Here is a 72,089-nt window from a genome sequence, read left to right as displayed (position 1 = left end):
CAGGAAAATTAAAAGCTAACCGCATAAACAAAAACTATGCATGGGGAATCTAGTCTTTTTTCTCATCTGAGACAGAAACAATAGGAGCAGGATCTTCAGGTGCCCCTGGCATTCCATACAACTCCAAAATGCAAGGGATGTGGTGGTCGATTCTATCCATCCTGATGCCCTGTTTGTGAAACTGGAAGAGGATTTTCTCCATATCTTTTTAATAGTTTGGCAAGCCCTGCACTATAACCGCTATCCCCACAGAGATTTGTTCCATCGCTTTTCCAAGAAGGCTTTTCATTAAGAAGTACAGATAGAGGGTGTGTTTAAACTTAGTAATTCTCGCACAGGTATTCCTTGGATCTGGGACCAATGCCCTCCAATTCTCAAGCTCATCCTCTGATTCGCTTTCCTGCTTAATCTTTGCTTCCCGGTCTTCTATCAACTTCTGAATTTCCATGTCCATCCCGTCTCATTATGCCGCTGCTGCCTCAGCTACGAGGTGCTCTACAGGATTCCAACCCATGCGAGCTTTCGACGTGCTCAGTCCCTTGTCTGTCCGGGGGGCGGGACCTCTCCTACCACGCTCACGTCCTCTCGTTGCTTGAGCCATAACCTGTGCAATAGAGCCATGTTGACATCCAAACGAAGTTAGGTTCGTCAAACCTTGCTCAACATCCCACCTTTGCCATTCATGCATTGCCTCTCTTACATACTTCTCCACCTGAGTGTTAGGGTAGCCCAGAGCCTGCAAATGCCCAAGGGAAGTGGGTTTCAGACTCTTCTCCCAGGGCTCCTCATAGTACCCCTCCCCCTTGCTATGGCTCATATGCCAATCATCCCACTGCATCTAGAGCCAAGCCCACAGGCCCTTCTAGAGCCTGGCAGGACGCCTGCAATTATACCCGCTTCTTGCACCCTCAGCCAGCAGATGCGAGTCATGGCTTTGCTTGCCCCTCTACCCAGATTGTCGCCCGGGGTCCCTAGCTTTGCCCTCAGTGCCATGCAGGTTCCCATTTTCCCAAGGGTCACTCTGCATCCTACTGCCATGGCTGAATTCCCATCCCCCTGCCCTCAGCTCTTTCGTGCCTCTCTCTTCAGCACCCAGCCCCCCAGGAATTGCAATACCACTATCCCTTATTCCCCTGGCCTGAGAAACTAAATATAGACCCACATATCTTCTCAGCCCGCATTTGCCCACTCCGCAACCATGGTTCTGGTTCGATTGGGAGAGAATCAGAATGCAAAACCAGGCCATGGCATACCCTTTCCACCCCCAATGCATCCCATACAAAGCTAATCCCCATTGCGACAGCTGCTTGCCCCTCCCTTCCCCCAGAAGAACCCCAGCCAATTCATGGAATCAATACAGGAGTAGGACCAAATTACATACCCGGAATCCATTTTTTGTCTGCAGCCAAGGTTCCTTGCTTGCCTTCACCCTTCCCCAGCTCTGAATCACCTCCCGTCTCCATAGCTTCTCTCTCCTATCCTACACGTCGAATGCCTTAACCTTCTCCGCCACCCTTCCTTATTCCTTTCTCCGCCACCTTGCCCACTCACCATCCATGCATTCATTTTGAAGGTCACCGCACCCCTGCCTTGAGGATGTGGGGGGCGGCAGTCGTTATGGCCTTCGAACTACCCATATCAGATCCCATCATGGCCTCTCTGACATAGACCCGCATCCCGATTGGGAGTAAAATGTTTTATTTTTATTTGTTCATGAATTTTAATTATTTAAAAGTAATTTTGGATATCCATTAGGGAGATGAGTAAGGCTATAATTATATGAAATTATGAGCCAAATTTTTACTTCTTTTTCTCAAAATCAATATGAAGTTTAAAAATGAAAATTATTGATTTGGATACTTATTGGGTGTATGGACATATGCCTACAACTACATGAAATTCTATTTCAGTTTTGTGGTTTTTTTTTTTTTGGTCAAAATCAATATGAGGTATAATAAGTAAAAACGTTGGCTTTAAAATCTAAAAGTAGATATAGATATCCATTTAGGATATTAGCACCAATGAAATGAAATTCCAACACATTTTTGTATCTCTTTTAGTAAAAATCAATTTGATATCCAAAAATGAAACTTCTTAGTTTTAAAATCTAAAAGTGGTTATAAACACCTATTTGAGAGATTACCATGGGGCTTTGATTACATGATATTCCAAGCCACCTGCAAGCCCTTTGAGGTCGAGGTCAAACATAAATCGAGGTTTGAAAATGAAAATTTTCAACTTTAAATGCTAAAAGTATATATGACACCCATCAAGGAGATGAGAATGGGGCTATAATTGCATGAAATTCTTAGGTTATTTTGAGCCTCTTTTGGTCAAATCAATTTGAGGTCCAAAAATGATTTGTTTTGTTTGTTTTAGATGCTAAAAATGTATGTGAATACCCACAAGGGATATGTGATCGTGACTGCAATTGCATGAAATTCCAAGCCATTTGTGTGGTTTCTTTAGTCAAAATCAATATGAGTCCAAAAAATGAAATTTCAATTTTAAATCTAAAAGTATATATAGATACCCATTTGGGAGATTAATGCAAGGCTTCTATTGCATGAAATTGCATGCCATTTATGTTGCCCTTTTTCGTCAATTTAAACTAAAGTCTAAAAATGAAAATTTTCAATTCTAAAAGTTAAAACTAGACTTGGATACCCTTTGGGGAGATTATCATAGGGTTGTAACTACATGATATTACAAGCCATTTTGGTGCCTCTTGGGTCAAAATCAACCTAAGGCCCAAAAATGAACATTATTTCTTTTGAAAGCTAAGATAATATTGTGATACCCATTGGGGAGATTAGTATGTGGCTCCAACTTCACGAAATTTTAGGCCATTTATGTGAATCTTCTGGTAAAAAACAATTCTAGGTTCGACCTAGGAAATTATAGGTTTTCAAATCTAAAAATAGGTATGGATACCCATTTGGGAGATTATCATAGGGCTTCAATTTCATGAAATTACAATATATTCCTATCCCTCTTTTGGTTAAAACCAACCCAAGGTTCAAAAAACAAAATTTTTGGTTTTTAATTCAAAAGGTTGATATGGATATCAATTTGAGTGATTAATACAAGGTTTTGATTGCATGAAATTAAGGGCCAAATACATGCCTATTGGGTTGAAATTAAATAGAGGTCAAACAAATTAAAATTATTAGTTTTAAATACTAAAAGTTGAATTGGATGCCCATTAGGGAGATGGGCATGGGGTTGTAATTGCATGAGATTCTGGACAATTTTGTGCCTATCAAGTCAAAATATATCACAGGTCCAAAATAGAAACTTTTAGGTTTGCAAATCTAAAAGTAAACATAGATACTCATTTGAGAGATGAAATTGTATGTGGATTATGTGCCTCTTTTGGAGAAGCTTAAATCAAGGTCCAAAAACAAAATAAAATGGTTTTAAAGGCTAAAAGTAGATTTGGATACCTACTAGTGAATTGATCATGAAACTAAAGTTGTGTGAAATTCCATTCAATTTTTCTATATTTTTTCATAAAAACCATTCTAGTGTTGGAAAATGAAAAGTCTCGAATTGTAAGATGGGCATGTGGATGTGATTGCATGAAATTCTAAGCCTTTTTTTTTGCCTCTTTTGGTTAAGATCAATATGAGTCCAAAAATGATTATTTTGTTTTTGTTTTAAAAGATAAAAGAAGTTTTAGATACCCATTGGGGAGATGAGCTCGTGATTGCAACTCCATGAAATTCTTGGCGTTTTTTTTATGCTTCTTTTAGTTAATATTAATCCAAGGTCCAAAAAAGAAAATTATAGGTGTTCAAATCTAAAACTAAATATTGGTACCTATTTTGGAGGTTAGCACATGACTCGAATTACATCAAATTATTTGCCATTTTTGTGCCTCTTTTGACCAAAATCAATTCGAGGTCCAAAAAATAAAATTTTTAGTTTCTAAATATAAAAGTAGATATAGATATCCATTTAGGAGATTAGCATGGGGCTCTAAAATTCCAGCCATTTACATGCCTCATTTGGCCAAACTTAAACTTAGGTCCAATTCTTCTTTTTTTTAGTTTTAAATGCTAAAAGTAGATTTTGATAGCCATTAAGGAGATGAGCATGGGTTGCAATTGCATGAAATTTTAGGACAGTTCTATACATCTTTATGTCAAAATCAATAAAAAATTCAAGAATGTAAATTTCCTATTTGAAAATTTAAAACTAGACATGGAAGACATGGAGGATGCTTCTAGAGATTAGAATGAGGCTTCCATTACATAAATTCATGGCCATTTACATTTCTAGTTAGGTGACTCTTAAAATAAACTCAAAAAAGAAAATTCATAGTTTTAAAAGCTAACAGTAGATTTGGGCACCCATTGTCATTTTTTAGTCGAAATCGTTCCACGGTCCAAAAATGCAATTTTTTTTTTATAAAATCTAAAACTAAATTTGGATACCATTTTGAAGATGAGCATGTGGCTACAATTGCATGGAATTCTAGTCCTTTCTTTTGTCCATCTTTTGGTCAAAATAAATTTGAGGTCAAAAAAACAAAAACAAAAAAGTCAAATTTAAAAGTAGATATGGATACTCATTTTGTAGATTCGCACATGGTTCTCATAACATGAAATTCTTGGCCATTTTTGTTCCTTTGTGTTCAAAATTATTCCAAGGTCCAAAAATGAAAATGATTGATTTTAAAAACTAAAAGAATATTTGGGTACCCATAGGGGAGATGACCACGGAGCTGCAAGTATGTCCAATTCCACACCATTTTTATGCCTTTTTTTTTGGTCAAAATCAATCTGAAGTTTAAAAATAAAAATTCTTGTTTTTCTAATCTAAAAGTACTTATGGATACCCACTGAGATGATAAACATGAGCTTGTAATTGCATGCAAATTCGAGCAAATTTTATGGATGTTTTAGTTAGATTTAAACTATAGGCCAAATATATACGAGGTCCAAAAATTAATATTCTTAGTTTTGGAATCTAAATGTAGATATTTATACCCATTCTGAAGACTAGGATGAGGCTTCAGTTGAATGTGATTCTGGGCCACTCTTGTGCCTCTTTTCATGAAAATAAAATCAAAGGTCCATAAATGAAAATTCTCAATTTTCAAATGTAAAGGTAGATAGATATGCCCATTGAGGATATAAAAGCACAAGGCTATGATTGCATAAAATTATGGGCTATTTGTGTGCCTCTTTTGGTCAAACTTAAACCAAGGTTTGAATATCAAAATTCTCAGTTTTAAAAGCCAAAAGTATATTTATGTACTCGTTAGAGAGATAAGAATGTGGCTACAATTATATAAAGCCATTTTTGTGCCTCTTTCGGATAAAGTCATTCCAAGGTCCAAAAATGAAAAATATTGGATATTAAAGCTAAAAATAAATTTAGATAACCATTGGGGAGAAGAGCGTGTGATGCAACTACATGAAGTTACAAGCCATTTTTTTGGCTCTTTTGATCAATATCAATACAATGTACAATAAATAAAATTCTTGTTTTTCAAATCTAAAAGTACATATGGATACCCATGTGGGAAATTAACATGGGGTTTTGATTGTGATAAATTCCATGTCATTTTTGTGCCTCTTTTGGTCAAAATCAATATGATGTCCACAAATGAAATTTCTTAGTTTTGAAATCTAAAAATAGATATTGATATCCATTTGGGACATTAGCATGCTGATATGATTACATAAAATTATGGGCCATTTAAATGCCTCTTTTGCTCAAACGTAAACCAAGGTCCAAAAATGAAAATTCTTGGTTTGAGAAGTTAATAGTAGATTTGGAAATCATTTGGGGAGGCAAGAATGTGGCTACAATTGCATAAAATTCCAAACTGCTTTCATACTTCTTTTGGTCAAAATCAATCCATGGCCCAAAAATTAAAACGCTTGGTTTTGAGAGATAAAAATAGATTTGGATACCCATTGGGGAGATAAGAAAATGACTGTAATTGCACAAAATTCTAGGCCACTTTGTCAGTCTCTTTTGGTGAAATTCAATCCGACATCTTAAAATAAAAATTGTCAAAATTGTTTGTTTGTAAATCTAAATGAATATATGGATACCTATTGCAAAGATGAGAATGGGCTTGTAACTGCATGGAATTTCACACCATTTATATACCTCTTTTTGTCAAATTTAAATCGAGGTCCAAAAATTAAAATTCTCAATTTTAAAAGCTAAAAGTAGACAAGGATACCAATTGGGGAGATAAGAATGGGGCTACAATTTTATGAAATTTATTGCCATTTTTGCACCTCTTTTGGTCAAAACCAATTTAAGGACCAAAAATGAAAAATCTTGATTTTAAAAGGTAAAAGTAGATTTGGATAACCATTGGGGAGATGGAGTATGTGCCTATAACTACATAACATTTTATGTCTTTTTTTTTTTTTAACTTTATTTTATCCAAGTGGATATTGGTGGCCACCCGCCTATTCCACCTAGACCTCCAATCAGTTTCACCAGTTTCCTTGTTTATAGCAGAATTTACTATTTTTAGCAGTTTTTCGGGTCCTAAACTTCTGGAGCAGTTTTGACCCCCTAAATGGTGTTTTTTTGAGGTCCACAACAAGGGCATCCGACAAATCCTATAGTACTCATAGAGCTCTTTCCAACAAGGTATCTTATGTGCCAAACAAAGATAATATGGCCAAGTTACGACCTCAGGAAGTTGGCTGCCCAACTAACCCCAACGAAGCCCACAAACGCGTGGTGTTCCATCTCCTAGGGTTATGGTTTTGCCTTGTTGTTTAGTAATAAAAATGCCCTTGAGCCTCATTGTAACACAATTCACAAGCATTTAGCTACCACATTTCTTCTCAGAGATAAGCTACCATCACCCGAGATAGTTTATTTCCATTTCCATATGTAAGCATATTTCAGTTCTTTGATATTAATGAAATGAAGTTTTATTTCTATTGCATCTATATGTTTATGTGTATATATGTATTTTGTTGCATTCCTACATAGGTCTGGATCAATGGTATCAGAGCAGTCTGCTCTTTCTGTATTTTTTTTTTGCATGTCCCCAACAAGGTTAGGGGATAAGGAGTTAAGGCTCAAACTGGTTAAACGTTTGCAATACTAGTCTCGCAAACCTCGACGACCTCCCATGACGGAAGAAAAGAAAGATGAGGGCGCGGGAGATCCTTTCAAAATATTTCTCGAAGAATCCCTCGAGTGACAAAGGAATGCGATGATGGATAACTTTTCCCAGATCCTTCGACGACTATCCACAAGCGACGCATATTCATCCAACAGCCACTCTAGAGGCACCACTCCTTTTAAGGTACAAGTTAATTTTAAAATTCCCATATTTGAAGGCCAGATAGATGTAGACCCTATAGATAGATGGTTAAATCTGTTGGAAGGAAATTTTTCATTTCATGACTTTTCTAATTGGGAAAAGATTACTTTTGCACTCCTCAAAGCTGCCCCACATGTCAAGGAATGGTGGGAAATTTACTTTGAACAAAAGGACGAGAGAGAATCCTCATTGTTTTTAGTTGCACCCACTTGGAATTCTTTCTGAGATGCCTTCAAGGAATAATATTACCCTATCAGGAGCTATGAAGATAAATACATAAACTGGACCATGTTGCGGCAGGAAGAGACCAAGATGTGTTGGAGTTCATAAATGTTTTCCATACCCTTCGCATGAAGTTGGGTATCAATGATTCTGAGCAGAATTTGGTACTCAAGTATCGCGACTATCTAAACAAGTACATCTAGGACAAGATGGAGTTCCTTGACATCTCCTCTCTTAGCATCGCCTATCGATACACTGTCAAGATCGAGCATAAATTTAAACAGAAGAAGCGAGACTTTGGATCTGTGAATCTGAAGCAAGGGACAGGTGTGTCCAAACAAAAAAACAAAGGAGAAAGGCAAGATGGGGCGACCCAGGACAACTTGTCAAAGCTGCAAGTAAAGAAAAACACCACGAAGACAAAAAGGACATAGGGAAATGGTGTGAGTTCCATAAGAGCCCCACTCACAACACAAGTGAGTTCTGAGCCAAGCAGTCACTGGTGGCTGAGATGAAGGCTTCTGGATGAGATCCATGTTTCAACTCTTGAGTTAGAAACAGACAAGGGGAATGATAAGGGGAAGTAGATTATCAATGTGGAGCCTAGTGCCACCGTTGACACCACCAAGATCCAGATGGATGAGCCCGAAGATCCAGAGGAGGGGGAGTGGTTTTTCCACTCATAGGTGTGGGTGAAGGGTTCTTTGCTGTAGTTTGTTATCGATAGCTGGAGCCAAAAGAACCTTATTTAAATAGAGGTCATGAAGCGGTTGGGCCTACTGACCACACCACACTCGAAACCATACACCATTGGGTGGATTCACCAAGTGCGAGATCTCTGCATCATCCAACAGTGTAGCCTTCTCTACAGCATCAAGCCCTTCACATATGAGGTACTGTGTGATGTTTCTCCTCTTAAAGTTTTTGATGCATTATTAGGCAAAACATACTTGTGGAATCAACATATTGTGTATGAGTCTAGGCATCTCACTGTTATTATTACTTTCGGAAATAAGTTGTACAGGATATAGGAGGTAGCATCACCTACCACCATTTCTTTGATCACTCTGAAGCAATGCAGAAAGATCATTTCCCAGACTGGGAAATTTGTTTTCCTTATGATTCAACCTCAAGGAAAGAAGAAGATTATGGCCACGACCTCTAGACATGGCTCCTACACAGGAAAACAATAGATGGACAAGGTTGTGGAGGAGTACAAGGACATCTTCACCTCACCCACAGGGGTACCTCTACATTGTTAGGTCAAGCACTCCATCAGTATGACCTCAGGTGAGCCGCTATGCAATGTATCAATTTATCGATGCTCTCTTTTGTAGAATGATGAAATCAAGAGGCAAATTCAGGAGTTATAGAAAGGGCACATTAGGCCAAGTTCATCACCTTGTGGGATCTAGATTATGTTGGTAAAGAAGAAGGACGGGACTTGGAGATTGTGTATTGAGTATTGGGTGTTGAACAAGATCATTGTCTGGAATAAGTATCCAATCCCACGAATTGATGACCTTCTAGACCAGCTCAATGGGGCCAAATATTTTAGCAAGATTTACTTGAAGTCTAGTTATCACCAGGTACCGATCAAACCCTCTGATGTGTGGAAGACTACCTTCAAACCCAAGGAGGGCCTTTTTGAATGGATGGTCATGCCTTTTAGGTTGACAAATGCCCTTGCAACCTTCATGAGGTTGATGGATGAAATCTTGGAACCCTTCACCAACTCATTCATGGTGGTGTATTTGGATGACATTATGATCTTCAACTAGAGTTGGGAAGCGCACCTCCACGATATTCGATAGGTCCTCCAAACCTTGCGACAACACAAGTTATGTGCAAATTTGGAGAAACAAACTTTTGGTATGACCCAGGTTTAATATCTGGGGTACATCATTGATGAGAGGGGTGTACATGTGGACCTAGCCAAGATACAAGTAATTCGAGATTTACCAACCTCAACCACTCTAACAGAGCTCCACATCTTTTCGGGTCTTGCAAAGTTCTACCACAAGTTTGTGTTGGGGTTATCTCATATCACTTGGCCTTTGAGTCAAGTCACCAAGGGAGGAACGAAAGAAAAGTTATTTGGTCTAAATCCCAACAAAAGGATTTTTCCGAGTTGAAGCATCGCCTGTGCTCTACACCAATGCTCACATTAGAAGACTTGCAACAACCATTTGATATCGAGACAAATGCCTCTGACTATGCTATTGGTGCAGTTCTTACTCAATAGGGGCATCTAGTGGCATATCACATTAAGACACTTTCAGAAACAATCCAAAAGTATCCCACCTATGACAAAGAAATGTATTCCATTGTGCAGGCTTGCCGACAATGGAAACATTACATTATGGGGAAGGAGACGGTCATCCACACAGGCCACCGACCCTTGCAGTTCATACAGACATGAGGGAAGTTGTAGAATGATCATCATTAGGAATGATCCAAATACCTGCAACAGTTCCATTTGAACATCAAGTACAAGAAGGGCAGCACCAACAATGTTGCAGACTACCTCAACCAACCATTGGTCATGGCGCTGACCACTGTGCTCGACTTTTGTGGGCATAAGATTGCAGGGTGGATGAATCTCTATAAGAGTGATAAAAATTCAACAACACATACCAGACGCTCCTAGAAGGCAAGAAAGTTCCAAATTTCCACCTCTAGGATTCATTGTTATGCCACCTAGGACACCTATGTCTTCCTTCAAGTGAGAGTGCCAAGATGATTTGGGAGGCACACTACAGTCGGGTCGTTGGACATTTCGGGGTAGAGAAAATAATGGCAGTGTTGCAAAAGTATTTTTATTGGCTGAACCTTCGATAGGGTTTTGGGAAGTACATTAGATCATGCATTTTCCGCGTCATTTCCAAAATCACCATCAAGAAGCAAGGCCTATATGCTCCTCTACCTACTCCTAGTCAACTTTGGAAATCCATATCCATGTATTATATGTCGGGCCTTCCTTCTACTAAGCATGGCAAAGACTGTGTTTTCATGGTCATCGATAGATTCTCTAAGATGGCCATTCTGGCATCCTGTAAGAAGAGTATCACAATAGCACTATTAAGCTCTTCTTTGAATGAGTGTGGGTACACTTTGGGATCCCACAGTCCATTATATCAGATCGGGACAACAAGTTCCTAAGTACATTTTAGTTAAGTCTTTGGTTGATGTTGGATACCAAGCTCACTAAGTCCACGACTTTCCACTGCCAAACTAATGGCCAAACAAAGGTCATCAATAGGATGATCATACACATTCTGTGCATTTACAACTTGAATCATCCACACACATGGGATGAAATCCTCCCCTATGTCCAACATAGTTACAACAAATCTCTCCATATCTCAACTGGCCATAGCCCCTTTCAGGTGGAATTGGGGTTCCATCCACTATGCCCCATTGATGTGGCCATACCATTTACAGCTACTCAGGTAGATTCAGCTCATATCTAGTTGAAGCTGACAGGGCTAACAATTTCATTAAGCACATTTAGCACATCTGGCAATAGGTCCATGAAATATTGGACAGAGCCAATGCTAAGTACAAGAAACAACATGATCAACATCAGGTGCCACACAAGTTCCAGGTGAGTGACAAAGTTTGGCTACATCTGCAAAAGGAATGCCTCATTGGGCCCCACTGAAAGCTTCACCCACTCCAATATGGGTTGTACATCATCACTAAGGATTTAGGGGACAATGCCTTCGAGCTCAACATTCCATCGTTCCTTGGCATGCACCCAGTATTCAATGTAGACTGCCTTCGACCATACTTTCCACCATTGTTGGACACATCTGACATTGTAGAAAAAATCACACCAACAAAGTTAAACCCAAACTTCATGGAACATACCACAGCTGATCGGATCATGAACACACATATCAAGAAAACTTGCCAATAGAGGATCCAATTATATCTAGTTGTCAAAGTGGAGCAACTCCTTCACTAGGTAAGTGGTTCACTAGGGACTAGGTTCAACAAAAATTTCATCATCTCATGGAGGCTCTGCACGCAATGGGGACCATTGCTTCCTAAGGAGGGAGGATTGATCTAGGTGGATATTGGTGGCCACTTTCCTATTCCACCTAGACCTCTAGTCGGTTTCATAAGTTTCTTTGTTTATAGTAGCATTTACTACTTTTAGTAGTTTTTAGAGTCCTGAATTTTCGGAGCAATTTTGAACCCCTAAACATCATTTTTTTGAGGTATGCAACAAGCCCGTAGCCATAGGTAGGGGAATATGAAAAATATTGTATTACTTGGGGACATCTTTCCAATGAGGTATCGTACATGCCAAACGAAGATAATATGGCCAAGTTATGACCCCAGGAAGTTTACTGCCCAACTAACCCCAATGGGACCCACAAACTCTTGGTATTCCATCTCATGGGGTTAGGGTTTTCCCTTGTTGTTAAATAATAACAAGGCTCTTGAGCCCCATTGTAACACAATTCAGAGGAATGTAGCTGCCACATCTCTTCTCAGAGGTAAGCTACCATCGTCTGAAGTAGTTTATTTCCATTTCCATATGTAAGCATAATTCAGTTCTTTTATATTAATTGAAATGAAGTTTTATTTTTCTGTTGCATCTCTATGTTTATGTGTATATCGGTATTTTGTTGCGTTTCTGCATAAGTTTAGATCACTTTTGATCTAAATGAATTTGAGGCCCATAAATGAAATTTCTAAGTTTTCAATATAGTAGTGGATATGGATAGCCATTTGAGAGGGTAGTACAAGGCTCATATTGCACGAAATTATGAGATATTTTTGGTACATATTTTTGTTAAAATATATCCATGGTACAAAAATAAATATTCATAATTTTGATATCTAAAAGTAGATACTGTTACTCATTTGGAACATTATCACAGGGATTTGTTTGCATGAAATTCAAGCTATTTATGTGCCTCTTTTAGCTAAACTTAAAACAAGGCCCAAAAATAAAATCTTTTTGTTTTGAAAGCTAAAAGTAGATTTGGATACCTATTGGGATGTAATACCCCCATCCATTTATAATGTAAATATATGTACGTTTTATGAGGTTGGTGAGCCAAATGTATATTGCAGGCCTGTGTGCTTATGTGTTTATGATATGTGGCTTTCAGACCCATATAGATATGTTATATATTATGGGGCCAATGTGCCTTGGCATATGTGTCGATGCTGGTTAACTAGCCAGAGGGCCCAGATTGTAAATACAACGTAATTCGTAAATATTTTAATAATAATAAAAAGAGACTAGTTACAAAACCCACTCCATGGTAAGAGTATGAGGGGTGGTGCAACACCAAAGACACGGGGCAATAGTGTTGGCAAAAGATGCCAATAAAAGGGCACCTAGGGCCCACATGGTTTCAGGATCGCCAAATGGACGAGAGAGCCATGTAGTGGTAAAAGTGTAAATATGTACTTACCACTGCATTAGGGGAGATTATTCATTATCATTATGAGGATGATGGATTTAAAGTTTTTTGGATTAACCAATTGGTGAGCCTTGAGCTTGGGTTCTAGATCGGTTGGGAGTTGTGTAAGTTGATGGCCTAGAGGGTTCCTAGAGCCTTGGAGCGACATGGTTGTAGGTTGAAACCTTAGAAGTTAGCCAGGAGGGTGCCTAGAGCCCTGGAAAACATGATCGTTAGGTTGGCACACTAGCCATAGATATATGGTTATTTTCAGTTATTGTTACTCATGCAGTTGCAGCGCTGGCTCGGGGGTGACCCATGGTTGAAATTTTTGAACCATGTGGTCTATGGTAGGGTGGAACACAAAGACCCCATAACCAATTTCTCTTCTATTTCACGTAAGTACCCTCTGTGTAATATATGTGTATTGTATGTGTGCTTATGCATTCTGATGGTAAACCCTAGTTTGGGACAACATTGTTTTACTGAGTTTGATATGAGGAATCTGTTCATATAAATGCTTATGTGAACCCTAGTTAGGTTCTAGCACTATTGTGCCCAAATAGGAAGAATTAACTATGCACAGAGTGCACACTATTAATGTGTTGTTACATGACAATTCCAACATAATTATGTGTGAATGCATTATTCTCTCGTGCCCAAGTTTAAGTGATTATAATTGGTTATGTATTTACGTATTTATGTATATATGTGTATTTTTATTCGTGTACCCATTGTCAATGTTTATTGGGTCTATTTGAATGGGCATATGAAGCCCTAATTATTGTGTGAAAATTAATTGGTAAAAAATGCTCTAATGATGCCTTGATTATGCGTGATTTTTAATGGATTTAATTTAGGGTTAGAGCTTGGGTGAAAAATGGCCTTAATGATGCATTGATTATGCATGATGTTTAATTGATTTAAGTTAGGGTTAATGCCCAAGTTGTTGAATTTCTAGGGCTCAATCCGTGAGCTAGGGTTTAGTAAATGATAACTATGGATTATATATGCTTCATAAATTAAGTGATGGAAGTCGGATTATGGATATGTAGTTTTGCCCAGCTGGATTCCAAGATGGAGGTCAGGGACATTACAAAATGGTATCAAAGCCAATTTTCAACGTTGGGCTTGATTGGGCCATTGTCGAAAGAAAAACAAGAAAATCACTGAATGTTCACTAATTGTTTGACGAAAGGTTGCCCACCTACTATTTGACAAAAGTTACAGTAGTAGAATTTTGTTCAAATTTTCCTAGAGAGGAATGTAAATTCTCTAGAAAGGTTCAAGAAATAAATTACTGCTAGTAGAGTGGGAAATTTTGAAGAGAAATTTGTGATTTTTAGCCTCAAAAGGGTATGTTTGTGACAGGACAACATGGACAAGTTAAGGAGATATATCTATATATATATATAGATATACACACACACACACATATAATATTTCGTCTGATTTATATATAAATGGTTGAAATTGAAGAGCACTATGAAGCATATTAAAAAAAAGCATATGTACAAGGTGTAAGGTTTTAGTTTTATATAAGCAATATTTTAGGCTTATGTAAAATGTTTAGTATAACGTAGAAGGAATAAGACAAATGTAAAAAGATATATATATATATATATATATATATATATATATATATATATATATATATATATATATATACGGCAAAGGTATTCTATTTGGAAACAATTCACTATCGACCTTCGTCTACCCTTTTGTTTTCCACCATTCGCTCAAGCAAACCATTGTCATTACAGCAAAGGAGGCCACCGTTGGTTTTTTGTTCACCGTTTGTTTAAGCCAATACTTTTCATTACACCAATGGATGCACACCATTAGTCATGCTCCATCTTAATGTATTTCCCTCCTTCCAAGCACATCTATTACTAAATCTGAGAAGTAGGATTTATGATCAGAGTTCGTCCAATTTTTGGATAGTTCCATTGTATCCTTATACATAACCCTTTGTGAAATGATCCTTTATGTCGTTTGATTGCAAAGGGGTTGGTTTAATTTTTGTATCACTTAATTTTGACGAGGTTTTGATCTGTCTCAATGCTTGGCTTGAAAGGATTGTGTTGCAACCACTGCATTAATAGACAAGAATGTTTCAATCTTAGGAAGAACCTTCCCACAATTGGGACAACACACTATTCTAACCCCAAGTGTTGAAATCTCTCTCTCTCAACATTTTTCTTCATAACACAGTTAAATTTTGAAAGTTTTGATACTTGACAAGCTGACTCACTTCCCTATTTTGATTGTATGAATTCTTTTGGACTATTTAGCCTTACAAATTCCAAATCCAAAGGTACAACCAAAATAAAATTTGTACCAATATTATTTTCCTCTCTCCCACCCAAATATTTATCTTTCTAGCTTGCAATTACAAATGTTTTTGAAATTATTGTGTGTTACAGTCATAACTCAACATAAAACTGGGAACACTGTTCTAACCACTAAATTAATCACTACCTTGTGATAGAAGAAACCAATGACAAAATCCATATCCAATCTTAATAGTCATATATGTCATGAGAGATAGTCATATATGTCATGAACTTAATAGAAGAAAACTTACATGTTTAGAAGTAGATTCTCTTCAATAGCCATATATATATATATATATATATATATGCAACTCGCCCATTTTAGCAGGTCCAAGAAAATGGATGAACCTTTGCTTCATTTACTCGTCTCTATAAATTTTAATGTATAGCTTCATGGAGGACATACATACATACATACATACATACATACATACATACATACATACATACATACATACATACATATATATATATATATATATATATATATAGATATAGATATAGATATATGAGCTCTTCATTAGAGATTTAATCTTTCAGAACCACATAAGTGATTTGAATAATATTTGAGTTGTGTGATAGAGTACTACAAGGATTGAAAATTTCATTTAAGCCCCAAAGTCACCGTTGAGGAACATAATTTAAAACCTCAAACATTCCTGGGGATTAATTGAATAGCCAGGTCCCTTTACAGTTGGTGAACACCAGTATTGCAACAATAATGCTGCAACTCCTGGGCTGCCTACTTTACCCTTATCAACCCGGTAGTTCGTAACAAACGTGGAAGCGATGATGTTGTATGCACAAGTACTAGTTCTTACTATAGGTTGTCACTTGGTCAGCTAGCACAAGATCACTAGGAGCTCAAGCCAACATCTATGGATTCTAGAAGAAGCTCTATATGTGATGAAAGGAGAAAAAGACTACTCTACAGATACTATTCTAACAGCAAAAAGGAGAAAGTCTGAAATGTAAAGCAAAACTAGTAAACCAAATTAACCAACTAATCCAACTTTTGCAGAAAGCACTATGAAAACCATGAAAAGGATGCCATTACCTACTCAAGGAAGTAAACAACATCTAACTATGCTATTTATGGAATTAAATGAGAAAAAAAATATCTTTTTGGATTTTTATGTATTTTTATGTGAATTGGACATGCATGTAATTTATTGTTTGTGAATGTGGCAGCAAATAGGTGGCTTTGGAGGGTGGTTTTGGGACTCGAGAAGATGTAGGATGGTGTGGATGGATCATAGGAGGTCTCAAGTGGCCTTCTGGAGGATTTTCCCACACTCGGCCTTCAAAGGAAAGCCTACAGGAAAATCTACATGAGGACACAAGAAATCTACAGGAGGAAAACAACGTTCTACAGGAGGCTTACAGGAGGAGGCCGAGAGTAGTTTTCACTGTTTTGAGGGTGTGAGAGTGGGTGAAAGAGGTGGATGAAGATTGGAATGAGGTGTTAGGGCACCTAGGGTCTACCAAGAATCATCAAGAGAGAGAAATATGATTGGATTTTCTCAAGGAGAGAGGAAGAAATTCTATGGAAAAGGCAAAAAACTAAGGCAGAATTGAGGGGAGACTTGGGCGACCTATAGGGCATGGATTAGATGGAGGATGGGATGGATGATAGGCTGGCATGTTGCTAGAAGAGATATGCTAAATAAACAACCGATAGTCAACCAGTAATATCAAGCAAGCAATGAAATAAGTGCACCTAGGAAAACAGAGTTTTACATAAAAATAGTCTAAACTATGATCTATGGAAGGAAATGCTAATAACTGCTGCAAGAAAGGAAAGCATGAAAGAAGACTATTGTAAATAAATAAGTGAGCATGGTGAAGAACTTTTGAAGCAAAGCAAAACTAGACTATTAACCACTAAAAAGCCGCAAACACTAGAAGTCCTATGAATGAGGAAAATCTGTGTTTTTGGGGCAGAAAGAGGGTCTTTGCCTCAAATCATGGTCCCAAAGGGAGGAAGAGAGGCCAAGGCACTATTTCTAACCTTTTGAATCTTCTCTTTATCACTGCCTAACCTTCTATAGAAAGCACAAATGGAAGAAAACTATTGAATCATCAAAAGTAACCTATTCTTAACCATCAAAGAAATACATTTAATAACAACCTAATCTACAAACTGAAATAAAACATACAAATACAAGTAAAGAGGAGCTTGGCTAATTGGATTGGGCCCTAACACAAGATCTTTAGCCCTTTTTGGTAACTCAGTGCTAGCTCAAAAAGGATTCCATCTTTATTATCAAAACAATAACGAGATTACATGAAACTGTCTCAAAAATAATGAGCTCAAAGTTGGAGTAGAGTTTACATAAGAAAAAATTCAACAAAAACTCTGACCCTAGTGAGGCCCTAGGCCTCTCTACTTATACAAATGAAGCTACCAACAACTTCTTTAAAATCAGGGAGGCTTGGCTCCCAAAACTCGAGATAATCATCAGTCATCCTCCACTTGCTTGGCTGCCTTCTAGTGCATGACTTGGCTGCTTGTACTCCGAGCTGAATGAAGGGGAATTTGAAGTTAGGAATAACAAATGAGGGGGATTCCCTCCTATAAGTCCTCTCCTTTGTCCACTTCAAATTATTGCTGCCATTTTTCGACTGGATCCTTGACTTTGACCTCAAAATTCATCAATAATCGGCATTAAACACATGTTAGACCACATGGCATCATAACTAACTCAACTCACTCCATAAGCATAAATATAATCAGAAAATCATATAATAAGCTAAGAGAATGGTTGATTTGACTAGGTTAGGAGGTAAAATGAGCCCATATAATTACCCATTTATGAGGCTCATCATCACCCCCCTACTAAAAGTGTTTCTCATCCTCTGAGCAACTTAGTCCATCTCCTCATCTTTTATGGCCCTGGTGGCCTCCCTAGCATCCCAAGCCTTTGATGTGGTCTCCTCTTCCTTGTCATAGAATCCTGCCTTCCTTTCTATCTCTTCCCACTGCTCCTCCTCTTCTTCTTCTCTTCTACCTTCCAGCATACCTAACAGCAGTGGGGGACTCAGTTTGAGACCAATCTAGTTGACCTTCAGCCTCTGCATGGAGTGCTTGTACAATGGCACTCTTCTTAATGCCTCCTTCATCCTCATGGGGGAATGATATTCGTTGATCTACAAAATATGTGGTAAGATGTTCCATCTCCTCATGCATGCATGCACACAATCATCCCCAAGTAGCCTTTGCATATCCTCAAAGTGTGCAATGGCTTGTGCCTAATCACTTATATATCTAGGGGAAATCTGAGGATTATTGGCAAGCAAGTTATGTGTGCTGATGAGTGCCATGGGATCTGATGGCTTAGCTCTCATCAGTAATGGCTCATTCTGCTCTTTTATCATCAACCTTCTTATTTCTGCTGCCCTCAACTCTTCATGGTTCATCCATGAGGCCATGGCCATTAGTTACAAGTCCCTAGCCTAGCATTGGGGTCCCACACATTCATGTCTGTGAGGGCCATGTTATGTAGGTATAATTTTTCCATCTTTGCCTTATCTTCTGATGTGCTTTGGTCACACAGGTCCATAAAATTCCTGTAATCTTGGAAAGGCATTGTGCCTCTTTGTGCCAAAGTTTTTATCTGAAATTGCAACCATTGGTCCTTGAGATGTAGGCCATAGGATTTTGCTAGTTTTCTACATTGAAATGCCTCCATGGATAAGCTAGCCATGCATGCCAGCTAGGTCTCTTTTTCTTGTAGCTGCCTCCTTAGCAATTCATTTTCAGTTTCAAGGTGGCTTCTCGTAATTGTTTTCCCGTGTCTGATAGCACTCAACCCTCTACCCATTTCTCTGCGTTTGTTCTCCATATGGCCAATATCCTCAATTCCTTTGGATTTGGCGATTTACATCCACCTGTGTGTTCTTATTCTCTCTTTCTCTAATTCAAAAAATAGTGGAATTGAAATTTTTTGTGGAATTAATCTTCCTCCCTCAAGTAGATTGTAGTAGGAGGCAAGACTAGGTCAGGGATTAGATTCTTGTAGTTTTGTTTCTTCCTCCTTTACTTGTGGTTATCCTTCCATTTCTTTCTCAAGCTTTTGGGTCTCCTGTAGTTTTGACAATGTCTCCTGTAGAAATATCTGAGCCTCCTGTAGGACTATTTTTGGGTCCTATAGTTCTACTTTTTCTTTCCATGTGGGAGATCTAGGAGTCCCCCTTTCATATGTGATAGGTGCCTTGGAAGGGGATTCTTTTCCTTGGGCAGAGGGTGAATCTTCAATTGTAATTGGCACTTTTAAAGAGGGCTGAGGTTTCCCTGTTTTGATTCTTGTGCTCTTCCTAGCCCTGAAATACATGGAGGCCTACTTTTTCCTCTTTTGTTTTGGCTTGATTGGTGTACTAAGGGCAGTGAGAGTAGCTACTGCCTCTCTTTCTAGAGTCTCAGGGGACACTTCTCCTTGTTCTGTATTTTCTGCCTCTTTCTCTCCTCCTTCTATCTCTGTTCCTTCCTGCTCTGTTTCTTCAGCTTTCTCCTCCTCTGTCTTAGTTTCTTCCTCCTTCCTTTCTTGTTCTGCTAAATCACCAGTTGCTTCACCTTCTCCCCCTTGCTGCTCTTCCTCCTCACTTCCAGTAGGATTGATATCATAGGTTAGGGTCTTTATGTCATCCTTAGCTGTCATGTTTCGGAAGATTTCCCATGCTATAGGGAGTGTAAATGTATGGAGGGCTTCTTCCACTAAAATTTTAATTAACCCATGGTGAGCTAGCTGCTCTGAATTTCTTGCTTGAACCTTAGTGCTGGAGCTGCAGGAGGAAGTAGGGGATGCTGAGCTTCTGAGGTGCTGGAGTGTCCATCCCATACCTTAATTCATGAAGGATTCTAAAGTGGTAACCATAGACAATGTTTTACCTCCCTTCACAGGAAATATATTTGATTATTTGGTAGCTAACCTCATCCCAAGGATATGGTATGCTAGCCCTTCTAATGCCATTTTTATCCTCTACAGGGGTTTCATTATTTTGGGAAAAAAATTTCTTAGCAGCATGGTCAATTGGTTTCTCATCCTTACTCCAAGGCAGCCCAAGAGGAAGGGTAGTGACTCTACTGATAAATTCAGGGGTTATCTCCATGGAAAGACCTCTAAAGGTGACAGTGGCATGTGTTCTTGAGTGAGGGACCAAAGAGTGGGAAAATTCTTGGGCAATTTCCTTATCAAACCCTAAGAATTTCTCAAGAAAGTACATCCAATTTGCTCTTGTGAATATGTCCACTACTTGGGGATGTGCATGGAGCCTAGAGGAGTTGGTGGGCTCCTTCCTCATAAATCCTCTTGTCATTTTTTTTATGCTTCTTTGGAAAACCAAATGTGGAGATGGAGACAACAATTTTTGAAGAAAAATAGAGAAACAGAGGAGACTGTGTTTTTTTAAAAAAAATAAGCAGAATTTTTTTATGTATTTCCTCCTAAAGACTTTATCTCCTCTTCAAATTTAAACCACTGCTTGCATATTTTGATATTCAATGGGGGCATGCATGGAACCTACCTCCACAAATCAAAAATCATGCTAAAACCTATGTTTTCTCCCTTAAAACAACTCATTGCCCCTCCTATAGATGCCTGTTGTCCCTCCTGTAGAATTCTTGTAGGTGCTCATGTAGAACCTGTAAGTGATTATGTAGAAAACACCGAGAGCAGGAATATGGGAGATATTAATGGAGAATGATGGTTACGGGGCTGTAGGGGTACAAAGAAACTGTTGCAGCTGAGTTTCAAAGAGAGAATGAAGGAAAAGGTGGTGAGAGTGCTTGGAGGGGAGTACTTATTGCCCTTTATGGATATTTCTGGTGATGGAGGGTGAGCTGGAAGAGTATACGTTGGCTATATTCAAACCATTGGTCCCCACCTACCTTGTCATCATGGCCCCTCCTCGTAATCATCCCTCATGATTGCATCGGAGTTCACACTTCCTCCACTACCTGTCCTTGACATCTTTCTTGAGTTGACTGTGCGCACGTGTGGGTGACATCTTCGGATGAGTGGAGTCAACTAGATGAAGGTGGCCAAGTTAACTGGCCACCTTTCCCTCATTCAACCTCAACCATATCGTTACTTTTGCATGCCTTCTAATTACACAAATGCAAACAGAGGAGCGGGTTAGTTACTTACCTGAGATCCGAATGTATTTGTTGTGAGGTGTTGTGGCTCTCTCTCTATGTTGCATGCCTTTGTTTCTTTTGATGCATGTTATCTACTTGCTGATGTGTGGTTGTGTCTTGTGTAGGTTCTTCTCTAGTTGGATCTAAGCTTCAGGTGCCTTCTTCAACCTTCATGTTTGCACCCTCTTGCTGCTAATGCTGGAATTTAATGGGATCAGCTACTATAGGAATTCCTATAGGAGCTCCTGTAGCTGCTTCTCCCCTTGAAACTTCAGCTTCTTTATATGCTTGGAGCTATGAGGATGATGCCAGAGATGTAGATAGAGATGGAGAGGTAATAGGTAGGCTTCAGGTGAGGTGGATGGTGTTGTTTCCTTTCTTATTTTTTGTTTTTTTTTTTTTCTTTTCCTGAAAAACTATTTTTTTTTCTTGGACAGGAAGAAGAATGATGCTTGGGGTATGATGCAGGCTCACAATTGATGGCAAGGAGGTTTGAAGACTGTAGGAGGGTTTATAGGTTCTTTATGAAGCTTCCCTCTCCATCAAATTGCCTTTTATACCCATTTTTGGCTCTCTATAATTCCTACAGGAGCCTCCTGTAGAAAACATAGTTCTTGAAAAAGAAGCATAGTGAGGTGAAAGAAATGCCAAGAATTATGGAAAAAGGTGTGGGAAGGTAGGATAGGTGTTGGTGTTGGTTTCAGGGCTCCCTTAGCACCTTTTGTTGCTTCCTGTAGTCCTCCTGCAAACCTACAATGCAAATGAAAATCCATTTTTTTCTTTTTTATTTTTTTTGAAAACAACTAGGGTGCCTCAAGGAGGTTTTCACCCTAATTTCCTCCCTAGGTGCCTCCAAGCGAGTTTTCACCCAGGGATCTTATTTTCCTCTCTTTTTTTTTAACATCACTAGGCCGCCTCAGAAGAGGTTTTCAACCCAATGATAGGACTCAAGCACCTCATGGAGGTTTTCACTTGAGTCCTTATTTTTTTTTATTTTTTCTTTATCTTCAATGAGTGGGTGAAGTGGAGGCTAATACATGCTCCACTACCATCACTGTCTTATTAAAATCTTTAATGAACTCTCGCTTGGAGAGGGGTTTCTTGTAGACTTTCAACCGGTGTCCATTGACAAGCATGGGGATGGCTTCATCATCAATGGTTCTGATTAGAACTGAACCATTTTCATTGCATTTCCCCACAATGTAGGGTCCCAGCCATCTTGTCCTCAGCTTGCCCTTGAAATCTTTGTATCTTGAATCATAGAGTAGTGCCCAATCGACCTCTTGGAATTGCTTCTCCTTGATATTTTTGTCATGCCATATCTTTCTCTCAAGCTAAACTACCTCTGTATGGAGAAGGGCCTACATTCTGTGTCCATCCAATCCATTGAGATGAAGTAATCTTTCTTTTTGTGCATGGATGAGGTCTAGGTCCAACTGAGTTGCCATCCTTAGGGTATCGAATTCAAATTCTATTGACAACAAAGCCTTCTTCCCATAGACCAGCTCATAGGGTGTGAACCTTGTGGTGCTCTTCCATGTTGTGTTGTAGGCCCAAGTGGCCTCAACTAATCTGTCTGCCCAGGCTTTTCTGCTGCTGCTCACTACCTTTGTCAGGATCCCTTCCAATGCTCTATTAGTGACCTCCACTTGCCCACTGGCTTGTGGATGGTAAGGGGTAGAAGTCTTGTGCTTGATTCTATGATGTGTGAGCAGGTCTTCAATCAAATTGGAATTGAACTGACTACCTTGATCTGTGACAAACTCTCTTGGATACTCGAACTTGTAGAATATGTTCTCTCTCAAAAATTCAGCTACTTTTTCCTCTATCATTGCTTTGATTTCTTTTGTCTCTGCCCACTTTGTCAGGTAATCGGTGCACACAATGATTTATTGTTTCTACTTTGAAGGAGGGTTGATAGGCCCCACAAAGTCCATGCCCCACTTCTCAAATGGCTCAAAGGTCACTTGAGGTTGCATGGGCATCTCATCCTTTGGAGTAGGTTTCCCCATCCTCTCACACCGATCACACTGGCTGGTATATCTCCTCACATCCTGATGAAGAGTGGGCCAGTAGTAGCATGCTTGCAGTATCAGATCTTGAGAAGATGTGTCAGGGAGGAGGAGGTCTTTGACATCCTCTTGACATGTCATGATGGGCCTTGTTTGAAGATATTGCCCCCAATCCAGGTGAAAGGCACGCTTTTCCTTACTATCTTGCTCTTCTCTTTTGAGGATAGGTGTGGTGGGAACTGTGCTGAAACCAAGTATTTTGCTATATCGGCAAACCATGGAGAGAGTACTGAGATAGAAAATAAATTTTCATGTGGCATTTGGTCATCCACCACTCCTTCTTCACCTGCAGGCAAATTTACTCTAGACAAAAAGTCAGCAACAACATTTTCTTTACCAGGATTATCAATAATGGTCAAATCAAACTGCTGCAGTAAAAACAACCTTCTAATAATGTGAAAATTTGCATCCAGTTTTTTCATTAAATATCTAATTGCAGCACGATCAGTGTGCACAAATGTTTTATATCCTGTGATATAATGTCTGAATTTGTTTAAGGAATGCACGACAGCTAGGAATTCCTTCTTGATCATTGTATAGTTTAACTCTGCCTTTGACAAGTTTTTTCTTATAAAGTATATGGTATATGGTAACTTTTCATCAATTTGTCCTAAGGCTGCTCCTATTTCTTTGTTCGAGGCATCTGTGTGATTGTGGAAAGTTAGGGCCCAGTTTGGGCCTCTCAGAATTGGGGCAGTCACGAACTTTCTCTTCAAGGTATCTACGGCTTCTTGACAGTTTTCCAACCATATGAATTCGACATCTTTACCTAAGAGGCCAAACAAAGGAGAGGCTAGCTTGCTGAAATATTTAATGAATCTCCGGTAATACCCAACTAAGCCTAGGAAACTTCTGACACTCTCACTTTTCCAGACTAAGGGATAGGTTCATCTCAATACACTTGTCTAGAACTTTTCCTAGATTAGATAAAGCTTCCTGAAAGTCAGAACCATAAGGAGTAAATTCATCCATGTATATCTCTACTGCATCATGAACTAATTTAGAAAATATACTCAGTACCTCTCTTTGGAAAGTGGTTGGAGCATTACACAAACCAAAAGGAAGGACCCGGTATGCAAAGGTACCCCAAGGACAAGTGAAAGTGGTCTTATCTTGGTCTTCGAGGATGATTTAAATCTGATTCTACCCGCTAAACCCATCTAGGAAAGAGAAAAACTTTTTCCCTGCTAGACCGTCTAACACTTGATCTATGAAAGGTAAAGGAAAATGGTCCATTTTAGTGGCTTTGTTCAATTCCCAATAGTCGACACAGATTCTTCACTTCCCATTTTTCTTGGGCACTAGCACCAAAGGAGAGACCCATTCACTGTCAGAGATGGGATAGATGAATCCTACATAAAGAAATTTCTGCAGTTCTTCCTTAACAATATCTTTAAGTGCTGGATTCATCCTCCTTTGAGGTTGCCTGACTAGCTTGTAATCCTCCTTGATGTATATATGATGAGTGCATATTGAAGGGTGCACTCCCTTCATCTCCTTATAACTCTAAGAGAAGGCATCTAGATGTTTTCTCAACAGGCTACACAGTTCCTTCTCCTGGGAAGCTGATAAGGATGGATTGATTTTCAAGGTTCTTTCTAGGTCGAACTCTATATTCTTAACACGGAGAGGAGTGGAGTTGGCCACACAGAGATCAGTTGAGGGGTTTTTTTGGGTTTCTCTTACTATGTCCTCTAATGGTGATACACTGGGAGGTGGATTTTGAATCAAATTTTCAATCATATCATCCTCATCTTGCGGTTTCCCCCCATGGTGATTTATAATGCACAAAGTAGTGCAGAATAGACTTCATCCTCATCTTCCTCCTCCAACCAGAGAGGTAGATCATTTTCTAGCAAGGATTCGACAGGAGGATATAGGATTAACTTCTTGGACATATGCCCATTCTTTATGGTCATGTTCCTAGTTCGACAGCTAATGTAGGCATCGGTAGTAGCCAACCAGGGTCTTACCAGAATGAGAGGATACCCAGTGAGCTTTGCCTTTGGCTGGAGAACTAAGAAATCATCAGGGTACTCCCAAGAATCAATGGAGACCATCACATCTTCCACAATCCCCTCAGGGGTCATGGTGGAGCGGTCTGCTAGCTGCAGCACAGTCGTGGTCTTCCTTAAGGAGCCCTGGAGGTTGAGTTTGAGAATTGTGTCCTTTGTCATCACATTAATGGCAGCTCCTAGATCAATCAAGGTGTGTGGGATCATGGTGCCATTGATGTGGACATCAACTACTGGGATTCCAGGGTCCATATATTTTGGACAGATTACCTTCCCTAACATCAGGACAAACAGTTGCCCTATGACATTGATGGTTGGGGCATCTCTCTTGCGCCTTCTTGGATTCCTAAAGCACTTCTCTTTGATCAACGTATTGTAGATAGGCACATCTTTTATGGCTTGGAGAAGTGGTATATTCACACATAAATGTTTCAATTCTCCTAGGAGTTCAGTTTCTTCTAGGGTAGGCTGGACTGTCGTGGATAGTCTCTCAAGAAAGGGCGGATTTGCTTTAGGCTCACTTTCCTCTTTATCTTCCTCAACCTCCCTGGGTGGAGGCTAGCTATCTGGGAGAACTTTCCCAGATCGCAAGTTAATTTCCTGAATCTCCACAGCATAAGTCGGGCATGATGGTTCCCCACTATACACTTGCTGAGCTTGTCTGTTGTTCGGGTTCGGATTTGGCTGGGCAGGCATTTGGGGTTGCTTTGGTGGATCAGGAGGTAATGGTTGTGGTTGGGCATGTGGTGAAGGAAAAAGAGTGGGAGGAGAGTTGTATTGGGGCCTCCACCTCTGATGAGGTGCATTCCACTGAGGTTGCGGCCAAGCATAGGATTGAAATGAATGGGTGGCTGGTTGGGCATGATATGGAGATGTGAAGGACCAAGGAGGGGGTTTGGACCAAGAAGGATGAGTACGGGGGCCCCAAGAAGGTATGGAAGTGACTTGGTTGGGGTTGTAGTATGCCTGAGATGTCCCTTGCATCCCCTGCTGATATGGTCTAGGTCCATGCAACCTCCTTTGGTTTATGTAATAGAGCTGTTCAATGACTCCGTCAGCCCCTTGATATACAACTTTAAGTCTGGGAAAGGAAGGGAACTTATCTGTAGAATGATTCTCTTCACAGATTGAATAAACCTTTATAGAGTTCAATGGGCATTCATTCTTAGGATGCCTCCTAGTGCATCTAGGGCAAAAAATGGCCAAAGCTCTCTCTGCTTCCTCTTGTTTGCTTTTGATATGTAAGGTATCCATTTGCATGGCAAGAGTCTGCAGCATCTCACTCTTGAAGTCTTCCAGATTGTTTCCAATTTCTCCTTTAATGGATGAGTTAGAGGAAGAGGTACTGGCTATGGGTTGACTCCCCCTACCTTTCTTTCTGGCTGCTCTAGAATGGTTCCTAAAAACAGTGTTTATGTCCTCATAGGATAGTTGGTAGATGTCTCCCTCGGCCAGTATATGGAGGGTGTCTAAAAGATCTTCCTGAATTCCTCTGAGTAGGACCAACTTCAGAGACTCAGGGTCAAGTGTACACTCGGCCCTGTTGTAACTGAGCTAGAACCTCTCGTCATAGTCTTCCAGGGACTCATCACTTCCTATAGTAATTCGAAAAAATTTCTTCTTTAGTATCTTTTGAACTACAATAGTCTCGATACTTGTTGTTAAAGGCTTGCTGCATCTGAGCCCAAGTTGTGATGTTATTTCCAGGTAATCCCATGAACCAGCATAATGATGCATCCTTGAGAGTAGAAGGGAACAACTTCAACTTTTGCTCATCCTTTGCATAGTCATAGGTTCGACATATAACAACAGACTCAAACAAAAAGGTGTCAGGATCTTCAGTAGTCAAACCATGGAAATGAGGTAGGGCGGAAGGGCTTATATTCTTCATTTTGGTGTCCCCATTAGTCTCCAGAATGGGAAAGGTACCCTCTATTCTCTCTCCATTCCCCCTACAATTTTTGTGTTCAACCATTGGCTTCAAAGGAATGTTTTCTTCTTCTTCTTCCCCTATAGGTTCTTCAAATATGTCTTGTTGTTCACCTAAGGGTTCTTGTTGATTGCAACCATCGAAGAAGAGAGAAGACTGGTTGTGTGAAGTGGTGGGGATGTTGGGCAAAAATTTTCCTGAGTTAACTCTATTCCTACAAGGAATGAAAGGAAATATTTTTGGTTGGTTTTTGTTTCTTTTTCCCCACGTTGATAGTACCTGAAAAACTAAAATTGATTGAACAAAACAAATTGCAACTAACTGAAATGAACTTGCTGAAATGTAATTTGCAAAATTGAAAAGGAAAGCAAGGAAATGCAGAACTTGAAAGGAAAAGAAATGACTACTCTACTCTTGCTGAAATGAAATTTGCAGAATTGAAAAGGAAAGCAAGGAAATGTAGAACTTGAAAGGAAAGGAAATGACTAGTCTACTCTTGTTGAAATAAACTATTAGCAGAATGTTGCAATAGAAAATAGAAGAAAGCAGTAATCACAGAATACTCTTATGCTTCCCCAAAAATGGCGCCAAAAAGATGGTGAGCACTAGTATTGCAACAATAATGCTGCAACTCCTGGGCTGCCTACTTTACTCTTATCATCCCGATAGTTCGTAACAAACTTGGAAGCGACAGTGTTGTATGCACAAGTACTAGTTCTTACTGTAGGTTGTCACTTGGTCAGTCGACGCAAGATCACTAGGAGCTCAAGCCAACTTCTAAGGATTCTAGAAGAAGCTCTATATGTGATGAAAGGAGAGAAAGACTACCCTACAGATACTATTTTGACTGGAAAAAGGAGAAAGTCTTAAATGTAAAGCAAAACTTGTAAACCCAAATTAACCAACTAATCCAACTTTTGCAGAAAGCACTATGAAAACCATGAAAAGAATGCCATTACCTACTCAAGGAAGTAAACAACATCTAACTAAGCTATTTTTGGAAGTAAATGAGCAAAAAAACATATTTTTTGATTTTTATGTATTTTTATGTGAATTGGACATGCATGTAATTTATTGTTTGTGAATGTGGCAGCGAATAGGTGGCGTCGGAGGGTGGTTTTGGGATTCGAGAAGATGTAGGATGGTGTGGATGGGTCCTAGGAGGTCTCAGGTGGCCTTCTAGAGGCTTTTCCCACACTCGGTCTTCAAAAGAAATCCTATAGGAAAATCTACAGGAGGACACAGGAAATCTACAGGAGCAAAACAATGTTCTACAGGAGGCCTACAGGAGGAGGCCGAGAGCAGTTTTCACTGTTTTTAGGGTGTGAGAGTGGGTGAAAGAGGTCGATGAAGGTTGGAATGAGGTGTTAGGGCACCTAGGGTCTACCAAGAATCATCAGGACAGAGAAAGATGTTTGGATTTTCTCAAGGAGAGAGGAAGAAATTCTATGGAAAATGCAGGAAACTAAGGCAGAATTGAGGGGAGACTTGGGAGACCTGTAGGGCATGGATCAGATGGAGGATGGGATGGATGATAGGCTGGCCTGCTACTAGAAGATATCTGCTACATAAACAACTGACAATCAACCAATAAGATCAAGCAAGCAATGAAATAAGTGCACCTAGGAAAATAGAGTTTTGCATCAAAATAGTCTAAACTATGATCTATGGAAGGAAATGTTGATAACTACTGCAAGAAAGGAAAGCATGAAAGAATACTATTGTAAATAAAGAAGTGAGCATGGTGAAGAAGTTCTGAAGCAAAGCAAAACTAGACTATTAACCACTAAAAAGCTGCAAACACTAGAAGTCCTATGAATGAGGAAAATCTGTGTTTTTGGGGCAGCAAGAGGGTCTTTGCCTCAAATCATGGTCCCAAAGGGAGGAAGAGAGGCCAAGGCACTATTGTTAGCCTTTTGAATCTTCTCTTTATCACTGCCTAACCTGCTATAGAAAGCACAAATGGAAGAAAACTATTGAATCATCAAAAGCAACATATTCTTAACCATAAAAGAAATACATTTAACAACAACCTAATCTACAAACTGAAATAAAACATACAAATACAAGTACAGAGGATCTTGGCTGCTTGGATTGGGCCCTAACCCAAAAGCTTTAGCCCTCTAAGGTAACTAAGTGCTAGCTCAAAAAGAATTCAATATTTATTATCAAAACAATAATGAGATTACATGAAACTGTCTCTAAAATAATGAGCTCGCAGTTGGAGCAGAGTTTACATAAGTAAAAATTCAACAAAAACTCTGACCCTAGTGAGGCCCTAGGCCTCTCTACTTATACAACTGAAGCTACCAACAACTTCCTTAAAATCAAGGAGGCTTGGATCCAAAAACTCGAGATAATCATCAATCATCCTCCACTTGCTCGACTTCCTTCTAGTGCATGAATTGGTTGCTTGGACTCCGAGCTGAATGAAGGGGAATTCAAAGTGAGTAATAAATGAGGGAGATTCCATCCTATAATTCCTGTCCTTTGTCCACTTCAAGTTATTGCTGCCATTTGTCCATTGGATCCTTGACTTTGACCTCAAAATTCATCAATAATCTGCATTAAACACATGTTAGACCACATGGCATCATAACTAACTCAACTCACTCCATAAGCATACATATAATCAGAAAATCATACAATAAGCTAAGAGAATGGTTGATTTGACTAGGTTAGGAGGTAAAATGAGCCCATTTAATTACCCATCTATGAGGCTCATCAGCAATCTTCTTATAGAAACAATTAATCTCATGTTAAACATAATGGAAGACATTATTTGACGTTGAAAATGCCCTAATTCTATAAAAACATAACTGGAGAAGCCTCTCTTCAAACTTGTTTACATCCAAAAATCAAAATAATTTGAAAACCTAAAGCAAAGTCAGTTTATAGTTTACGTTCATATGGAAAAAGAATACAATAGCCCAATGCAACTTGAAATAAGAACATCATTTCAATTTGAGTTTGAACTCCTTCCCCAAACAAACACTACATTCAATTTACTATTGAAGTCGAGCATGAAACCATTAGAATTTATGCCAAAATCAATGAAACCGGATAATGTGGCAAAGTACTAAAATTAGATCTCCACTCCCATGAGAGAATTATTATAAGAACCCTAGTGAAAATTCCATTTAATAAAAGTTAATAAAGACAAAATAATAACCATGGTTATGGGACACTTATTCCAGGCTGAATGTTGGGCAAGACATCCTAGTGTGGGTTTTCATTTGGTTTATTGTGGATAAGGAAATTGGCAAAGGCAATGATAAAGGCTTTGGAAAGGAAAAATGGAATTTTTGGCAATTTAATTATGAAAATAATGGAAATGAGGAGAAAAGGAAGGTGAAAGGTCAGAAGTTGTATGTGAGGAGGAAAATGAAGGAAAATAATGGAAAATGATGAAAATAGATGACACATTAATAAAAAGGCTTCTGAGGATTAGTTCATGGTTTTTGGTCAGTTTAATTTTGGAGTTATCTCTCTATTCTCTCTCTCTCACTCTTGGACACTTAGAGTTTGCTTGGATCACTTCAATATTGGATCAAGAAAGGCAAAAAAAAAAGAGGGAAGAGCAGGATCAAGTAGCTACAATGCATTTATTTGCAGGTATAAATTTCCATGTGTGATTTCCTTGCTAGATTTGGAATGCGTGATTATGCATGTGTTTTATCAGCTCTCTTTCTATCACGGGCATGGGTTTTTCCAGGTGTGACAGTGTTCTTCAACCTTATCTTTTGATTTCCAGATAGCCATGTTGTGATGGGGTTCCCCTATTTTGGTTGAGATGGATTTTAAGATGGATTCGAAGATGAGTGAGGTGTATCTCTAAATGAAAGAACACATGGTCTAGTGATCCCTGAATCAGACTGTGAATTGTGGTAAATCCACTGAACTAGTGACCCCTAAACCAAACTGTGGGTTGCGGTAAAGCTAGGTATTTGTGTGTCTCGGTGTACCTAGGAATAATTAACCAGTGAATGGTGGGATATATGGCAAAACCTAGAGGTGGTTGCCCTTGATCAGGCCTATGAATTATTTCTAGTGAATTGAGAGATATATGGTAAATCCTGGAGGGTGTTGTCTCGATTATGGCCTAGTGATCCCTAGATCAGACCGTGGATTGTAGTAAAGCCTAGAGACTAGGAGACAAGAAAATTCTTCATGGTGTAGGTGGAGAAATCTGGTGGCATCCATGCTTGTTTATGGCCTAGTGATCCGGTGAGGATTGCCCTAAAACCTGATTATATTGATGAGGGTGAGGTGGTTTAACATCAGGGAGATCTGTTTGGTTCTTTTGATTTGAGTCCCACATTCATGATTGGATTATGGCACGAGGGTGATTGGTTGAAGAGAGACTTGGCTCAACCAATCTACGATTAGGTGGAATGTGGTAGTCCCATACCAGGTTGGCTTTTGCATTCATTAATATGAGTTAATTTCCTTGGTATTTTATGAGAAAATGTTAGGGTCCCACCCTAACCCCCTTATTTATGTCAGGGGATCACGTCATAGTCAAGAGTCAATAAAGCCCATATTAATAATTGTAAGTGGTTAACCCGCAATTAATGACGGGACCACAGTTAGTTGCAAATGGGCGGTAGTATTAGTTAGATGGTATTAATAAAACCCACGATAGTGGCTCGTGGTATTGCATGTATGAGTCATATATAAAGGATAGAGACTCCCTGCGAGGAGCATTGTGTCTTGTTTTGTAATCGAGCTCTGCTCTATTGGAGGTTGCCCCCTCGAAGAGGCCTGTGAACATTTCTCTCTGGATAATAAAATCATTGCTATTCTGTGCTCTGGGTATATTTTCTTCGCATATTTTGTGTTCTCGGTATCTTTTCTTCGCAAATTATATGTTTGGGTATCGCTTTGCAGGTTAAGAGCATAACAAGTGGTATCAGAGCACTTTCCAGGGCTCGGTGGGATCTCCAAATTTTAGCAAAATTTTTTTAGGCTAGAGACGTGCGTCTTTAAACCACGGGATCTGTTGTTAAGCGCATAAACCTGCGGATTTGGGGAGGCATGCACGCAGGAAATACAAGAGGTGGTCACGTCTGTTGGACTCCCTTGTAACCCCTGTGGGTACCCCTTCGAGTAGTAGCGCATTAGACAGAACCACGCACGGACTGTCTTCCACGTACCCTCTGGGTATATAGGAAGCCCCCTAGCTCCCTTGAAACCTCGCCATAGATAAACCTTCGGCCGTCTTGTTGCTACAATACACCGAGAACAGCACTCGGAGAGATTACTTGCCCGTACGATAGGGTAGTCGGGTTGTACGGCTAAGGGTACGGTCGATCCTCCTTAGTTAGAGCCTTGAAACATTGGGCCGAGTACTACTGTCAGACCCTTATGTATATTGCGATCTGTAGCACCTGACACTCCCCAAGACCATAGTTCCCTTTCTCTCGAGGGATCACACATCATCTATTCCAGATCAGCAGCAGCAGTTGTTCCACCATTCAGATCTCTCAGATCCACCAGATCTGATATTCCAGATCAGCAGCAGCAGTTGTTCCACCATTCAGATCTCTCAGATCTGATATTCCAGATCAGCAGCAGCAGTTGTTCCATCATTCAGATCTCCCAGATTCGCCAGATCGGAGTAGTTGGAAAGGGTTCCTGTACCTGGATATAATTTTCGCAGGACTTTTGGTGGCATTGACATTTTGAGGATTTGGCGACTGCAGTATTGATCAGAAAGGAGTAAAACTCCGTTAGGAGTTTTCAAAAAAAAAAAGAGTCTGAGATCTTCCAGGGCGCTTATTGGTGACCTAGCCCATCAGAATCAGGACGACGAGCTGAGCAAGGTGGTACCATTCAATTCTTGGCAAAAAAAAAAAAAAATCCGGCGGTCCCAAATTTTAGTCAGACGGGTGTATGGTAGAAACTCGCACTCAAGCAATGGCCAATGAAAGGACTCAAGCAATGGCCAATGAAAGGATAGAAAAAATAGAAGAAGAGGTGCACTCCCTCCACTCTGTGGTGGAAAGGATCGAAGTTCATCTTAAAGGATTAGAGTGCCTAATACAGGACAAGGGCAAGGAGCCAGCCCACGAGGAGGCGTATAAGGGTCATGAATACCATGAGGGGGAGTCTAGCCACTCTCCTCACGTCTGGCACACCCATCCACCACCCAATCAGAGACCTCCCAAGTTGGATATGCATAAATTTGACGGTTCTCACACGTCCACATGGCTAGCACAAATGGAGCAGTATTTTCAATTGAATCATATCATAGATGAGGGGACTAAGCTTATGGTGGGCACCATGTACTTGGACAGTGAACAATGGTAATGGAAGGAATGGTATCAGCGTTGCAATGGACAATTTCAGAATTGGGGCCAATTTACCAAAGCTCTTCGAAATCGCTTTGAACAGGAAGACTCTTTTTTGGGGCGTCTCACTAAGCTTCGACAGACGAGTACAGTGGATGAATATATTACCGCTTTTGAAGCCTTAGCCTTCCGCACTAAGGGTCTCACAGATGAATTCTACATGGAATGCTTTATCAGCGGTCTTAAAGAAGCCATCAAAGCTCAGGTTCTACTCCACCATCCCCCCACATGGAACGAGGCTTGCCAGGTAGCACGTAAGGTGGAACGGGCATTAACAGCTCAATCCAGCCGCCCCAACTTTCCCGCTAAAGGTCGTCCCTCACAGGCTCCTAATATGACCCAAACACTTAAGATTCAAAAGGTGTCACCTGCAGAAATGGCCGAAAGAAGGAAGCAAGGACTATGTTACTACTGTGATGAAAAATATTCCCCGGGTCATAAATGCAAAGAGCACAAGTTTTTTCAAATCGATGCCACTGACTACAGCTCCACCGAGGAAGATCCACCACTTGAGGAACCAGAGGCGACCGAAGAAGATAACCAACAGGAGATGGTATCTGATGAACCAATGATTTCGCTACATGCATTGGCAGGAATTTCTTCACCTCAAACTGTCAAAATCAGGGGTTTTCTTAAACATCGGCCAGTAATAGTTTTGATTGATAGTGGAAGTACCCATAATTTCATCCACCAAAAGATCGCTGAAGCAGCACATTGTTATGTCTGAGCAGTTTCTAACTTCCAAGTCCAGATTGCAGATGGAGGCACAATGAAATGTGAAGGTCGCTGTGAAAATGTCAAAATTCAAATGGGGGATTATCAATTGAAAACCCACATGTTTGCAATACACATGGGGGGTTGCGACATTGTCCTAGGGGCGGAATGGCTCCGCACTCTTGGGCCAATCACAATGGATTTCCAGGAGTTATATATGAGTTTTAAGCAGAACGACTACACACATACCCTCCGTGGGCTACAAGCGGGAGCCCCTTCTATCATAAGCTCGCATCGTATGGAAAAATTGTTAAAAAAGGGCCATCATGGAGTAGTAGCTCAATTTAATGCCATACAGGTAGTAGATACCATGTCTTCGCCAATTCATCCTGAGATGCAACAGATTTTGAATAAACATCGGACGGTCTTTGACAAACCTCATGAACTTCCACCCTCGCGAGGGGAACATGATCATAGCATCACATTGGTCCCAGGGGCCCAACCCCCAAATGTGCGGCCATACAGACATCCGTTCACCCAAAAGAATGAAATAGAAAAAATCATCAAGGAATTGTTGGAAGCAGGTGTCATTCGTCCTAGTATTAGTCCTTACTCATCTCCAGTCGTCATGGTCCTCAAGAAAGATGGGGAGTGGCGGATGTGTCCAAACTTTAGGGCCCTCAATAAGTTAACAGTCAAAGATAAATTTCCCATCCCAGTGGTTGACGATTTGCTGGACGAACTCAATGGGGCTCAATTCTTCACTAAATTGGATCTTCGCTCAAGCTACCACCAAATTCGCATGAAGGAAGTTGACATTCCCAAGACAGCTTTCAGAACTCATGAAGGCCATTATGAGTTCTTGGTCATGCCATTTGGTCTCTGTAATGCCCCCTCTACTTTTCAAAGCCTTATGAATCACCTCCTCAGACCATATCTCAGAAAATTTGTCTTGGTCTTCTTCGATGACATCCTCATCTATAGTGGCACTTGGGCGGCACATCTTAAGCATGTAGATATCCTCTTGCAACTGCTCAGCAAGCATAAACTATTTGTCAAAATGTCTAAGTGTGCGTTTGGCATGGAAGAAGTTGAGTATTTAGGCCACATTGTGGGCCGTGAAGGTGTCAAGGTTGATCCCAAAAAGATCCAGGCAATGCAAGAATGGCCTCAACCTAAGACCTTGAAAAGCTTGAGAGGATTTTTGGGTCTCACAGGCTATTATCGTAAATTTGTCCGCAACTATGGCCGCATAGCGAAGCCCCTGACGCAACTTCTCAAGAAAAATTCCTTCTTCTGGAACGAAGAAGCACAACAGGCATTTACCGCTCTCAAAACCGCCATGTGTTCCACTCCGGTCTTAGCACTACCGGACTTCACCAAAACATTTGTCATTGAATCTGATGCTTCAGGAACAGGTATTGGAGCAGTCTTAATGCAGGAAGGATGACCATTGGCCTTCACCAGCCAACAACTAAGTGGGAAGAACTTGGGCCAATCTACCTATGAGAAGGAAATGATGGCCATCTTACATGCAGTTGAGACCTGGCGACCTTACTTGTTGGGGCGATGTTTCCAAATCCGCACAGATCATCACAGTCTTAAATATTTTTTGGAGCAACGCCTATCTTCCCCCAACAAAATAAATGGTTAGCCAAAATGCTGGGTTATGATTATGAGATCATTTACAAGAAAGGGAAAGACAACAGGGTAGCAGATGCATTGTCACGACAATTTGAGGAGGAAAGTACTTTGCTCGCAATATCCCTCCCCATTCCAGACTGGATTGAAGAGGCTCGCGGGGAATGGTTTTCACATCCTGAGCTCTCCCAACTCATTTCTCAATTACAGGCAGATCCTAATTCCAGCAAGGGCTACTCATGGCAGAATGATATTCTTCGCTACAAGGACAGAGTCGTCATATCACCAACTTCCACCCTCAAAAGTTGCATTTTGGCAGAATTGCACTCCTCTCCCATTACAGGACATTCGGGCTTTCAGAAGACATACGCTCGCACCAGAAGATCATTTTTTTGGACCGGCATGAAACAAGACATCCTTACTTTTGTAGCAGAATGTGACGTCTGTCAACGCCACAAGGGGGAAACCGTCAACACACCAGGCACATTACAACCATTGCCCATTCCGGCGTCAATTTGGATGGAGGTCTCCATGGATTTCATTACAGGTCTTCCAAAGTCTGGGAACAAATCAGTCATCATGGTGGTTGTGGACCGACTATCGAAGTATGCTCATTTCTGCGCTCTACCCCAACCATTCACACCTACTTTGGTTGCTCAAACTTTCATGGATCAAATCTTCAAATTGCATGGCATGCCCACTTCGATTGTGTCCGACCGCGACCCAATCTTCACCAGTAATTTTTGGCAGGAGCTCTTCAGAATACAAGGCACTCAACTCAACCTCAGTACTTCATATCATCCGCAAACAGATGGTCAAACCGAAGCAGTCAACAAATGTCTAGAAACCTACCTTAGGTGTTTCACTTCAGAAAAACAACACCTTTGGGCACAGTGGTTACCTCTGGCGGAATGGTGGTATAACACCAACTATCATGCCACCACCAAAATGACTCCCTATGAAGCAGTCTATGGACAACTTCCGTCGTCCCCTACTTCTTATCTCACGGGGTGCTCCAAAGTACAAGCAGTGGATCAACTCTTACAACACCGTGCAACCATGCTGGCCCACTTGCGCGAGAATCTTCATCAAGCTCAGAACCGTATGAAGCAACAGGCTGACCAACATCGCTCAGAGCGCCACTTTCAAGAAGGGGATCAGGTCTTTTTGAAGTTGCAACCATATAAGCAAACATCACTCAAAGACAAGGGCTGTCAAAAGCTCTCTCCAAAATTCTACGGACCATATCAAGTACTTCAGCGCATTGGATAAGTGGCTTACAAGCTGGCTTTGCCACCTACAACAAAAATCCACCCAGTTTTCCATGTATCGTGCCTCAAGAAAGTGATTGGGAACAATTGCCGAGTTCAAACCAGTCTACCTGAATTGGATGAAGAAGGATCAATCTGGCTTCAACCTGAACAGGTTCTAGACACACGAGACAAGCACCTGCGTGGCCGCGTGATTAAGGAGGTCCTAGTCAAATGGAAAGACACCTCGCCGGAAGATGCAACTTGGGAACCAGCCGCTATTCTTCAGCAGTTTCCGCAGCTTCAGCCTTGAGGACAAGGCTAGTCTTAAGGGGGAGGGCATGTTAGGGTCCCACCCTAACCCCCTTATTTATGTCAGGGGATCACGTCATAGTCAAGAGTCAATAAAGCCCATATTAATAATTGTAAGTGGTTAACCCGCAATTAATGACGGGACCACAGTTAGTTGCAAATGGGCGGTAGTATTAGTTAGATGGTAAATGGGCGGTAGTATTAGATAGATGGTATTAATAAAACCCACGATAGTGGCTCGTGGTATTGCATGTATGAGTCATATATAAAGGATAGAGACTCCCTGCGAGGAGCATTGTGTCTTGTTTTGTAATCGAGCTCTGCTCTATTGGAGGTTGCCCCCTCGAAGAGGCCTGTGAACATTTCTCTCTGGATAATAAAATCATTGCTATTCTGTGCTCTGGGTATATTTTCTTCGCATATTTTGTGTTCTCGGTATCTTTTCTTCGCAAATTATATGTTTGGGTATCGCTTTGCAGGTTAAGAGCATAACAGAAAATGTATTGGTTCATATGTGGTACTTATGACTGTTGTATCCCCATTATTTCTGTTTTTTATATGTTGGTTATGAATATGTTTCATGACAGTGAAAATGTATGGTTCTCATAATGTTTTGATTTGTAAATGATTGAACAATGAATCTATGATCTAAAAGATGATAATGCAGCTAATGTGATAAGGCATCGATGCTTCTTAGTGATTCTCAGATAAGTATAAGACCCTTATGCTTTGATATGTTATTAGGACCTATACACTGCATATTTGTGACATGTTTGACGAAGTCCCTATCATGGCTAGTAGGGGTCCAGTCAAGTCTTTGTTCAAGAATTTGTATTGGCATAATTGTATCTATGTTTCTTTTCATTTTTATAAATTCCATGAAGTTTTGGGTAGTGACTGGGTCCTAACCCTAGAATGTAGCCTTAACTATCATAGTTGTTGGAATAGCACTGGCAGAAAAAGGCTATAGTCACACTCAGGTAGGCTCATGGGAGCGACTAGGACCCTCAGTCACTTGGAGGGCTTGGAAAGGGAGCGACTGGGGCTCTAGGTCCTTGAACTGTTGATTTTCCTCAAGGGTTGGTCACCTGGAAAGGTGGGGTAGCTCCTGGAGGTTCTGTTGGATGTGTGGATGTTCAATTTGGTTGTGTTTGTTGGTTCCACATCCTTGAGGTGACCTAGGAGGTTAAATCAGATCATAGTAGCCTCTTGTCAAATGCTTACCCCAGTTGGCCAATTACTTTGGTAGATGTGGGAGGAGGGTGTTACGATTGTGTACTCCCCATTAATTTTGTGTTGCCTGTTTTTTGCCAAAAATTCCCTCGCACAGTTCAAATAATTAATCGAGTTCAGAGAACAATTAGGTAACATTATTGTAATTGCTATAAAACAATGGAAAGGGTATTATGTAGTTTGTATAATTGCTTAAAACTAGAATTAAAGGTTCATCAAAATGGCTCCATATTAATTTAATCTTTTTAAAAGGAGATAGCTAAAATTCTAAAAAAAATATCCTAGAATCTAAAGGTCACTCTAGTGAAAGACACTCTCTATTTAATCTCATTATCAACACATATTGACTTTAGTTATTTTGCTTGTGCAATTACATTTTTTGCATGCATGTGTTTCTTCCCATTACCTTGCATGTTATAGTTTGGATATAATATGTATATAATATTTTGACATGGTGGTATGATTGGAAACAAATATGAACAATGGTTCGAGCAATAACAATCAGTCAAACATTGACACAGATGTGAGACCATTGCAATCCTGGTGCACTCACAACACCAAAAGTTCCCTTTTGGACCTGTATAACAACAACAACAAATTGCGTGTGATTTTTTTTTTAATTATATTTACAAATTCAATAAAATGTTCTAAATTTGTAGAGAATGCGTTTAACATGGGCTCTCTTCTTGACGAGATGATCTTCCCAAATATTGTGTTCCTGCGGTGTATCTTTGCACCTTTAAGAGCAATTGCTACTGATATGATGTTTTAACCCAAGTCAAATGTATGTGTGTGGATCTATATATATATATATAATTGTGGGGAGGCAATGTAGGGCCCTCCATCGAAGTCATGTTAAGTTTTTACGATGTGTTTTATATTAACGAACAATATATGGAGTATTTACATACACCAAGCAATATTACTTTAGATTAAATTTTGGGCACATCGAAATTGGTTTTCGGTTTTATTTTGAATATAGTATATTCCATATATGGAATTTACAATTTTTTTTTTTTTAATGTGATATGCACATGTAAGTCATGGCTGAGGTTGGTTATAGAACTAGTTGGGGCCACAAAGGACAATTGTCTAGTTGTGAAACCACACAGGGTATATGTGGTAGCAGGGCCATGAGCCATAATGAAGGAAAGGACCCCCACCCAAACTAGAGCACTAATTTAAAGGTTATGGATCTAATTTTAAAATGGATGATATTAATAATGGGACTAATGTTTCAACATAACTTGTTTGTATTTCATAGTTTCCTCCTAGTTTAGTAGGTGCTAGTGGTGGTTGTGCTAGAATCAATGGGTGACATGGGTGCGAGGAATAAGAGGAATAATTTCATAAGTCGACACCAACCCTAGCATGGATGTTGACTCGTCAATCTCCAGAGGTTGATGTTATTTGTCTCACTACAATTTATCAAAACTTCTAAACAATTTTTGGCAATAAATAAATGCTCTTCATCTATTGGAAGTTGCATAAAGAGGAAATATCCTTGTCATAAAAGGTTCACACAACTCAATCAAGGGAGTTGTGAAGTTTCAAACTATCCTTACGCCCATGGTTCTTATTGCGTACATGCACCTAGTTAGCCTTAATTAGCTTCAGTTAAACTATAGTTATTGCATGTGATGTGCACTTGGCTTTAGTTAGTTAACTTGAGTGCTTACATGTGGTGTGCACTTGGCTTTAGTTAGTTAACTCTAGTGCTTTCATGTGGTGCATGTGCACATTAACAGAACATAAAGCACACTTAGCTTCAGTTAGCTTTAATTATCCATAGTTATTGCATGTACAACTAAGCTTAACTTAGTTGCTTTATGTATTGATTCTCAAACCAATATTGTGTAATCAAATTCATTCTTTATTCCAATTTTATTTTTCAATTTCTTGCAAGTTTGTGCAATTATTCTTTAGCTAGATCCGTATTTGTGATTTAATAATTTTAAATGGTATCAGAGCTACAGGGGCTTGGAGAAGGTGCATGAACAATATTTTGTAGGTTTGAAGATCAAAGAATTGGAAATTGTTCAGAGATTTGATTTGCAGATCAAAATATTGGAGAACTATCGCAATTGTTGCTACAACTACAAGGTGAAAGAATGGAGTTCTCATCTTCAGTTAGTATTACTCCATATAATTACTTGCAATGGGAGCCTGAGATTTTGCTTCACCTTAGAGGCAAAGGCTTGTATCAAATATGAATACCGAAGCTGAACCAAATTCTGTCATTGAAAAATACAAATACTTCAACAGGGTGAATGAGGATTTTGGTATTCTATTGTTGTCCATATCTCTAGCATTTAATTTCCATGTGGACACATGAAGCACTCCGAATGATTTCTGGACAATCTTGGAGAATTTATTTGGAAAGAAAGAATAGATGTGGGCTCATATTCTCGAAAAATGAGCTAAATTCCTTAGATCCAAATAGATTTGAGAACATTCAAGATTTCTTTACGAAATTTAAATCATTGCTTCTACAATTACATGATTGCGGGGTCGATAAAGCCAAACATGAAGGTCAATTGATCCTTTCTGTTTTGTCTAAATTAGGCCCCGAATATGATGTTTTTGTTTCTACATTTCATAGTTAGACTTGCAACCGGAGATAAATGGAAAATTCCCAAACTTGATGCATTTATTGAGTCTCTCATTCATGAGTGGGATAATCTCATCAAAATGGGTTCATTAAAGTTCCAAATGCACATGCACTTTCCATGCATGAGAAAGGAAAGTCCAACTCGAAACCAAATCAACAATCCAAAGAAAAACGAAAGGCAAGAGATCCATATCCAAGAAAAGGTGGAAATCCAAAACCTCCATATGATTCTTCCAACTCCAAGGGTAAGAAGGGAAATAAAGGAAACTTCAAGTGTCCTTATTGTAATAGAGGTTATCATCTTGATCATCTTTCATGCAAAATACTATTGATCTGATGGAAAAGAATTTTCAGTAAAATAATCTTGGTCATCAAATTCCAGAAAGTGCTAAGAAGAAGACAGGGGGAAAATCATCAGAAACAAGGGGTAATGGTCATGCTTTAATTGCCCTTCATTATACACTGCAAGAATGGATCATCGATTTAGGATCTTCACATCATATGACTTCTTCAAATAAATCATTTTCTTCTCTACATGCATACTAGGGACCTCCTATCCTCATGGCAGACAATTTTGCAGTTGAAGCAACTGGACAAGGAAGAGTGCAATTCGAAGATGGAAATTTTGAGAATGTCTTACATATTCCAAGGCTTTCTGTGAATCTTCTTTCAGTGTATCAGATGACACACATAGGCACCGAAAGGAAAGTGGAATTTACCCTTGATTTTGTGAGCATTTATGATATGAAAACCAACTTGAAGATTACATCTGGCAAGGTAAATGATTAATCTCATATGTATACATTTTCTCATTTTATTCCTCAATCAGATTCTATTTTTCTACTTACGCATGCAAATGAAGAAAGTAGGATTTGGAACGAGAGATTTGGGCACTTGAATTTCAGATATATGCAACAACTTATAAAGCAAGGGATGGTTAAAGGATTTCCATGCATTGAATTTTCAAATGGTGTTTGTAATGGATGTGCTCTTGGAAAGCATCCACAAGACAAGTTCGAGAAGGGCCATGCATGGAGAGCCTCTTCACCTTTGGAGCTTATACATAATTATCTCATGGGTCCATTTCCAATACTTTCAAAGAGCAAAGCAAGATATTTGTTGTCATTTATAGATGATCATGAGATTCACTTGGGTTTACTTCTTGAAAGTCAAGTATGAAATTTTCTGAAGATTTTCAAAGCACATGTAGAAAATCAGTCTTGAAAACGCATTAATATACTTCCCATAGATAATGGGAAGGAATATGTCAACAAAGATATCTATAATCTTTGTAATGAAGTAGGCATACAGTTGCAACACACAGTTCATTACACTCTGCAACAAAATGGGGTGGTCGAAAGGAAGAATAGATCTTTCAAAGAGATGGCCAATTTCATGTTTCATGCAAGATCTCTTCTATCAAAATTATGGGTTGAAGTTATCCATTGTACCTCATACATCCACAAATTGCATGTTTCATGCAAGATCTCTTCTATCAAAATTATGGGTTGAAGTTATCCATTGTGCCTCATACATCCACAATAGATCTCCACATAAATATGTTAGTGGAAAAACACCTTTTGAGGCTTGCAATGACATGCATCCTGAAGTCATCCATTTTATCATTTTCGGATCTCGAGCATGGGCTTGCATTCCTACAGAGAAGAGAAAGGATTTGGAGCCTCTAAGTAATCCATGCATGTTTTTTGGATATTCTGATGAAGTTAAAGGGTACAAATTGCTTGATATCAACACTGAAGTGATTTTTATCGAAATGAGTGTAAAATTTGAAGAAGATGCTTTGCATGCACCACTAGATGAACTTGTTACAAAGTTTCCCTCACCATTAATTGATGAGTATGCAGATGATACTTCAGATCAGAATTTTGATCTAGATGAGCCCTTTCCCATGACACCTGTTGGGCCACCATTTGTTGAACATAGATATCATACTTCCTCATGTAGCTCGGAAGATTCTTGACCACTTTCAGAACAAAAATGGCACATCATAAGTGATCTCCTAGATGAACCTACCACTATACCTCAGTTTGAGGGAGATCCAAAAGAAATCTTAGCTATGGAGCCATGCATGCCCATGCACGCTTATATGATGCATGCAGTTGATCCACAAACTTATGAAGAAGCAGTTGGGCATCTTGAATGGGAAGTAGCTATGGATGATGAATACAAATCTCTCATTGAGAACCAGACTTGGAAATTGGTTTCGCTACCTTTCAATCCTAAACTTGTGAGGTGCAAGTGGGTTTACCAGAACAAGAAAGCAACATATGACCAAGTTAGTTGATATAAGACATGGTTGGTGGTGAAAGGTTTTCAACAAGTACATGGTGTTGACTATGATGAGAATTTTGCTCCAATGGAAAAAATGGATTCCATTCGGCTAACTCTCTCCATTACAACACCAAGATGGGAGGTGCATCATATGTATGTGAAGAATGCCTTTCTTCACGATGATTTAGAGGAGGAAATCTACATGGAGTAGCCACAAGGATACGTGAAAAATTCATCTTTGGTATGCAAACTAAAGAAGTCTCTCTATGGCTTCAAGCAGCACTTAGAGCGTGGTATGCCAAGACGGGTTCCTATTTCTTGTCTCAAAATTTTGTACGCTGCAAATCTGATTCCAATGTTTATTTTTTGAAGAAAATTGACTCTTTGTTGATCATAGTACTCTACTTAGATGATATTTTGATAACAGGTAGTTCAACTTCTTCCATTGCTGAGATTAAAACTACATTGCATAAATTATTTTCTATGAAAAACATGGGATTGCTAAATTTCTTCCTTGGGCTAGAGATCAATCAGAGTGGTTATGGGATTACCATTTCTCAACTAAAGTATGCTAGAGATATTTTTGGCATGATTTCAAATGAGTGACTGCAAGCCAGTAGCCACACCTTTCTTATTAGGGATAAAGCTTGAGAATGACAAAGACACACCATTGGCTGATTGCGCATTGTACCATCAACTTGTGGGAAGTCTTCTTGATCTCACTCGCTCCCATCCTAATATCTCATATGTCGTAGGATTAGTTTCCAGATACATGTAGGAGCCACATGAGTTACACTGGAAAGCTGCAAAGTGCATCCTTTGATATGTCTAGGGGACAATCACCTATGGGATTCATTATGCAGCAAATTGTTCTTTGGATCTCATTGGGTTCACAGATTTAGATTGGGTTGGCGACAACATTGATCATAAGTCCACCTCTAGTTATGTACTTAGTTTGGGATCCAGCCCAATTTGTTGGTCAAGCAAGAAGCAGGCTGCCATTACTTTATCATTAGCAGAGGCCGAGTATAGAGGAGCAGTCAATGCCACTATTCAGTCCATTTGGCTACAACATTTCCTATCTGAGTTTGGTATCAGTGTCCATCGTCCAACTGTCATTTGGTGTGATAATCAAAGTACGCTGAAGTTTTGCAAAGATCTAGTGTAACGACATCGGACCAAACAAATTTAGATCCACATGCACTTCATTAGAGAACTAATTCATGACGGGATCATCGATCTTCAATACTGTCCCAGTTCCAAGCAAAATGTCGATATTTTCACTAAGACTTTCACTGAGCAGAAGTTTCGATTTCTATGAGATCGTCTTGGGGTGAAGGACACTCCTAGCAGTTGTCTTTTCTCTATTTTTTGCATTATATTTTGAGGGGGGGTTTTCTTCCCACTAGGTTTTCCCTCTTTCCTCTTTTCATGCATTGTATATGAGTACCTAAAATGGTCTTGTCGCTGGGACATTTTGTATCACACTCACCTAAGTTATGCTTAAGGGGGGGTTTAGCCTTAATTAGCTTCAGTTCAACTCTAGTTATTGCATGTGATGTGCACTTGGCTTTAGTTAGTTAACTTGAGTGATTACAAGTGTGCACTTGACTTTAATTAATTAACTCTAATACTTACATGTGATGCATGTGCACATTAACGAAACATAAAACACACTTAACTTTAATATTTATCCATAGTTATTACATATACAACTAAACTAAACTTAATTACTTTTATGTATTGATTCTCAAACTAATATTATATTATGTAATCAAATTCATTCTCGATTCTAATAATTTTAAAATTATGATAGAATTGGGAAATTAATCTTATAATGTTATCATATTAATCATTGGGAAGATATATATCATCCCACAAGAATTATCATGTTATCGTATTAATCGCTAGGAAAATATATATCATCCGAATTACGATTACGGGAATTATATGTTATGCTCAATGTAATAAGGCTTGATGAGAGGGCCTAAGTTTGAATACTGGAGATTCCCTCACTAACTCATATATGGCTTAGACAATTTCGAGTTGGATTGGGGGTAAAATTCTTATTACCATTATGTATGTTTGGGAATTTGATCATTTTTATGTGATTGAAGCTATTAGTTTTTACTGTATTTGTGATTTTTTTATTTTTCTAAAATAGATTTAGGATGACGCCATGGCATCCCCACTCTATTAATTGAAAGATGACGGCAGTACGATGAATTCGTGGCGGCAATACGATGACGGCAGTACGATGAATTCGTGGCGGCAATATATTGTTATATGATTGTTCAAATATATAGTTTTATGGTAGAGCTTGTTATTAACTAGTTGAGCCCAGAGACTCCGGAATGATGTGTTTTTAATATATATATATATATATATATAATATATATACATATACAAAATATTTAAATAATATATTTTTATACAAAATTTATAAGTGAAAGAAATTAGATTCTTTTAGGCTCATGTTAAATCAGTATTTAAGATAAATTTATACTAATATTTTTTTTTGTCTTTTTTTCAACTTAGCAAAAACAAAAAATATGATTCTTAAGATGCTTGGTTATTTCCCTAATATATGTGGAATTATCGATACAGATAGTGTTAGTAGTGTTTATTTCTCCTACATGATAAACTCGCCAAATACTTGGGGAAGAGGCAGAGGCCGGTTACAGGGGTGCATCTATGGAGGTTTTGGATATTGAAGCTGACATTTCTGGACTAAGGAATCCATTTGGAATGATTCCAGCGCATAAAAAGTAAAATTCACTGAATAATAAGAAGAATAGATTTCCCTCCATCTGTAACAAGAAGATAACTTTTTGATAAGAGAACAACCACTATATGAAGTGTAAAGTGTTCGATTTGAGAGTTGTCCCCGGATTTCGTAGTGGTGAATATGGCTTCAAATTTAGTATAGTAAAGTGTTCACTTATGGAAATGATGCAAATACAAATTAAAATTGGCATGAGATGTGGGCATTGAGAAATAAATTTTTATATCACCTTCAACACAAGTTATATTTCACTAATTCCTTTCTAATTTCAATATCCTTTTATACTATAATAGTAATAATAAGCTTATTAGTCTATTTACAACTGCCAACTATTAGACCAGAGCGTACATAAATCACAGCGGATTCATACTCAGAGACTTAGACGACAATAGAAAAGAATAATTCATAGAGACAAACAAATGGAGAAACAACAAGATTACTCAGTCAGAAACAGCGGAATAGATAAAAAAAATCACTGGAGAATATAAATCACTTTGCATTACATAACAGGCTTGGGCCTTGGCTTGCTTTCCTTGGCCAGAGAAATTACAAATTTATAGAGGCAGAAAAAGGATCTAGAATCTTGTATGTGATTCAGATGGAGATCTGAAATGATCTAGAAACTAATGGCAATGTAGAAGGATCTAGAATCCTGGAGATCTAGAAAGATCTGATCTAGAAGGATCTAGAATCCTGCATGAATTTTGGCTTCACACTTAACATTCTCCCACTTGAAGCCAAATATGAATCAAGTCACATCGAGTCCTACCATGCCTCTACATAACTCATGTTTATTTCGTGGCAGAATCTTAGTGAGCATATCAGCAGGGTTTCTATCTGTATGGATCTTTTCCAAGGATAACTGTTCTTCCTCTAACACATACCGGATCCAATGGTACCTTAAGTCAATGTGCTTGGTTTTTGAATGAAATGCTGGGTTTTTCACCAAGTGAATGGCACTCTGACTATCACAATATAAAACATACTTGTCCTGCTTTATTCCTATCTCTCCTAAGAATCGTTGCATCCACAACATCTCTTTACAAGCTTCTATTGCAGTTATGTACTCTGCTTCTATTGTAGAGAGGGCTACTATTCTTTGTAGCCTTGACACCCAAGATACTGTTACACCTACAAATGTATACAAATAACTTGTAGTGGACTTTTTAGTATCCATATCTCCAGCCATATCCACATCTTTAAATCCTTCAAGCACAGTCTCATCATGACCAAAACATAAACAATAATGACTAGTACCCTTGAGATACCTCAAAATCCATTTTACTGCTTGCCAATGTTGTTCGCCTAGATTGGCAAGGAACCTGCTCCCTACTCCCATTGAATATGCAATGTCTGGTCATGTGCATACCATGGCATACATCAAACTGCCAACTGTTGAAGCATAAGGAATCTTGCTCATCTCTTCTTTCTCCTTGTCATCACTAGGACATAATTCAGTACTCAGCTTGAAGTGGCTGCAAGGGGTATACCAACTAGCTTGGCATCTTTCATACTAAACCTGTCAAGCACCTTCTTGATATATTTTTCTTGTGACAGCCACAACCTTTTGTTTTTCCTGTCATGCATAATCCGCATGCTCAATATCTGTTGTGCTGGTCCCAAATCCTTCATTGCAAATTTTCTACCCAAATCTTTCTTCAACCTATTGATGTTATTCTTATCATGCCCAATAATCAACATGTCATCCACATATAACAATAATATGATATACTTTCCTTGATCATACCTCTTGATATACACACAATGGTCAGCTTCCAACCTTTGAAAACCATGTTCCAACATGAATGAATCAAATTTCTTATACCATTGTCAAGGTGCCTGTTTCAGCCCATAGAGACTCTTCTTCAACCTACAAACAAGGCCTTCTTTGCCTTTTTCTATGAAGCCTTCTGGTTGCTCCATATAGATTTATTCCTCCAATTCACCATGAAGGAATGCAGTTTTTACATCTAACTGTTCCCATTCTAGGTCTAAAGCAGCAAATAGACCAAGAATGACTCTAATGGATGACATTTTAACAACAAGTGAGAAAATTTCAGTGAAGTCAATACCTTCTTTTTTGGAAAAACCTTTCACCACCAGCCTTGCTTTATACCTCTCCTTCTTTTCGTCACCTTCATGCTTAATCATGTACACCCATTTGTTTTGTAGAGCCTTTCCACCTTTTGGGAGGTTTACCAACTCCCAAGTTTTATTTTCCCTCAAAGAGTTCATTTCTTCTTCCATTGCTTTCTTCCATTCTTCACTGTGCTCGACTTTAGAAGCTTCGTGAAAACAATTAGGTTCACCTTCATTAGTCGACAAAATATAGTTTGAAGGACGATACCTTTGTGAAGGCTTATGAGGCCTAGAAGATCTGCAAACCAACTATGGTGGTGCATTATCAGGTTGAATCTCTTGTAAAGGTTCCTGCAAGATTTCTTATTGTTCATCATTTTCCACTTGTTGTTCTTCATGCTCCTGAATTTGCTGTTCATTTTCTTGTATTGGTGGTATGTTTTCCTACTGCTCTTCAAACCTGTCAATAACTTTCTTGACCTCCAACTTACCTACAGTCCTCTTGAACATTTCTAACTCATTAAATATAACATCCTTGCTTCTAATACTTTTATGTTTGACTGGATCCCATAGACGATAACCAAAATCGTCATCTGCATATCCCAAAAAAATGCATTTCATAGATTTATCATCTAGCTGAGTTCTATTTTCTTTGGGAATGTGTACAAATGCTTCACATCCAAAGATTTTCAAGTGAGAATAATTCAAATTCTTACCAGTCCAAACTTCTTCAAGGATACTGGCATCCAAGGTTGTAGATGGAGATCTATTTATGAGGTAACAAGCAGTCCTGACTGCTTTAGCCCAAAAATTCTTCTCCAAACCGGAATTGGACAACATACTTTGCACCTTTTCCATAATGGTGCGATTCATCCTTTCTGCAACACCATTATGTTAAGGAGTACCAGGCACAGTCTTCTCATGCATTATGCCAAACCTGTTACAATATTCCTTAAATGCATTTGAGCAATATTCTCCACCATTATCTGTTCTTAAACACTTCAGCAATTTGTTAGACTCTCTTTCAACAGTAACATGGAATTTTTGAAATATTCCAAACACTTCACTTTTATTTTTCATAGGATATGCCCAAACCTTCCTGGATGCATCATCTATAAATGTTACAAAACATGATGCTCCTCCTAATGATTTGATGTTAACAAGCCCAAACACATCTAAGTGTACCAATTCTAACACATTTTTCTTTCTGTCATGGCCACCTCTAAGGAATGAAACCCTTCTTTGTCTCACATATATACAATGCTCACAAAGATCAAGATTGTAGGATTTCAAACCTGGCAATAAATTTTTACCAACAAGGATTTTTAAGCCCTTCTTGCTCATGTGACCCAAACGCTTATGCCATAGATCTATTGAATTTCCTTCTTTTGTGACAGCAGCCAAATCTAATTTTCCTATCAGTGCCTTCAATGTGTATAATGTTCCTATCTTGGGTCCTTTGGCCATGACCAATGCACCTTTGCTAATTTTCCAGCCTCCTTTTCCAAAGCTTGTGGAATAGCCTTCATCATCTAGTCGTCCCATAAAGATTAAACTCATGTACATTTTTGGTACATGCTTGACCTATTTCAACAATATATATTGTCCATCTTTCATCTTGATCTGGACATCTCCCACTCCAACAATACTGCAAAAATTATTATTCCCCAAATGCACTCTACCATAATCACCAGGATTATATGAAACAAAACTATCTTTGCATGGGGTTACATGGTGAGATGCCCCAGAGTCAAGGATCCAATCAAAGCTACTGCTAGATGTATATACACATGCATCCTCTACTGAAACAGTAAACAACACATCACCATCTGTGGCTACAGTAGTAGTCTCACCTTCATTTGTGTTGGATGACTTGTGATTTGTATTAGATGGTCTTTGATCCTTGTCCTTTCTTCTATAATCAACATTCTTTCTTCATGTGCCCAGGTTTTCCACAATGAATGCAGATGATTCTGCCTCTCCTTGATTTTTATCAGCCTCTCGATCTTGATCGCCCTTTCCGGCCTCGATCCATTCTCCTACCACGATCAGCGAGAGCTAGAGCCTCTCCTCCCTAGTTTTCCACAATTGACTTGCGTCGCAGCTCCTCATTCATTAAACTGCTACTGACATCATCAAACTTCAGGGTCCCTGTAGTTGCTGAAGTGCTCATAGCTACAATTAAATTTTCCCAACTGTCTGGCATAGAACACATCAGCAATATGGCTCTAATTTCATCATCTAAAATGATTTTAACAGAGGCAAGTTGATTAGTAATAATATTAAATGCATTCAAGTGCTCAACAATTGAAGCACCCTCCTTCATTTTGAGATTATAAAGCTTCGTCATCAAGAACACTTTGTTTGATGTCGTGTTCTTCTCATATAGATCATGGAGTTTCTTCCATAATCCTTCTGCCATCTTTTCTCTAGACACATTGAAATAAACATTCTTTGCTAAATATTGGTGGATTGTTGCAATCGCCTTTCTATCTAGCTTATTCCACTCTTCATTTTTCATCGATGAGGGTTTCTTTGTTGTGCCCTCAATCGAAAAATACTGATCCTTTAAAATAAGTGTATCCTCCATCTGTGATTTCCATAGGGAAAAATTATCCCCACTTAACTTCTCCATATCTGTCACTGTTGTCTCCATTTTCAATCAAATTCACGCCCCAAAACACAAAAACTCCACTTAAAAATAAAACTTTAATTATTACTCTTTAAAATTTAGTAATAATGACCTTCCTCCTTTTAAAATACCCTTTTCAAAATTCCTGCTTCTTTTAAAATATACTTTTCAAAATTCCAACATATAATTATATATTTTCATATATAATGTTTTAACCTTTTCACATTTCACACATACATATGTTGGTTTGAGAAAAAAACTTGACGTATACGTGCAAGCTTGATGTAAAAAAAACTTACGAACACCATGTTTCAACTCCAATCTCCACCGATCTCCACGTTTCAAACTCCAGCAACTCCACGTTTCAAACTCAAGCAACACGTTTCAACATAGGTCCACGACCTTGTTTTTCTTGTAGCAACTGTCTTTTAGTTCCAACGTTCCTTAACTATTTCCTAGACAGATCCTTCAATAGCTCCAGGGTTAACAACCAACGTTTTAACAAACGCTGCTAGAGTAAGGTGATGGCACTAAGTGGCTTGCACAGTGGATATTCGACCCTAGCTCTGATACTACCTGTTAGACTAGAGTGTACATAACTCATAGCGGATTCATACTCAGAGACTTAGATGAAAATAACAGAGAATAATTCACAGAGACAAACAAATGGAGAAACAACAAGATTACTCAGTCAGAAACAGTGTAATAGATAAAACAATCACTAGAGAACATAAATCACTTTGCATTACATAACAGGCTTGGGCCTTGGCTTGCTTTCCTTGGCTAGAGAAATTACAAATTTATAGAGGCAGAAGAAGTATCTAGAATATTGCATGAATTTTGGTTTCACACTTAACACCAACAATCTCAAGTATCTAAACGAGAATGATTTCTGAAAAACATCATATACATACATACATACATACATACATACATACATACATATATATAAACGTTGACGATAACGAGAATGGTTTCTGAAAAATAGTTCATATATTGATGGTTTCTGAAAAACAGTTCATATATTGACAATCTATTTCCCTAATAGACTTCACTAGGTTTTCTGAAAACTCTGAATGGGTGTTTGTGGTACATCCAGATACTTCAACGAACAAATTGTATGGAGATGGAGAATTGAAAGACTTGAGTTGCGACTGGTGTCTACATGAACAAGAAAGCAGCTGCAGGAGAGAGAGAAAGAGCAGACAAATGAAGAGTGCACAATATATTTGAGGAGAGGAGAGGAGCCAAGCCCAACAGATTTAATACCAAACCAAGTTCAGACAAGGAAAAAAGCAAAGGCAAAGGCAAAGATAGGAGCTCAAGTCACAACGTGGAATGTGCTAATGAACCTCCAGCAGCAGCAACAATAAGTAACAGTGAAAAACCACCACAACAATGAATTGTTGGAGAGAAATATAACATTAAAAAGAGCGATATAAATGTAGGTCTCTTGCAAAGCTTCGTCAGTAGCATAGTGTGTCGGTACAAAATATGCACGTCTTTTTGTCATATGGTATTTTTCTTAAAGTAGAACAGAAATATGGAATTATTTTTTAATATTCGAAGATTTTACTATAGCTAGAGATTTTCTTAATTAAAAACGATAATATGTTTGTATTCTGGATTTAATAAATTAATTAAAAAAGATAATATGTTTGTATTCCAGATTTAATATATTAGTATTAAAATTTCAGATTTAATAAATTAAGTTTAAAGTTTAAATATAATTAAATTTATGAAGATGGTAATAAAATTATTAGATTACTTGTATTTTGTAAATAGTAATTTATTAGCCCATTGGGCTTTGGATTGACAGTGAATGGGTGCACTGTTAAGGCACTCCTTGCGATAGGTCACTGGTTCAAATCCCCCCTGGGTGCTTACCTACAAAAAAAAAGTAAATAGTAATTTGTTATTATTTACATTATTAAAAAACTATATAATTAACTTTTAACACTAAAATTTCAATATCATATATATATATATATATATATATATATATATATATATATATACTTTTTTATTCAAAATTTAAATAACTAAATATTTATAGTCGTTGAGATAATAAGATAATATATTAATTAAGATAAATATAAATAATTCCAAGTATAACGTTTTTATAAAAAACATAAAAAATTTATATATTTATATTGTTTAAATAAACAATTAATAATATAACTGAATTTAATTTAATAATATTAAACTTTTCTCTCTTCTCCCCTTGTCAAATATAGCCGTTTTTATGTCTCTCTATTTAACCTTCTTCCTTGATCTGTTTCGTCATCATGTCCTAGAGATGAACCACACGTGTTGGTTCGAAGCGGGTCGACCAAAATCTTCAATGTGACTTATTTCGAAAAAATATTTTATTACTATACATATTTTAAAACATTGCGAAAATAGTAGTGTATATTAAACAAGTGCTAAATTTAAATATAGTTAAATTAGATGGAAATAGATGCACACATTAATAATAAATAATTAGATATTCAAACTCATGCTAATTAGATAATTAGATAATTAAATCTTGTTTGAAGGTCATCTATTAGAAAAATATTCAAGTCAATATGTTGAAGGTCATCTATTAGAAGAATATGCAAGTCAATATGTCTCAACAAATATACGCCTACTAAACAAATATGCTAGCTGTCAAATGTTACACAAGTATCCAAAAGAAAAACATGCTAGTTGTGAAGGATTAACAAAATGTCTAAGTCGACCTAGGAATGGTGATATTGAAGTCAATAATTAAATAAAGATAAACATTTCTATCTATAACAATTTATTTAAATCTAGAATAAAAATATAATTATTTTATATTTAAAATGTTAATTAAAAAAAATCAAATTGTTATAACTAAAATTAATAATATGATTCTATCTAATTTAATAATACATTTTTTAATACATTATTAACTTTTATACATTTAAATTATTTATATATAAACTCATTTATTTATATGACACTAACATTTTTATTTTTACATTAATAATCATTTAATTGTTATTAATGAACATTTCTATCTATAACAATTTATTTAAATCTAGAATAAAAATATAATTATTTTATATTTAAAATGTTAATTTAAAAAAAATTGTAATAAATAAAATTAATAATATGTTTCTATCTAATTTAATAATACATTTTTTATTATATTATTAACTTTTATATATTTAAATTATTTATATGTAATCTCGCTAGAGATCATAATTTTATTTAAGAAATATGACTATGGCAATGTTTAAATCATTTTTTGGATGACAGAAATGGATTCAACACCATCAAGAACCCTTGGGGCACCCAAAATTATTAAGTTTGACAACTACAACCCAAATTTTCAAACATTTCCATCGGATTTTCTCAAAATCATGCCAAAATTTCTATTGTTTTCCAAGCAAAATTTTGGCCTATTTAGAGTAGGTGGAAATTTAATAGTGAAATCCATGTAAGCAATATTTAAATTAAAAATATATTTATTTAAACTATGTACTATTCTGGCATATTCTTAGTAGTATTCACAAGTTAAAGGTTGAGATTTATTTTCAAAGTAGTTAGTTTTTTTTCTCTTTTAATTAAATTGATTAATTAAACAAAATATCATATAAAGTTTGGATTGCCATTTGGACTAATTTTATATCATTAAATATGAAAATTAAAATTATATAATCAAAAAATAAAACTTAGGTGGATGATGAATTAAACTTACTGGCTAACACTCAACCTATTATCTTTTAATTTTTATTTTTTTTTATATAAAATTATAAAATTAAAAAAACAACTCCACCTATTATTTTTTTAACAAAATTTATGATGATGATGATGATGGTTAATGTCGAATGAGACCAAAATTTGGTCTATCGGACCTAAAAAAGTGAATTATTTAGTTTGATTTAAGATTTTATTCCTATGCTCAAAAAGCTTGGAGAGAAGCCTCCCCAGCTCACTGTAATTTTGACAACGTAAAAGGCTAGGAAGGTCAGTATTGCAACAAAGATTTTGAAACTAAGATCTAATGTGGTTGTACGTGGGGCACTCTAAGAGGAAGTGATTTTCATCCTCAATGTTTGTATTCTCACAGAGATGGCAGAACCTTTCCATCCATGGTGTTTTAGGAACTGCCCAACGACCCGTTTCACTATGGAGCTCATGAGAGTTTGTTCTAATCTTGGTTATATTAATTTTCTTCTTTGAGATAGTTAAAATAGAGAGATACTTTTAATCTTCTAGGGTGGGGTTGATGACCTCCTTATAATATCTTAATTTTCTTTTAGCTGCTAAATCTTTCTCACACCACATTTTTTCTTTGAACTTAGAAGTAACAATATTTTTAATGTTATTAATGTTTTGCAATGCAACATTCTCATCGATCTCCCAATGGTTTAACCAGGCCCTGGTGTCTTTATACCAACCTTGTTTGAGCCTTAGGTGGTTTTGGCTAGAATTTAAAGCTAGCTTAGGAAGTCTATGGTCTCCTATGTTATTGAGTTTGTGCTTGTACAATAGAAGCCTAGTCATAGCTAGGCTCTCGATAGGGGAAAGACCCACTTCTATAAGGAGAATAACATAGGGTGTGTTGCTTTTAATTTTGAGGTTTTACGTTGTAAAACGCTTCCAGACAGGGAAAATTTTAAGAACCCCCCTAAATTTATAAATATAATAAATGGGCGAATCTCCATGGTATATAGGAAAAATGGAAGGCAATTTTATCAATAATATAATATGTATATATAATTTTTTGGCGAATCTCTCACCAGGCATGGCGAACATTTTACTCAATTATAAAATCTTGTAAGATCTTGGCGAGTCTTTCACTAAATAATAAAACTTTGTAAAGTCCTAGTGAATCTTAGCATAGGCTACATGCTGGTTTAATTCCCCCATTTAAATAGGCAAGTCCTAGTGAATCTTAGCATAGGCTACATGCTGGTAAGATCTTGGCGAGTCTTTCACTAAATAATAAAACTTTGTAAATTCCTAGTGAATCTTAGCATAGGCTACATGCTGGTTTAATTCCCCCATTTAAATAGGCTACATTCCAGGTGAATACCATGGGTCAATACCATGTGCCATTTTGGTGAATACCATGGGTTAATACCATGTGCCATTTTTATTTTTATTAATTCTAATGTTAAGGTTAATAATGGTTTTTTGCATGGTATTAATAACAATCTAGTCCATGGTATTTGTCCCATAGTATTTTGGCCATAGGTTTCACCTAAATATAACCCATTTTTTGAAGTGTTCGTAAATATAAGGTGACTTATGGAGTAAATATAAAAAAATGTTTTATTTGTTTACCATACCTCTCATTTATTTATATTTTTATTAATTTACCATACCTCTTTTACAAATATGGTATTTGGCCCATAGGATTCACTTAAATAAAACCTCTTTCTTGAGCCTTCATAAATAGAACGAGGGTTATGGACTAAATATAAAAAGAGGTTTTATTTATTTACGATACATCTAGTTTATTTATATTTTTATTTATTTACCATACCCCTTTTGAGTAAGTATAAAAAACATTTTATTTATTTACCATACCTCCACTTTACTTATATTTTTATTTGTTTACACCCTTACATGTATATAAGGTGACTTATGGAGTAAATATAAAAAATGTTTTATTTATTTACCATACTTCTCATTTATTTATATTTTTATTAATTTACCATACCTCTTTTATAAATATGGTATTTGGCCCATAGGATTCACTTAAGTAAAACCTATTCTTGAAAATGGGCGAATGGATTCACTTAAATAAAACCTATTCTTGAAAATGGGCGAATGGAAGGTTGTAAGTCCTAATTTCAAGGGCTAAATTTACCTTTTTTACCCTCTCCCTTAAAATAAGGTGGGCTGTTTGAGGTGATTTGTAAAAATGTACTATGATACAAAATATTCGCCCACTAAAAATTTAGAACCCCTTAATTTCGCCAGAGGGCGAACATTCGCCCCTAAAATTATCCTTGCTTCCAGATTTGCTCAATATTTCTCCAAGATTCTCTAGATATGCTACAACCCCAAGCCTCACATCCATATAATATAACCGAAGTGACTAAAGTTTCAAAGAGGAAATTCTTTCTATCCCACATTACGAGGTTTGCTATTTTACAATTATTTTCAAGACCAAAATAAGCTTTCCATCCCGCATTAATCCTTTTCTCAATGCTATAGTTCCAGTTGAGCTTGTGATGAATATCAATTCCTAGGTACTTGTAGGAAGACACTTCCTCCAAGTTACTATTGTCATACATAAAATTAGCGTAAGTGTCATTCTTGGATTTGATAATCATAACTTTTTTTCTGTCAGTGTTAACAATCATTCCCATGGTAGAGCAGAAATCCTTAAGAAGTATAAGTTGCTTATCAAGATCGAATGGGTACCTTGCGAGAAGAACAATATTGTCAGCGTAGAGAAGAAGGATGATGGCTATCCTAGCTAAGATCGTGCTAGCACATCCTGCTTCCTCTAAACGACCTTCTAGCTTGTCGATGTAGTAGGGGAGAGGGGGCAACCTTTTTTAACTCTGATATTACACTTAATATCTTTTAACCACCCCTCATTTCTCTTTAACTTGGAAATTACATTCTCGTATAACCTTATAGCGGTAGCTCTCAACTCAAAAGGAACCTTTAGCTCTTCTAATCCGTTCCAAAGGTTGTTTCTAGGAACCATATCGAAAGCCTTTCTAAAGTCCACAAAGCAACAAAAGAGATTGGATTTATCATTGTGACATTCCTCCACAATGATCCTAAGCATAACGAGGTGTTCTATTGTTGAGTGTTGCTTTCTAAAACCTGCTTGGTCTTTAGCCTGCTTACCTTCACTTTCAAGCCATATGCTCAACTTCCTTTCCAAAATAATACCATATAACTTGGCTAGGAGAGGGTTGATCATAATTGTCCAATAAATAGAGGGGTTATTTGTATCCCCACTTTTAAAAATAGGGATAAGGAGGCTTTGAGTCCATGGTTTAGGAAACCCTTGCTTGACCGCTTGATTGAAAATCTTGTGAATGTGGGGGATGAGGGCAGGACCTCCAATTTTTAAGATTTCCACCTGGTAACCTTCAATGTCCTTAGCTTTCCCATTAGCCAAGCGATTAACCCCAAAATCAATGTCTTCTAATGAGAAAACTTCTTTCGTTGTGAGAAAGGTTTCAAAGTTATCCATGACATTTGGAGATTCATAAAGCTTTTTAAGATAGGAATTCCAGTCATGTAAAACAATTTTATTATTATCTTTAGTTTTCCTAGTTAGAATCTATGTCCAGAATTTCATAGGAGCTACCTTAGAGAGGTGTAAGATATTCTCTTGTCTTTTACAAATATATTGCCTTTTTTTCCTTTTAGTTAGGGCTTTGTATGTTTATATCTTGCCAATTTTAAGAGGCTCATCAACAACTTCCGTAATTTCTCTCCTCGCACTTTTACAATCTTTGTCATACCATGGGTTGGCTTTTCTATTTCTTTTATTACTTGAAACTTCAATTGAGAACTTGTTAATAGAATATGAGAGGGTTGTAGTAAAATTATGATAGAGATCTTCTATGTTGTTTATACTAGATAAAGGGAGAAAATTATTTTTTAATTCATTTAGAAAGAGGCCTTTTCTATTTCTATCAAAGATTAACTTATTTTGGCTATAAGGATTATCTTCTATGGGATCCCTATGCATGACAAAATTGAGAGTTATAAGTAAAGGCCTATGATTAGAGTCAAGCTCGTGGTTGTTTAAGATGTCAAAATCTGCTATTTCATTGTATAGAGGGAGATTAGAGATAACATAGTCTACCATGCTGCTACCAAGCCCATGGATGCAGGTCATCTGGCTAGAATTGGGCCACTTCTTTAGACTGTTGCAAATTATGAGATCCTGAGAATTACAGAGCTTGACTAGCTTCGACCCAAACAAATTCCCCCCGCGGTCTTCAGAGCTCCTTTTGTACCGGCTAGCCAGAGGAATGCCTTTATCTAACCAAAGAGGATTAGGGTTGGAATGATTGCTTAGAAGAATAGCTTGGTTGCTTGAAGTTCGAGCATTAAAAGGATATTGCCTTCATTCCTTAGGCTAGAAATATCATTCTCTAAACCATTGTAAGGACTATGTTTATCTAGATTCTTTTTCTTATAGAAGTTAGAATTGATGGGGGGGCAGTAACATATTGCTATGTAAGTATTTTTATCATAAATTTCAGTGATTTCTATCCAACTATATTGGTTGTACGGGTCGTTTTTATAAATCCTAGCATGGGGAGAGATGTTCTTCTTAATGTAACAAGCTATACCCCCAATGCCTCTACGGGAGGATTGCTTATTCCAGGTAGACCATAATGTAAATCCATCTATGTTAGGGACCTTAGATTCTTCGTGCTTCGAAGTTTCAACAAGCAAAATAATATCAACATCATTCGAGATCAAACTTAGCTTGGGGCCTTTGTTCCATGGAAAGCCCCGACAGTTCCAAGAAATAATCCAAAGCATGTTGAATTGCTATTTATTATTATCTTTTTGGTTTCTATCTCGAACAATGGCTTTTTCTATTTCTGATTATTGCCCATTTTTCTTCCTTCCTAACTTCCTTTACCTTCTGAACCTCCTTTCTCAATTCTGCATGATCTTCTGGTATAAGATCTTCATTTATAAATATTCCCGTTCCTTTTAGACTTGAGTTTTTACTAAGTATGTCATACTTATGTTCAGTAGAGCTCACCTTTATTGAGATCAACTTTCCTTTATTCTCCGTTAGTTTCCCCAACCTTGTTGCTTCTGTGAGACACATTGTTTCAATTTGTAATATGTTATGTAATTCTATCTGGGCTATGGCTAAGTATCCTCATCTACCTCCTCTTTCAAACCGAAGATTATAAGGTTCAAGGCCCTTTTGTTACGCTTATGGTCTAATTCAATCAATTTTTTCATTTCATCTTTAATTGGTTTGATATCTAATTTACCCGCCACACTATTTAGGGTGAGGTAGCTATTAACTTTTTCTTCGAGCTCTTTAATCATGTCCTTCATTTTAAGACTCTCTAAAGTATCAACATCTACTTGTTGGGATGTTTGGTTCATATCTTGGTTTTGTTTTTCTATAACCTGCAATCTAGTGTCCATTGCCCCCATTTTATTCTCCAATAGTTCTATTTTATTTTCTATTTGTTTTTGGATCTTGTCTTCAAGAGATATGAATTTATTTTCCAGCATGGCTGCTAACTTTGTTTGTATCTTGACTTCTCTTTCTTCTCTATGTTTCTCTAAAGAATCTATATACTCATAGAGGTTTTGTAGAGTAACTGTGCTAGGTCTACCTTTGGTAATTTTTGGTAATTGTGGTGCATTATTCATGCTTGAAAATATATGAGTAGATATGCATTAGGAAAATATAAGGAATGTGTGCACCTGATATCAGGAAGGCGGACCGTAGACACACGTGTCCCAAATTATTTTTCTATTACTGCAGAGAGATCGTGAATTATTACTGTAGAGAGATCGTAAATTATGACGACAGAGATCGTAAATTATTACCGCAGAGAGATCGTAAATACATCATCCTAAATTACTACCGCAAAGAGATGGTAAATACATCATCCTAAATTATTACCACAAAGATGGTAAATACATCATCCTAAATAAATAATTGATATTTATGAATAAGCATATTTTTTCTTAACTAATACATATAATAAAATTAATTATTAAATAAATTTAAATTTTCTAAAATTAATAAATATTATAAAAATTATATTTTACATTGTTAATAAAATTTACATTGAAAAATAATTAAAAAAATAAAAATAAACCAAAAAATACTGTTCTCAATTTTTTTTATCTTTCTTCTGAAAATTAAATGTTTATACTTTTTAACTCACCTTATAGTTAATGTTTATACTTTTTAACTCACCAAATTAAAAGTTTGTATTTTCTAACTCACTTCTACCTAAATGTGAAAGAATTTTAATTTTGCATTAAACATCTATTTAATTTTATCTTTTTAACCAAACCTAAACATGATCATTTAAATCGATTTAAATAATTATTAAAAATTTTATTATAAAATTAAATAAAAATTATTAATAGTACACATTATTATCGATTTCAAAGTTTTTAAATATTAGCTTTCAGCGAAAAAATATTAATAGTATACTCTCTTATTGATTTCAAAGTTTTTAAATAACACATAACGAAATGTAATACAAGTTTTTAAATAATAATTCTCTAATCATGGTGAAATGTAATGATGCTAATATATTTACATTGTCTAATCATAGTGAAATGTAACGATGCCAATATATTTATATTAAATTCTTTTACTTTTTGGTATATATTTTTGAATAAAATATTCATGTTGTAATAGAATAATATTTTATGAATTGATAATATGTACATCATCATTGTAAGGTTAGCTAATCAATGCAAAATGTTTAATTACATCAGATTTGAAATAGATAATTTAAATGATTTTTTAAAAATAATAAATTTTAATGTGCCATGTTTAACTATAGATTTTTTGCAAATTTTTTAGTCAAATCCACACAAATATAGATTTAACCTAAAACCAAATGGATAGTAAATAACATTAACTATATATATATATATATATATATATATATACTTAGAATATAAATTCTTTTAAACCATCAACGAAAGTGTTTTCCACAGGAAACCAACTAAACGAATCGCATGCTAAGTTTTCATGCCATTATTCATGGACAAAAAATAATGATAGCGTACATGAGAATCAGGTAATTATTATTTTTGATCGACATAAAATATAATATTTATAATTTATTGGAATTGAGAATATATATATATATATATATATATATATATAATTCTAATTCCAATAAATTATAAATATTATATATTTTATGTCGATCAAAAATAATAATTACCTGATTTTCATGTACGCTATCATTATTTTTTGTCCATGAATAATGGTATGAAAACTTAGCATGCGATTCGTTTAGTTGGTTTCCTGTGGAAAACACTTTCGTTGATGGTTTAAAAGAATTTATATTCTAAGTATTGTGGATTTGTAGATATTTAATGGAGAGATGGTATGGCACAATTATGTTTTGCTTACAAATACATCCTCTATATATGTATGCACATGTATAGGCGTACAGTAGTTCTCGACCAGCTATTGGCGCAGGGATGAACATTGAGCTCAAATTTCATTTTAGTTTTACATCTTTCTTGGTTTATATTGTTATTCGGAGGGGGGTTTTGCAACTCAAGGAATGTTCTACATCAACCTATTTACAACATGTTCTACTGAAATGGGGTTGGATGCTCAAATTGCTTCCAACGAAAGAAGAAAACGAAGAAAGTAACGTCAATGAGGTAACAAAGAATTCAAGAACACAATGTTTTGTTTTGTAGCGAGGAAAGAGAGGTTGGGGTGCTATTGAAGTGTAGTGTAGGATTTGTTGAAAGGAATGGAGAGTATTGTATTGGAAGGAAATACACATATTTAAATATGTTAGTATGAGAGAGAAAGGGTTGTATTTATATTGTTAATGTTTTGAAAGAATTTGATACACTCAGTTTGGAAAATAAGAGTTGTGGACAATTTTGGAGGATCTAAAGGGACAATTTCTTTTTTCAGAAGAAAAAAATGTTTTCTTTTATAAATTAAAAAGAGAGTACAAGTATCAGAGGAAAAAAAAATTGTCTTTTATATGTTAAAAAGAGAGTATAAGTACATGGTTCTTTGACCTTTCTTCTCACCGTGACTTACAACAAAATGAACATTCATAGAACTCTTACATGTGACATATGGGTCAAAATCCAAAAAAGCTACAAATTGCAGTGATCACTAATCCTTCATGAGAACGAATTGCCCATCATCTTTCCAATGCTAAAAACAAGAAAAAAGTAGAAACTAGGATAAGGGTATACTGCCAGTATCAACCCTATTGTCATGCTTTTATAATGCATAGTGGATGACCCCTGGTGCTTTTGTTACCCCTCTTTTGGAAAGCATGTCAGCAATGTTGTTTTTCTCCCTCTATATGTTCTCATAGGAGATGTCTAGGAAGGAGCACTCTAAAATGTGGATGCACTTCATAAAATATGACAACAATCGAGGTTGAAAGCAGTTGAGCCCCTTGATCCAATATATGCAGCCTTTGGAATCTCTGAATACCTGTAATTTATTGATGTTTAACCAGCGCGCGTAGTAAAATACACCCCAAAGAGCGATGATTTCTTCCTTGTTGTTTGTACCCTTACCACCTTCCCACCAAAACTGAAAATAACAACCATGCTCTGTGACAATGAGGGCACCACATCCACATTGTCTGTTGTTGCATGCACCATCATAGAAACCTACCGGAATATTTTGCCACACATCTAGTGTATTAATCTACCTTGGTTTGATTACATGTTTGTTAGGACCTATGTTAGAGAAATATGCCACGATCCTTAGTGTTGTATGCCTTATATCCATCTTCTTTTACTAAAAAATCCTTATGTTCCTACATCGCCAAATGCCCCATATGATATAGAATGGTAAGAAACAAAAATCATGTTGAGTCGCAAACCAAAGTTTAAAACATGCCGCCAGTGAAAGATGTGTCGATTTTCCACTACTCTGAAAAGTTTGTAGGACAAAGTGCCATATTGTTGCAACAATAGGACAATTAAAAAAAGATGTGTCACATCCTCCGAATGAAGCATACAAAGTGAAAATATGCCAGGTCCAATGAAGCCTCTGCGAGAAATATTCTCCCAAGTGAGAATTTTGTCATGCAGAGCCAACTAACCAAAACATTTGAGTTTCAGTGGTAAATCCCAATCCTATGACTTATGAAACTAAGATTGTACCTCAACTGTTGGAAGTGGGTTGGTAATATGTTTGTATATTTCACTGACTACTATTTGGCTCTTATGTATTTTCCCAACCCAGCTCAACTTGTCTGTCACGTCAGTGATAGAGATCCTTGCAGCCTTGACCTACCCAATGTAAAGATTTGATTTTGTAGCCAGAGAACCACTAAGGTCAATGTCTTCTGCCCAATGCCAAGATTGTATATGAGATGAAGGAACCCTATTTGAGACAATATGTGAGAAATAAAACATACCTCTACCGTGCAGATGCTGGAGGAGAGGAACAAATAGTGAATGAGTTCCCAGTAGACCCCTGATGTTATCCAGACCAACCTCAGTCCTCTTTCCATTTTCCACCTCCCAACATAGTCCCATGAATAAATAGTGCCTATTTCTCATCATACTACGCCAAATGTATGAGGATGTAGTGGAAATTTTAGCACCATCTTTTATCTATTCTTCAATGTCCTTATATGCCATATATTTGTTGTGGGTAATTTGTGACCAAATGCCCCTTCCAGTCAGTCCTCTTCATAATCTTTTGCAAATGAGTGCTCGAATAAATGAGAGCATATCTAATATCCCCCATCCCCCATTGCTAACAACTCTGGCAAGAAGGGATAGATGGATGAGATGGATCTTCCTAGAAACATCATATTCGAACCATAAGAATCTAGCCAAGATAACATCAATCTTATGAATAATAGCCATCAACAACATGTATAAGTGCATCCAGAAAACTGATATTGACCGTAAGAAATTTTTGATCAAAATAAGTCTACCTCCCATAGTGAGCCACCTGTGGGACCAATGATTCAATATGTGCTCAATTTTTTTAATAATCCAACTCTAATCTGAAATCTGATAGTGTAGTGATGTCTTCTGGAGTCATCGCAATCATGTTTAATTGGATTGACGTTTCGAACCGACCTCCATGGTTCATCATCAGGATTAGATGTGTGAAAAATTCAGATAATGATAGGGCAATAAATAGAGGAAAGGTTGGGATGGTAATGTGAGGAGCTGATAGGTTTGATAATGTTAAGAAATAAAGTAAGTTTAATTAATTAAATTATTATCTTTTTGACATTAAATTAAAGCCTAATGTTATTTGTTCTAGTATGATATAAAAGTTTTTGTATTAATTGATTTTGTTGTCTTTAGGACCATTAATGTTAATTTTACTATGTATTACTGTTACTATTTTAAATATTGCAAAATAATTAAATAATGTACTATAATGACTTATTAGGTCTTAATGTAACATTGCAATATTTTTTGGTATTCGATATTTTTGATAACATTAATTAATACCTAATGTTATTATTCTAGTATGGTATAAACATTTTTTGTATTAATTAATTTGGTTGACTTTAGGATTGTTAATGTTAAATTTATTATGTATTACTATTAATGTCCTAAATACTGCTAAATAATTAGAATGATGAAACTAAATAGGTCTTTTAAATTTTACTAATTGAATATTTATTAATTAATAATTTTGAGATATATTGCTAGGGATTTTCCTAGATTTTTATGCTAGCTGAGTTTTAAATAAAATTATTTGAATTTAATCTTAATAAAGTTCTTTTAGGGTTTGTAAGAGTGCAAGGTGGGGTTCTTGATTAATGTTATTTATTCAAATATTAATAAAAAGAAATTCGGGATAGGTGAACCTTACGGAGGACTAAGAGATGATGGGGATGAGAGTACCTAGGAGACGGTAGAAACCACAGTTAGTGTAGGAATCCAATTATCACTTATTTTCTAACCGTCATCGCAGTTGAGGTTATTGGGGTGTGTTCCTATTTATATAACTTCTCTAAATTTTCTATGGTGATAATGGTCGATCTTGGACACCACCCAGGAGTTTTCTATGCAAATGTGATGACTGGTTTTACTAGAGTGCTCAGCCAAAGCAGAGGTTCTGGAACGGTTATGCTTGATGTCAGCTACATGTTCTTGAATCCTTGTCAATATAGAACGGCCAGTTTCACCAATGTAGGCTTTGCCACATGAAAACAGAACTAGCTAAACCCCTTTGTGGTGTTTAGGATTGATAGGATCTTTTACCAATTTTTCAGTTTGATGAAGAAACCCAAATATGTGAAACCAAAGTCCAAAAACTGGGAAATGATCCCAAAAAGTCGACATATCTATTTGTCCTCCCCCGTTACCTCATAATCGACGATCTGTTTGGATTTACTAGAATTCATAATGAGGCTAGAAGCAAATCCAAATGAATAAAGGATGAGGTGAAAACGATTCCATTTAGTGATAGACGACGCACCTCCAAAAAGGAGATCATCGAAAAACATCAGGTCTATGACCTCGATTTGTCTGGTCAATTTAATGCTTGTGATCAATCCTATGTCCCTATGATAAACAATCCTCTAGCTAAGTGCTTCCATGACAAGTAAGAAACGGATGGGAGATAGAACACAACCCTAGCGCAATCCTCAGTAAGCTTTAAAAAAAGAAGTGGGAAAACTATCAATGATAGCATCAAAGTCGGCGATATTCACACATCTAGTTGGCATTATGCAGAGTGATTCCAATTTTATAAAGGATCAGTCTCAAAAATTCCCAATGAGCGCTATCAAAAGTCTTGCTGATATCAATTTTCATGAGGCATGCACTGAGCCTCTTCACCTTAATAGAATGTAAACATTCTTTAGTAGTGGCCACCATGTCCTGAATCTGTCGCCCTCTAAAGTCTTGCTGATATCAATTTTCATGAGACATGCATTGAGCCTCTTCACCTTAATAGATTGTAAACATTCTTGAGTAGTGGCCACCATGTCCTGAATCTGTCACCCCTCTAGAAATCTGAATTGCTCTGATGACATGTGAACATACGTATATGTTTCATGTTTGACAACTAGGAGCTTGGAGATTAATTTGTAGACAACCTTGCAGAGGGAGATGGGATGGAAATCATGAAATGTGATTGGATGCTTCATCTTGGGAATTAATGTGATTAAATTTGCATTAATGGCTCCCGAGATATGGCCATTTTCCCCAGATTCCTCCACCACATCCATAAGATCTTTGGACATAAGATCAAATAATTGAATGTTAAGTTCAACCACCCACTCGTCCGGAATGAGATTCTTATCCATGGCACATGCTAGTAGTATGCTCTGAATTTCCTTGGTCGTAGCTGGCCTGCCCAAAATTTCATTCTTGTTCTCCTGAATCATTGAAGATAGTAGATTAATGAAGTCCATTTGATCTCGAAAAGAGTGGTCTATAGCAGAGAAAAGTCCTTTGAAATGGTGGTATGCAACATGTTCGATGTACAGATGAGTAATCTATATAGAATCTCCATCATATCAAATATTCCAGATGTCTTTTTCTTTCCTCAACACAGAGGCAAATTTATGAAAGAATTTCATGTTCTTGTCTTTAGCAGCAACCAACGTTGCCTGACTTTTTAGGCATTGAGCCACTTCCTGTGATTTATACAAGGTTCATTTTCTAGCTTCCAACTCCAAAATATGAAGTGTGAGTGCTTCTGTTGAGTAAGTTGGATCATTCGGATCGAAAAGGTTCAAAAGAGAGGCTTCTATGGAGTCCATGATCCGTGACTCAGATAATTTCAGCATCTTAACCCAATTTCGAACCCCCCTTCTCAAAATTTTCAATTTATTGCAGAGATTATCCATAAGGCTACTATGTAATTATGTCTCCCTTTAGACTCTATTTCCAATTTCAAAGAATTCTTCATGCTCCAGCCACGAGTGACTATATTTAAAAGGGAGGGCCTTATGCCTAGTTTCCCCAACTCAGGAGAGGATGACGAGAGGCGATTCGAGGTAAAAGAGGGAATAATCAAGGAGGTAAGTTCTGCCAATCTCACAACCAAAAGGTCCTTTACCAAGAATCTGTCCAACTACTTAGATATATAGTCAATCCCATTTTGTCCATTGCTCCAGTTAGGAACAATCTTAATAGGGGTGATGTCACGGAGAGACAAAGAATAAAAAAGAGTATTACAATATGACTGCAAAGTATCTGCTTCCACCTTATGCCCCCAATTTTCTTTACAATCAACAGTCAGATTGAGATATCCAACCACAATAAGTGAAGACAGGTCCAACAAACCAGTGTTCATGGCCTGATCCCAAAATGCTCATCTGTCTATGTAAGGCGTATACATATTGATGATATGAAGTCGTGTGGAGGAGCCATGAGAGTGACCTGTAAGGAGGATACATGTCGAGGTCAAATAAACCAAAACCTTAAGATTGGAAGGCTTCCAAGCCACCACCAATCCTTGAGAGTGGCCACTAGAACTGGTAGCACTGACAAGCCATCTTGGGCACATTTTAAGAAGTATTTCCTAAGATCTCTCCCTGGAGACCATGGTTTCTTGTAGCAAAATCACATTCAGGTGAATTTTATGGATGAGGCCTTTCTAGGAGTGAGATTTATGTTCAGCCCCCAACCCCCTAATGTTGTAGGATAAAATGATCATGAGGAAACTAGGGAGTCAGGTTCATCACCTCTAAGGACTCGGGAGACTGGGAAGACAACAACTGAAAATTTTCCAAGGAGAGGTACACTGTCATCTAGGGGCAAAGCCGAATACAGACAAGAAGGGAGTTTCTTGTACTTGGAATATTTCTTATTCCAGGGAAGTGAGTGGTTTTCAGCAATAGATGAGGAGGAACTGGGACCTTTCCTTGTCACCTCCCTCAGGTGGAAGAAAGATTTCTTAATGGACAAAGGTTCAATCCAAAAAGAGTCTGTGAAAGATAGGGCTTCCAATTCTCTGTCTCGCGAAGAGGGAGAGACAAGGGAGGCAAGTATGAACTGTATAACTGAGGAAGGAAGATAAGGAGGCCCAAATGGAGGTAGGTTAAGAATAGAAAGAGGGGAAGCCTTAGTTACCTCATCAGTAGGTGAGGGCGAAATCCAATCTTGAGAAACCCTATCCAGAAATACATCTGGAGACAAGGCAGAAGATGAAACAAGATTAGGGGGGAAAATATGAATAGGATTAGGAATAAGAATTCTTGTATGTTCCTACAACGGTTCATTCGACAGTGTCCTATCGTGCACCTCTGCCGAAATCTGTCATGAGCACCTCCAGAAAGTATGCCAATCCCGCGGAAAACATCTCCGACTGTCAACATGAAGGTGGCCCATCAAGTGGCAAATCAAGCATCTGTATGGGATACCCCAATAGTCTATGCAAATTTTGTGGGTGAAGGAGTCCCAAGTTAATTCCAATGATGATAAGAGTCTACCTCCAAGGTCAACCTCAACAAGAACCCAAACAATTTTTTTATCCAACTGTCCTATGCACCCCTCGTCCCATTAATAGAAGATGCTAAGGGAATTGGCAATATCGATTATCATCGAGCGGTTCCATATTTCGAGAGGAAGGCCCATTAACTTGGCCTAAACAATCTTCTGCTGGGAGAGGCCAAGAGGGGATTGAAACTAGCTTGTTATGCCTGTAACAAGAGGAAATCTATACCTTTAACCCAGGGAAAACCAAGAATGAGTTCAACATATTCCGGGTTGAGAAAATGGAAGCACACCCAATTGTTTTGCAGCATGCTAATCCACAACTGATATCCAAGCTTCAGTATCAAGAATGTGGCCAACCATTGCTTAATCTATTAACCCGAAAGATGGATGAATTTCTAGCATCCAAGTAGTGCGTGCAACTTCAAGGATTCAATGTTTTCCTAGAAAGTCTCGGGCCGCAAAGTCAGATGCATCAGAGAGTCATCCGCCTTCAGTGATTTGGATGGTCTACCACCATTTTTCCTATGAGCGAGAGTCAAAATATCATCTGTAGATGTATTCTCATGCGTGAAGCCGGAGAGGAGAACAAACTCGATATCCCAGGTCGCATTGTACAATGCTTTTAGAAGGGCCCGGTTTTCAGTGTCGATGGTGAGGGTGACGAGGACCTCGCGTTATGGAGAGGAAGGAAGCTACATGAAGGATAGATGTTCAGTCACTGAAGAAGCTGTAATAGGTGGTTGTAAAAACGTACCAAGAAACATAAAGACATAAACCACTCCATCAGATAGAGAGCGTGTAAGGAAATGTAGCTATAATTACTCAGCTCGAGATGCTAGTCGTTGATAAAGTAGTGAAGCAACGGAAATGTGTTAGGTCCCTATAATACTAGTGATTCCCCCATTACTATTGTCATTGTATCCCTTATTATTATTATTTTTGTGCCCCTATTGTCCCCATATTTTTATTATTGTGCCCCATAGAATCCCACTATAGTTATTGTTGTGCCCTTATATTATTATTGTTATGTCGATTTTGATTATATTGTGATCCCTTAGACTCCTATATATAGAAAAGAGGTTTTTTCAGTTGTATCAAACAAGAATTATTCATTTGTGTAATGTAAAGGAGGTTTCCCCCTCAAAGACGTTGATTTTGAAGTCATTTCTTTATCTTTTCTTCTGTTTTATGAGCTGGTTGCATAACAATTGGTATGAGAGGTTTGGATTCCGGGGTTTCACTGATCCAAATAGTTCATCGTGGAATTTTCGTTATAAATTGTTTTCTATGACATTAAGATGAAATTAGAACCCATTTGAGCCAAAATATCGATGAACCTTGAGTCCGAATTTTAGATCTTGTCTCGCTATATTTGCGGAGATAGGATCCAAGGAAGTTATGGTTTTTGCAGGCTCCCTAATTATATCTCAAACATGTGACCTGGGGAAAATCATCATACATTTATCTCTAAGCATTAGATTGAAATTTCGTAAAGAGTTACAGAAAGAGGACAACCTCTAGTTTTTTGTGTATTGGTCTTAGGTCCTAAGGTTGAAATAGTGACACGTGGAACTTCACACAAGTTCTCTCTACTGAACTGGTCTATAATCAGCTCATCATGGGAGATTTGGCATAACACTTTCTTGAAGAATCTAATCTTGATCAGACTTATGGGGCTAGAAAGAGGAATTAGAGTGATACCACAAGATGCAATTTCAGACTATGAAGATCCGAAATTACAGATATACAACAGATTCAATATCGAGCTCCTATAAAGTGAAAAAAAGGTGTGTAGATTTTTTAAATTTTTTGCATAAGTTTGGTTGAAAAATTAGTTTGAAGGAATTCAAAGGGCATAGTGAAGCATTATTATCATTAATTGATGACCCGAATAAAGAAAATGGAAACACCTAGTAATCAACCTAAAATCTGTAGCATGACTCATGAAGAAGAGGAAGAAATGCAACATGATATATCAAAATTACGAGACCAAGTGCAACAAAATTTACTCTCACAAAAGTAACAGAAGCTAACAAGGATGGTTTAAATAAAGGCATGGAAGATAATATGGATGGTTTAAATAAAGGTGTGGAAGCTAAGATGGATGGTATAGAAGAAAAACTTAAAGACAACATGGGAGATTTGAAGATAGATTTGACAAAGTTGCTACAAGAAATGCTTACTAATGGTGAATGGGTAGTAAATGAAACTCATGATGAGAACAAAATAAATGTTAATCGTGATTTCATAGACTCTAACGTTGAATTTAAGACCCACTATGTTCCAAAGATCAATATTAGGAAGTTTTATGGAAAGGATCCCGTAACATGGATACTACAGATGGAGCAATATTTCGATCTCCATAATGTGAAAAACACATAAAAGGTATGCATTGCAACTTTATATTTGGAACCAAATCAGTTTGTATGGTATCGATGGCTTTGCTCTTGTAAAAAATTGTTCCTTGGGCAATTTTTACGGAAAAAATGATAGCACATTATGAGGATACAAAAAGCAACACCTTTTTTATCCTATTGATAAATCTCAAACAAAAGGGTTCAATGATGGAGCACATTGAGGACTTCCAAAAATTGAATATAAGGGTAAAAGATATTCTAGAGGAGCATAGGATTGAT

This window comes from Pinus tabuliformis, chromosome 8 (genome assembly GCF_031772625.1).
Source record: "Pinus tabuliformis cultivar Carrire ecotype Pingquan chromosome 8, CPIR1, whole genome shotgun sequence".
NCBI lineage: Eukaryota > Viridiplantae > Streptophyta > Pinopsida > Pinales > Pinaceae > Pinus > Pinus tabuliformis.
The sequence above is the reverse complement of the archived record's forward strand: the minus strand, read 5'-3'. Positions refer to the sequence as shown.